Source organism: Solanum lycopersicum, chromosome 4, assembly GCF_036512215.1.
Source record: "Solanum lycopersicum chromosome 4, SLM_r2.1".
Classification (NCBI taxonomy): Eukaryota; Viridiplantae; Streptophyta; class Magnoliopsida; order Solanales; family Solanaceae; genus Solanum; species Solanum lycopersicum.
The window spans coordinates 15,365,366-15,437,454 of record NC_090803.1 but is presented as its reverse complement, the minus strand read 5'-3'; positions in this window follow the sequence as shown (position 1 = coordinate 15,437,454).

Sequence of the window (72,089 nt, the reverse complement as noted above, 5' to 3'; positions counted from 1 at the left end):
ACACATAAAGGACATTCAAGTAATGTTCTTGGACATGACCTAGGAACTACAACTAAAACCTTCAAAGCCTATTGTCCAATGTCTAGATAGCCTCCCATACCACCACTTAAACTTCGTAGAACCTCTTTAATGCAAATAGGTATTCTATATGATGAGAATCGGCAATAACCGTCTTAGAAAATGATATCAAAGCATGGAATCTGGATCTCTATCCTACTACGATGAGGGTTTTCTACTTGCCAATGGTAGAACTTTGACACATTCCATGTAGGTACATGGTTAAGAAATATGAAGGGCATGCTTTTTAATCTAGTCTCATTCTTACAATAGGAATACTTCCCTTACTATACTCACTCAGTGCTTGCCTTGGTTCTCATAGAGTAATTCACTCTTAAGGTTCATATAAAAGGGTTCCATATAAATTTCATAACCAAATAACATTTACGCTACCAAAGAAAGGTCCACTAGGCCTACTTTACAATGGCGACAAGAAGCTCATTGTGACTTTCCTAAGGTTCGATATGACCTGTTCCAGCCAATCAACCCTAAGTCTATAATTCCTTTACTTTGAAGGATACCATTACAACTTTCGACTTCAATATTCACAACCTTCCTACTATGTTAAAGGTTTCACATAAAGGACCCTCTTAACTTCATTTAAGGTCTCATGTCATTCATACTTAGAAGACTAAGAGGCTTTAGCATACTAATTCAAGACATCCCATATTTACATTCATACATGCATCAATTAATGGACACAAGTCAACCAAAACAAGACATAACATACTTCACTTTAACACATATTACATGTCATTCTAGAAGCACATAAAAATAACCCTTATCATCTTCAAGTCATCCTATACACTACCATATCATCATCAATATGATCATCACAGACTCATATAGTCATGTAGGAATAACATACATCAACCCTAAGACTATACACACAAAGCCATAGTCATAGTCTAACATGATCACCTAAATAACATCAATAGAAGAACACTTATACGCTCACATTACATATCATGTAAGTAGATATTATCATACTTCACATAATCAACTACACCAATAATCACATTACTTCAAGTAGTTGCTGACTAGGCCACGTCAATCGCAAGTAAATCACATAACACCTCCACCATAAGTGGACCATACCAATCAAAATATAATTAAAGTGAAATAAACATAAAATAAATGGAAATAGAGCAGCGTACCACCACTCAATCTTCAATACCTCAATTTGATGCTAAACCATCCAATTCAACACCATAAGGCCCTTACCAATGGTCATGAACATAAATTCAATACAATTGAAACAATACTCACTGAAACCAGGTAAATTCACTACATATTCATCAATCTAATACAACCTACATATCATTTTAACCCAATTCATACATCATTAGAAAGCCCATAGAAAAGTACACTAGAATTGATAAGCATTAAATCAATATCAAGTAACCCATAGATTAGTCAAAAACTAGTGTTCATCAATTTCACGCGCTCATAGGTTATTTCAATCAAAATCATCAAATTAATAACAATTCAATCCATAATCAATGCTTAAAAACCATTAATGCAAGAACCCATGGAATAGATCATGAAATTGGACAATTTATCTTTGAAAACTTTAGAAAACATCATTGAAAGTTGTGCTCCTTGTTGAAGAGAGTTTCAAGAATTAAAAACCATACCTAAATGAAGATAATTCTCCAATTTTATGAAGAATCTCCGATCAATTCTCCATCCAAGCCCTTCCTCGAGTTCTAGGGAATTTGGGTGTTTGATTTGAATAATGACATCTTCTAAGTATTTTAGGCTTATAAACATAGTTAAAATACCAAAAATACCCTTAAGGAATCATCAATACCATGTTGGACGTGGGATGAACTTACAAGTTCACCCCTTAACTTAACAATGAAGGTGGGTGCATGAACAGTTCACCAATGGTTGTCAAACGATGGTCTGTCCCTTGACCAATGAACAGTCCTACTGGTCCGTGGTAGGGGACTATAACATTCCGAATCTACGGTAATCTCGGATTGCAACCAGCGAACATGACCTCTCGGAGGTATTGTACAAGCCCTTACATATCATTCATCGCATAAATATAGTGAAAAGTAGTGCAAAATTAAAACTTTTCACAAAAAATAATATAGTCTATAAAACCTCTTTCATATAAAGTAATAGGAAATATAAGTCTCGATCTAATCATTTTAAGACACAACAATAATTGGGACACTGCCTATACTTCAAAATATAGAAATAATATTACAATAATTCAAATAGAAACATAAAAGACATCTATGCCCTCGAATCAAGTGTGGACATACTTTGATTTCTATTGAATTATGATACGGCCCAAGTCTTCATTTCCCAAAAGCTCCTCTACTACCAACAACTATATAGATGTATAAAAATATGAATTAGTACAACCACATGTACTAAGTACGGCGTAATGCATGAAAATCATGAAAATGGAAATTTATTAAACATATGCATCTTTTAATTTAAAAATCATATTATAATCGTAACAAAAACATTTAACAACTGAGAAACACATAAAATAACATTTAAATGAAATATCATAATTTTTTAGTCACTTTACAGCGAACCCATTTCAGTGGACAGTGAAGTGCTTCAATGTTACAGGGAAGTGCTTTCCTTTCCATTTAACACTTCTTAGTAGGTAGTCTCCCCACTAAAAGCTATGCTAAGACCCACTTATAATAAGTCAAATACACACTTACAAGACATTTGTCACATCCCAGTTTACCCCCTAGACGTAATCGGCATCGTCATTCTTTTCAAGGACTAATACTAGCCTCTTAGTTCATGTCATTACATTCATAAGTTGAAAAATGCGGAAAAAATTAAAACTTTTATTTTCTCTATTTGAAGGTTTACATAGACCTCTAACATACACATAATATATATCCATATCGAGTATACATGGACCTTTCATAGAGAAATGTTACAGAGGCTTATACTTTTAATGCACATATATGTACATATATATATATATAGATATAGATATAGATATAGATATATATATATATATATATATATATATATATATATATATATATATATATATATATATATATATAGAAATAGTCTCAACAATTGTCTCGTCTCATACCATCTAAACAAATGTCACAATATGGGCATAACCCTTACATCATTTTAACAAGACCATGTATAGGTCATACGAAAGTACAATATTCAAATAACAAGGAAAGGAATGATAGATTCAATAAACTCATAACAAGATCCAAATATAGAAGATGGCATTGCCCTCAAAAGTTGAGGACCTACCCTACTCGGATGAAAGGAAGAATCTAAGACTTCAGCGACATCGCCTTCCAAACTCTTCAACCACCGGAACCTAAAATGTTTTGGGCAAGGGAAGAAAACGGGGTTAGTACTCCACATGTACTCAGTACGAGATCTTATGCACATACACAAGAGAAACATGTTGAAAGGGAATTTTTATAAATACATGCAATTCTACCCCTTTTTGGGGCTTAATGTAAAGTTAAGCAAGTCAAATTAATTAACCAAACATGCTTACTCTAAAATAAAGTAACACTTATCCCAAGACACTTATAATCATGATTTACTACAATCCTAACATCAAGGAATAATATCGCAACAATGAATAAGAGTTAAAGATATCATAATATGCAAGACAATTACTCACAAGTCCTTATCAAGTCAACAAGTGCAATGACCAAGAAAATCCCCATAATCTTACTCAATCAAGTATCCTCAACAACAAAACATGATCAATGTCCAACTTTACACATAATGGCATTTAGGCTTGAATTTCATCTTATATTATCATTATAATCCAAGGCATATTCATAAATTAACTAATCAACATATTGTATCAACAACATGACATGGTCATCATATATATATATATATATATATATATATATATATCATATATTATCATAACATAAACATATAATAACATCCTCCTAGGACTCCCCTCAAGACTAACTAGTGCAATGTCTAGGTAGAGTCCCATACCCCTACCTAGACTAAGCTAGACCCCTTCCAAGTTACAGTTCAAGTCCTTTAATACGTTTTGCCTTTTAGGAACATCTTACCCTAACCAACATAAACCACATGAGCTAGTGTGGAGTAAGTGTCATAAAGCCCTACACTGAAAGAAGGGGACTACTTACCAAGATCGTACCAAAACATAAAACGTAGCAACTACATGGATCCACTAGGTAGTATTCCTATGGGGGAAACATAGTTCAAGAACTAGGATATTTAGTTGGGACCCTCTTTATGCACCATGCATTATAGTCTCCAATTTCAAGAGTAATGTATTGCTCTTTTCTTCCCTGTGTGGGAAGGGACACTTCTCTATCTAGTTCACTTTGTGCTAAGATAGATTCTCTTTTGAGATGTTTTTAAGCCTTTAATTATCAATCATAACTTAATTTAAATCATAGGGTCTACCCCTTTTATAATCATCATCATAAGTAGCTCAATAAGAATTGTATGAGTGTAAGTCCTTTCATCACAATTAGTATAAGTGAGGTTAACACTTTAGCATTTCATAACATCTTAAGGCACATTGATAGTTTTCACCATCATTATAGTACATACACATCAATCTACCTGACAACATAGTCAAGACATTTCATTTCAATATTATACCACCCTATAATCTTAATATAAGGCATATTCCAATGTAATATCACAACTTAACAACAATTAATCACAATTGGAAGTAAAGATAGAGATTCTAAGATTTACCAAGTCTTCCTCGTAGTCTATCATCAAGGTCTTACCATCAATCATAACTCAACCCAACATGGGGAGTAACATCATAGCACAGTGATAACAAATAGAATAACAAGGCTAATTGCATCTCTATAACATAATTCATCTTTAGATCACAACTTGAGAGAAGGTACATAGGCAAATTTCACCTTATAATTCATAACCTAAATTACATCTCAAGAACTAGCATGGTAGTCATCTTAATTTAACAATAATAGCACCATAGGATAGCAATCTAATCAACCACCAATTGAATTGAATGATCACCATACAACATAGGTCAAGATCACTACCTAGGGTTAGGGATAGAGGATCATATTCTTGAATTAAACAAAACCATCAACAATTACCATCATCAAGTTGAATTACATGTAAATCTACTCAATATAACCCTAAGAATTTATCAACAACTCAACCCATAACTTCAATTTCGTAATTGAATGAAACCCATAAGAAAACTCAATTTTCTGAAATCTATTTTGAAGGAACTCTTTGAGAAAAGTATCTCAAAGGAGAATAGAACACATACCTTAATGTTTCTTAACAATTTGATGAAGAATCCATCCATTTCAAGCCCCCAAACCCTATTGTTTGCTAGCCTTCAATGGTGAGCTCATGTAGACAGGGAAATAAGACAGAAGGAAGAGACTTTATTCTAAGAGTTGTCTTTAGGTTAATGAGGGTTAAGGGTATTTATAGAGGGGATTAATTAATAAGTTTACCTTTAATACCTAACCCCTAAACCACTTAATTAATTAAATGAAATCATTCAAAATTTATCAGTGAAATTTGACCCTCACCGACAAGACCCCGATCGATTGTCCATCGGTGAGTCGACGTACGAACCCCCCTCTATCCTGCACTTCTGTCATCCTTATCAGAGACTTTGCAGGTGAGGGCTTCCTCCTATTTTTCTAAGTATGGGATGACGGTGGCCTCGACGCCCCGTCGAGCCAATGACGCCCCGTCAACCCCTTCCGTCGCGTGTAACAGTAGCTATGTAAACAAGGGCCTTCACGAATCTTTCTAAGTGTGGGACGACAGTGGACTCAACACCCCTTTGATCTACTTACGGTCTGTCTTCTGTCCGGTCAATGCACACTGCTAGGCAGTGCTGCATCAAACTGCAGGGTTTCTCCTCAAAGGCCATTGGTAGGTCTTTGAGAGTCGTATCCCAACGTTTCAATCATGAAACAACTGAAACACCCATTATCTACCTTTCCACACATTATCATACATTTTTTACTCCTTAAAGTTAGTAAAAAGTATAAGTCACACTTACATCCCTTTGAACAAACTTCTCGGACGTCTTTGGACGTTTTGGTTCTTAAACCTTCTAAATGACCTATATTCATTAGGAATGGACTTAGAAATAGTTTTTTGACATTATGACACCCATGTTAGGCTTTAACACGAGCCTTGAATTTCCAAGGTGTTACAACATCAAAGTATCAAAACATGGATAACATGACATTCTCTTTTCAATGGTTATCAAAAGACTTACTTAAGTAGAACAAGAACATAACGTCAATAATTTACCTCTTCAAGACTACCTAAATAATCCTTTAGACTGCATCAGGCTTAAATGATTCTCACATAATCAACATCTTCCCTAACTAGAGTTATCATTAAGACTCATCTAGGTAAGCTACAAAGTGATCATTCCTATGCCCCCTTCACACCTTAACTAGACAACCCTTAACTACTGTAGATAAGTAATTATTCCATTTACATACTTACTAACATAATTCATTAATTCATTAAGATTCATACATCACATAAACAACTTTCAAGTACTGGTCTTGGACAAGACCTAGTAACTCCCAATAACAGCTTCAAAGACTATTGTGCAATGTCTAGATAACATCCCATACTACCACCTAAACTTCATAGAACTTCTTAAGTGCAAATAGGTATTCCATATGAATAAAATAGTCAATAACCGACATAGAACATAATATCTAGGCATAGAATCAGGAGTTCTAACATACTCCAATGAGGGTGTTCTACTTGACAAGGGGTAGAACTAGGACGCATCCCATGTAGGCACTTTGTTAAGGAATATGAAGGGCCTTTATGCACTCTAGTCTCATTCTAAAGTAGAGGTACATAATTATATAGCCTCATTATCAAGTAAAGCTACTTCCCATTTCATAATCATTCGGTTCTAGCCTTGCTTCTCATGGAGTAGCTGACTTTAAAGGAACACATGAAAAGGTTCCTTATATAATTTATAACCCAATCACATTCACCATACCAAAGAGGTCCACTAGGTATAACTTTCAATGGAAATAAAGATAACTCATTATGACTTTCCTAAGGATTAATATGATGTTGTTTCAGAAAATTAACCTTAACTCAACAAATACTTTTACATGAAGGATACCATTATGGCTCTTGACTTCAACATTCATAACATAACCTTTACCACATACATGACCTTCTTAACATCCTATAAGGTCTCACATATATTTCATTCATACATTACAAGGGTTCACTAAGCCTACCTAGTCAAGACATATCATAATATCATAACATTCATACATATATCAAGTAAGGAACACAAGTCTACCTAACAAGACACAATATTCGTTTACCTTATCACATATAGCATATTATACTTTAGAGCACTTAAGATGACCCTTATCATATTTATGTCACCCAATACATTACTACAGCATAATCAATATAACCATTATAGACTCATATTGTCAAGTAGGAATAAACATGCATCAACTCTAAGACTACACATATAATCACAGTCATAGTCTAACATGATCTCCTAATATACATCAAACTTTCACATTACTAGCATATAGGTAGATATTATCATACTTAACATACTAAACTACACAAATAGCTATATTACTTCAATTAGTTTGCCAACATGTCCATGATCATCATAATACATAAAGTAACCGCTGACAAGGCCACGCCAATTGAAAGTAAAGAACATAACAATGCCTCCATGAGTGTACCATACCAATAACAATATAATTGAAATCTAATTAATATCAATATATAGTAAATAGGACATATTAACACCATAACATCCTCAAAACCTCAATTCGATGTTAAATTATCCAATTCAATACCGTAAGGCCCTTACCAATGGCCATGAACAATAATTCAATATATAAACTATGATAATCAATCAAAATAGGTCAATGTTATAAATATTAATCAATTTAATACAACGTAGTTATAATATTTAACACAATTCTTGCATCATCAGATAACTCATTGAAATCTACATTAGAATTCATAATCATTAAGCCCATATCAAGTAACCCATAACATAGTCAACATCTGGGGTTCATCCAATTCATGGGTTCATAGGTAATTTAGGTTAAAATCATCAATAAAATATCAATTAAATCATTATCCAATGTTTAGAAATCATTAATGAAAGAACCCATGGTAGAATCATAAAATTTGGACAATTCAAATTGAGAACATTAGAGAACTTCTCGAGAGTTAGGCTCCTTGATGAACAGAGTTTCAAGTATCAAAATTCATACCTTTATGAATCTAATTCTTCACTTTGATGAATAATCTCTGCCCAATTCGTCACACCAAGCTCTTCCTTGACTTTGGACTTCAATGGAGTCTTATGGAATTTCTAAGGGATTTGGGGGTTTTAATTTTGAAGAATAAAATATTCTAAGTTTTAAAGACTCGTATACACACTTAAAATACCCAAAAGACCATTAAGGACAGCCAAACCTTTTATTTGGAAGTGGGGTGAAATTACAAGTTCACCCCTCAACTTACAGTGAACTGCACACAGGAAGGCTGTTCACCAACGATAGGCAGTCGACGGACAGTTTGTCCACAAACAGACCGTCATGTGCTTCTGTTGGTTGATTCAGAGACTCAAAATTGGTCTCCTCCCTCCCATGACTAATTCCCAATCTTTGAGACCCTACCAACGGGGCATCGATTGACCCACTAGGCATCGATTTCCTCCGAGGTTTGGGCTGCCTTGGGCAGCCTTGGCACCTATTTTGTGTCCTTCCTCAAGGACCCTCAGAGGGTCCTTGGGGATGTTTTCCGGACTTTTCAAACCCAAACATGACCTTATACTATTTTATCACGTCATGGACGTTCTTGGGCGTTTGACCTCCAAACTTCACGAAACTCGACGCACTACCTATATATGCTATGAAAATCATTTAACGACCATATAACCTCATAAATGACACATAAACACCTAAAACAACATATGAGCCACATATGACACTTAGTCATCGAACTTCTTAGTTGTCCCTTGACGTTTGACTTCCAATGCACCTCAACTTCTATACACTGCCTTCATACTACATAATAAAAATATTTAGGACCTTAGACCATCAATAACAACATTTTAGGATCTAGTTCACCTATGTCATCTTTAGGGTCTTACAATCTCCCCTACTTGGACAACATTCGTCCTAGAATTACACTTGCCAATCTCCAAACACTTCAAACAATAGAGATTATACTCACAGCTCATGACCATACCATATAACACATAATAAGAAATAAAAATATCAATTCATATATTTAAGATATTCACAACACAACAAGAGACTAGAAGACAATTCTATAACTCATCATGCTAGAAAACTCAAATAATTCATTCCAAATAATAAAAACTAATTTTATTGTCATGACCCAACCCGATGGGCCGTGACTAGTGCCCGTTTTGGACACCCACATACAAACCTGCTAAGTATAACCAACTGAAACTAAGACAATATGGAATTTAATCAAATCAAGCCAACCCCAACGTCATATATATATAAGAGGACCTGTCTCATAAGGAGTCATAACCATTCAACCGTAACAGCATACGCGAGCCGACAAGGCTGCCACTACACAATACACAATGATGTACGCAGCCGACAAGGCTGCCCCTGTACAAGCGGACATCCCAAACAAACCATGTCCAGACCATTATCCAAAACATATATATACAACCCACATAATGTCCACAGACCTCTAAGAGTACATTAGTGAAACTCGACGGGACAGGGCCCCGCCATACCCATAGACGAGCAAAAGACTACACAAAAGTTATGTACCAAAACGACTGGGCTCCGGAACAGTGGAGCTCTCCCAATCAGCAGAGTAGATATCCTAGGCGGGAGGATCACCGAACTGTGCGTCTACACCTGCGAGCATGAAACGCAGCCCCCCGAGGAAAGGGGGGTCAGTACGGACAATGTACTGAGTATGTAAAGCATAAGGTAAAGATGACAGGATACCAATATGGCAAGTCGAAACAAAATATCGCTACACATATACCCTTTTAAGTGAAAATCATGCATATATTTAACATTTAAGGTGCCCAGCTTCCCTAGTAAGGGGCTCGGCAAAATAATCATCACGTCATCTCCGTCATCATCATCATCATAACCATCCTCATCACCAATCATATATATAATATACATACCCGACCCTCTAGTGAGGAACTCGGTGACATATGCAAGAAACTCCGCACGAACATTACCCGGCCTGAGACTCGGTGAAATGATAAAATGCACGAGTAGAATATTATGAGCAACCATATGCAATTAAAATAATTTCTTATAACTCAATAGAACAATCAACGTGAACCAGCAAGGAGTATTACCAAAGAATAATGTTTTATCAAGATTATGAACCTTTACTAAGATATGGAAACGTAAAATCTCAATGACTCTAAGAAGCATTACCATAGATATTAGAGATCATCATAGCCTTAGACATAGCCGATATATAGAGGAATAATTGTGGAAGCAAGAATATACGTCACCTAGACGCTCTAGAGGTAAGTATCAAATCTATCCGTTATTCGCTTATTTTTAAAAGTCAAGCCAAGCAAAGAAAGAAGGGACAGCGTTACATACCGTATAATCGAGCCGCACGTCCAATATTTACTGCTCAGGCTATTAATCTATAACAAGCAACAATCGTGCCGCAATTAGATAAACATCGTGCTTTACTTTCTTGTAAGCTAGCTAATAATCTAACGAAAATTCGGCAGCACCTCCCCTATTTTCCTTACTTCGTCCCAATCCGACAACAATCCAAATTATCCACAGCAATACCAATAACACATATAACCCAAAGAATCATATTAAACAGCCCCCTCCCCAAAACAGTTCCGTCTCGGCAACCATAGCAGCGAAGAACAACACACCGAGCGATAACTCGTTTTATAATTTGCAACACATCTACCTTATCGTATTCATCCTTTGGAGTATATACTCATAATCACATTCAACATATACATAATGCCAAAACAGAATTTTCCTGCAGTTTGCTTTAATCAAAAAGCCCAAGCACCAACACGACACCACTAATAATCCGATCATGGTTTCCATTCATACTTAGCACATTCAATAACTAAAACAAACTTCCTAAGCTATTAATGGATAACTAACAAGGGTATTCTAAAGAATTAACACACCAAACAAGGAGATTACTAACCAAATTATTTGCAGCTGCTGGCCAAGAGTTGCAGGGTTGGTTTCTCCATGTCCATGGCTGCCTAAGACAAGTGGTGAAGAAGAAGATGATATGCAGCAATGCATTTCACCACTTTATTTAGCATGGAGTGGATTTCTCCACCTCATTTAATAGTATGAAGTGGAGGCAGCCCCCCTCTAAACCTGTCCACTAAGGCCAGCCCACAATCTGATCCCTTTTTAATTTTTGCCTTGAGTGGTGGGGCCCACTGGATTAAATTAATCCTAATCAGCCACCAATTATGAGTGGTGGGGCCCATTGGATTAAATCAATCAAAATTAGCCACTAATTAATCCTCACTTAAAGTTAATGGCACTTACATTAGCCAACTCATACTTAATATCACATTTGGAAATAACATCCTTGCCTAATATTTCTTTACATCTTTTAGATCACGATGCGCACTACGTATAAAAAAATACGAGGCATAACATTTATATTCAACATCATGCCTACATATATCAGTTCTAACCACAATAAAACAACTTAAGACCAAAGAATCAAATAGTCAAATTTTAAAAAAAAATTACAATGAACCTGGAAAAACATTATAGTTATTTAGGTCATTTTTTCAAAAATCCATCTTTTAGTCAATTCACGATATAAACATGCTGGTATGCAAAGTAACATCATATAAAATATCTTACAATACAATCATGGCTTCAGAAAACACACAATCTAAGAAGTTAATGAAATTCAGTTTCAACAAAACTTCTAAATACCATGCACATGCAACATGCTTTTTATGTCATTGTATTCCATATACTAACCATACTTCCCCACTTAGAAGGTACTCATATCTCTAAAAAGAAATCCAATGACTTACCCTCGTCATCATCACCACCATTTGGCTTCTATCCTCTAGTCCACAGTGCATAGAAATGCCTCTTTGTTGGAGCATCATCCTTTGGAACACTAGGAGCAACTTGCTTACGCTCTCTTTTTCAAGAAGCAATCATAGAACAATATCCCACCTTGTATCCCTCCTTACCTCAACCATAGAAACTTTCGGTACCCAATAGACACTCACCATAATGTTTCTTGCCACAAGTGACACATGGAGGTTTGATATTTTGAGAACCACCTCCTTTCTCCAATTTCACCTTAGCACTCCTAGGTTCTTCTTGAGTTTGAGCCCTCTTCTTAACCCTAGTTTTAACATGGTCATTATATCCAATTCTTTTTCAGTTTCTATCCATCCTCTTAAGTTTAGATTCTTCAATTGATTGTGCATACACCATATTTGTAGCTATGGTCATATTATGATGTAACATCACCGTATGGCATTCTTCCTTTACTAGTCGGCGACCCCAGTCACAAAATTACTCATTTCATCACTTGGATTAGACACAAGAGAAGGAGAATATTTGAATAGCTTAGAGAACTTCAATGGATATTCCTCAACACTCATATTTGCTTGCTTGAGATTGATAAACTCCTCTACCTTAACTTCCCTCATTTCCCGAAGAAAGTACTTACCAAGAAAAACTTCCTTAAATTCTTCCCAATAAATAGGACCTGAATCCTCTGGCCTATTACCTTTCCATTGTGTGTACCACATTTGAGACACATCTTTCAATTGATAAGAAGCCAACTCCGCTTTCTCCCTCAAAGTCACTACCGTAGCATGCACTATCTTGTACACCTCATCTATAAATTCTTGAGGATCCTCTCCCACTTAGAGCCAAGAAATATAGGTGGATTAATCCTCATAAAATCTCTCAAACTAGAGGTCATAGTACTCTCCGCCACATTCTCCCTAGGCACCATGCTTAAATTCATTTGACTAGTCATGGCTCGGGCTAAAGCCAGCAAAGCCTTTCTAATATTCCTATTACTCAACTACGGGGGCTCATCACCTCCTCCCACAATAGGGACTTAAGCACCTTGAGGAACATTCTCAACTTCCTCCACTTGAGGAGGAATCTCCTCTTGCACCTCATTATCCTCAACTTTCCTAGTCGGTGTCCTCCTCATATTCATCTTCCTATCAAAACAAGGAAATCCATAAGAAAAGCGTACTCAAAAATTTTAGACTACAGCACGACATAGGAGTAGAAATAAAGGAAAACTCTATTGTCCTATAGCCTCTCACCCATAGATGTGTCGTGACTCACACGATGGTCAAGACTCTACTAGACATGACTTGATGAGACTTCTTGATTCCTAATACTAACTTCATAACCTATGCTCTGATACCATGTTTGTCACATTCCGAAACCACACCCTGGAAGATAGGGTAAATCTTGGATTGAAACCGGCGTACATGACCTTTTGGAGGTATTGTACAAGCCCTTAATATCATTAATCGCATAATCATAGAGAGAAGTAGTGCCAAACTAAAACTTTTCATAAAACTTATCATAGTCTTTAAAAATCTCTTTGAGATAAAGTCATAGGAAATACTAAGTCTCAATCTCATCATCTTAAGACACAAGAATATTGGGATGCAATCCATACTTCAAAATATAAAAATACTTATTATAATACTACAAATGGAAACATAAAATACATCTATGCCCTCGAATCAAATGACGACATACTTTGGCTTCTGTTGAATTATGCTACAGTCCAAATCTTTCCTTCCCAAAAGCTCTTCACCTACCAACAACTATAGAGATACATAAAAGAATGGATTAGTACAACTACATGTACTAAGTATGGCGTAATGCATAAAAATCATGAAAATGGACATTTATTGGAAATATATATTTTTTCATTTAAAAATCATATTATAATTAGAAGAACAACATTTAACAACTTAAAAACAAATAAAATAACATTTAAACGAAATATCATAATTTTTGAGTCACTTTACAGCGAACCCGTTTCACTTTACAGTGAAGTGCTTTCCTTTCCATTTAGCACTTTTTAGCATGTGGTCTCCTCACTAAAAGCTATCCGAACACCCACTTAAGCAATACAAAGAGAGCCGCCCATACAACCTCCCTATGAATACCTAAATGAACCTCAAGAACACTTATAATAAGTTAACATACACACATACATGACATCAAAATATCAACACATGGGTAACATGACATTCTCCTTCCAAAGTCTATTAAAAGACTAATTTATGTAGATCAAGAAGATAACGTCCATGATTTACGTCTTTAAGACTACCTAAATAATCCTTCAGACTACCTAAGTCTTTGATCATGTCAATATAATCAACATCTTTCTGAACAAAGTTCATCCTTAAGACTCACCTAGGTAAGATACGAAGTTACCATTCCTATGCCCCCTTCACACCTTAACTAGAAAACCCTTAATTACTATAGATAAGTACTTATTCCATTTACATACTTCATAAATTAAGTCATTAGTTAATTATATCATTGATAATTATACACCACATAAAGGACATTTAAGTAGTGATCTTGGACAAGACCTAGGAACTCCCTATAACACCTTCACCTAATGTGCAATATCTAGATAGTGACCTGTACCACCACCTAAACTTTATAGAACTTCTTAAGTGCTAATAAGTATTCCATATGAATAGAAATGGCAATAACCGACCGACATAGACCATGATAGCTAAGCATTGAATTCGGAGTTCAAACCTACTCCAATGAGGGTGTTACTTTCTAAGGGGTAGAACTACGATACATCTCATGTAGCCACTTGGTTAAGGAATATGAAGGGCTTTTATGCACTCTAGTCTCATTCTCAAGTAAAGGTACATTGTACTCTAGTATCATTCTCAAGTAAATATAATTCCCATAACATAATCACTCGGTGCTAGCCTTGGTTCTCATGGAGTAGTTGACATTAAAGGATCACTTGAAGAGGTTCATTATCTAGTTCACAATCCAATCACATTCACCATACAAAAGAGGTCCACTAGGTCTACCTTTCAATGGAGACTAAGATAGCTCATTATGACTTTCCTAAGGATTAATATGATGTCGTTCCAGCAAATTAACCTTAAGTCTACCAATACTTTTACATGAAGTATACCATTACGGCTCTTGACTTCAACATTCATAACATAACCTTTACCTTGTACATGACCTTCTTAACATCCTATAAGGTCTCACATATATTTCATTCATACATGACAAGGGTTCACTAAGCCTACCTAGTCAAGACATATCATAATATTTATACACATATCAAGTAAGGGACACAAGTCTACCAAACAAGACATAGTATTATTTTACCTTATCACATATATCATATCATTCTTTAGAGCACAAAGGATTACCCTTATCATCTTTATGTCACCTTATACATTACTAGAACATCATCAATATAACCATTATATACTTATAGTGTCAAGTAGGAACAATCATGCATCAACTCTAAGACTACATATATAAGCACATAGTCATAGTCTCACATGATCTACTAATATACATCAAACTTTCACATTACAAAAATATATGTAGATATTTTTATACTTCACATAGTCAAATACAAAAATAGCTACATTACTTCAATTAGTTTGCTGACAAGGCCATGATCATCATAATATATAAAGTAACACTAATAAGTCCATGTCAATTGAAAGTAAAGCACATAAAACGCCACCATAAGTGGACCATACCAATCACAATATAACTAAAATCTAATTGATAACAATATAAAAGAAATAGTGCATCTTACCACCACAACATCCTAAAAACCTCAATTCGATTCTAAATTATCCAATTCAATACCATAAGGCCCTTACCAATGGCCATGATTAATAATTCAATATAGAAACTATGATAATCAATGAAATTAGATCAATTGAATAAATAATAATCAATCTAATACAACCTAAATATCAATTTAACACAATTCATGCATCATTATGTAACCCATAGATTCTTCAGTTGAATTCATAATCATTAAGTGAATATCAAGTAACCCATAACATAGTCAAAATCTAGAGTTCATCCAATTTATGGGTTCATAGATAGTTTAGGTTAAAATCATCAATAAAATATCAATTACATTATACAATGTTTAGAAATCATTAATGCAAGAACCCTTTGTAAAATCATGAAATCTAGACAATTCAACTTGAAAACATTAGAAAACTTCTAGAGAGTTGGGCTCCTTAATGAAGATAGTTTCAATGATCAAAATCCATCCCTTGATGAATCTAATTCTTCAATTTGATGAAAAATATCCACTCAATTCGTCACACCATGCTCTTCGTTGATTGTGGACTTTAGTGGAGTCCTAAGGAATTTCTAAGGGATTTTGGTGTTTTGATTTGGAACAATGAAATATTGCAAGTGTTAAAGACTTATATGCATACATAGAATCCCCAAATGTCCCTTAAGGAACCGCCAAACCTCTTATTTGTATGTGGGGTGAAATTACAAGTTTATCCCTCAACTTATAGTGAATTGCACGTAGGGAGGTAGTCCACCAATGATTGGTAGTCGGCGGACTATTTGTCCACAAATGGACCGTCTTGTCCTTCTGTTGGATGTTTCAATGACTCAATATTGGTATCCTCCCTCCCAATACTAAGTCTAAATCGACGAGACCCCACCAACAGGTCGTTGATTTACCCACTAGAAGTCGACTACCTTCATTGTTTGGGCATCCTTGAAAGTTATTTTGGATCCTTCCTCAAGGACCCTCGGATGGTCCTTGGGGATGTTTGCCCAGACGTTTCCAACCAAATCATAACCGTATTCTAGTTTAGCACCTCTCATATGAATTTCATCCAAAACAAATATGTAAAACTCAACGAAACATGCGTACACAAACAAGGTCATGTTAAGGCACATATTTTGAACGTCATGAACGTTCTTGGATGTTTGACCTCCAAACTCCACGAAACTCAACAGACTACCCATATATACTATAATATCTCATTTAAGGTCTTATAACCTCATTAATTACACATAAACACCTAAAAACACATAAGAGGTACATATGTGATTTAATTGTCGAACATCTTAGTCGTCCATTGACGTTTGACTTCCAATGCACTTAATCTCCTGGACTGCCTAAATACCACATAATAGACCTATTCAGGACCTTACACCATCAAGAAAAACATGTTAGTCTGTAGTTCACCTAAGTCATTTTTGGGGTCTTAGAGGGAGTGAGGCTAGTCTTTGCTTCTTCTCCCACGCGCCTAAATGCAAATCGACGAAGAACCACCAACGGGGCATCGACTTACCTACTTGGCGTTGATTGCCATCAATTGGTTTGGCTGTCTTGGAGAGTCTTGAGACCAACTTTTGTCTTGCCTCAATGACCCTTGGATGGTCCTTAGGGATGTTTTCCCCGAATCCTACAACCCAAACATCCTCGTATATAAGTTTAGGAACCGTTACAATAATTTCTTCAAAAACAAACACGTAAAACACGACGAAACATTCTGAGACACACAAGGTCATTTCAAGGCAAAACATTTAATTATTATGGATGTTTGACCTCCAAACATAATGAAACTTGACACACTGCCTATATACACTATAATAACTTCATTAATGACCTTATAACCTCATGAATCGCACATAAACACATAAAACCATTTATGAGACACATATATGACTTAGTTGTCGAACGTCTTAGTCGTCCCTTGATGTTTGACTTCTGATGCACCAAAACTCTTACACACTCCCTCAATACGATATTTTAGACCACTTTAGGACCTTAGAAAATCATGAAAACCATGTTAGGCTCTAGTTCACCTAACTTTTTCAGGATCTCACATTCTCCCCCACTTGAACAACATTCGTCCTCGAATGCCACTTGCCACTCTCTAAACAATTAAAATAATAGAGATTCAATCTTAACAGCTCAAAACAGTAAAATAGAACACATATTCAAGAATACAACATCAATTTCACATAGTCAAAAGGTTCACAACACAACAAGAAACTAGAAGATATTCTATAACTCATTACTCTACGAAACTCACATGCTTCATTTCAAATAGAACAATCTCATTTTATTTTTAATATCATACTCCTATACATAAGTTATAAACACATTGAAACAGTTTTAGACCAAGAAATAAATTATTCATATTTTGTAAAATTTAACATTGAGCAGGCAATGCATTATAGTGATTAAGCCCATTTTTTCAAGAATCCAAATGTTAGGCAATTCATGATAGAAACATTCTAATATGCAAGGTAACATCATATAAATACATTTTGCCACATAATCGTAACTTGATAAAACACACAGTGGAAGAAGTTAATGAAATTCAATTTCAACAAAACTCCTAAACACCATGCACATGCAACATGCTTCTATGACTTTCTATTACAATCTACTAACCATACTCCCCCACTAATAAGGAACTCATATCACAAAAAAGAAATACAAGGACTTACTGTCATCATTTTCACCACAATCCGGCTACTCACCTTTAGTCTGGAGTGCATAGAAATGCCTCGTTGCTTGAACATCATCCTTTGGAACATTTGGAGCAACTTTCTTACCCTCTCTTCCTGTAGAGGCACCGGTAGGACAATATCTCACCTTGTTTCCTTCCTTACGACAAAAAAAACAACTCCCTGTACCCCTTAGATGGTCACCATACTGCCTCTTTCCACAAGTGACACATGTAGGTTTTATATTTTGAGAACCACCTCCTTTCTCCAATTTTCACCTTAGCACTCCTAGGTTCTTCTTGTGTTTGATACTTCTTTTTGAACCTAGACTGATCTTGGTCAATTATAACAACTCCTTTTCAAGATTCTAGAAATCTTCTTAAGTTTGTAGTCTTCAATTGATTGGCATACACCATCAGTCTAGCTAGGGTCATATCATCATGTAACATCGCCATACGACAATCTTCCTACACTAGATCGGCGGCACCTATCACAAAACAACACATCTCATCCCTTGGATTAGACACAAGGGATGGGGCATATCTAGATAACATAGAGAACTTCAAAGAGTATTCCTTAACTCTTATATTACCTTGCTTGAGATTGATTAACTCCTCTACTTTAACATCCTTCCTCTTATGGGGAAAGTATTTTCCAAGAAACAATTCCCTAAATTCTTCCCACTCAATAGGACGTGACTGCACCAACCATTTATCCTTCCATTGAGCGTACCAAACTTTAAAAACATCCCTCAATTGGTACGAAGCTTACTCCGCCTTCTCTTTATATATAAATGTCATAGAACTCAACACATAGTACACTCCATCTAGGAACTCTTGGGGATCCACTCCCATCTTAGAGACAAAAAAGATAGGAGGATTCATCCTCACAAAGTCTCTCAACCTAGACGTCATAGTTCTCTCTAAAACATTCATCCAAGGCACTATACTGAAATTACCTTGAGTAGTCAAGGGTCGGGCTAAAGCAAGTAAAACCTCTCTAATATAACTATTAGTAAACTCCGAGGGACCTACCGGAACATCATTACCTCCACCCACAATAGGTACTTGGTTATCTTGAGGAACTTGCTCAACTTCCTCAACTTGAGTAGGAATCTCCTCATGCACATCATTCTCATCAACTCTCCTAGTCGGTGGCCTCCTTGTATTCATCTTCCTAGAAAAACAAGGAAAACCATAACAAATGAGTACTCATAAATTTTACTATACAACACAACATAGGAGTAGAAAAGAAGGAAAACTCTATCATCCTATAGACTTTCGCCCATAGATGTGTCTCGACTCACTCTTATTGTTAAGAATCTACTAGACGTGACTTGATGAGACTTTTGGATTCCTAAGACTATATTCATAACCTATTCTCTGATACAAAACTTGTCACATCCCCAAACCATCCCCTATAAGTTAGGGTCAACCTCGAATTGCCAGCATATTTGACATCTCGGATTTCTTGTACAAGCCCTTACATATCATTCATTGCATATACATAATGTAAAGTAGTGCAGAATTAAAACGTTTCACAAAACATTTCATAGTCTTTAAAAATCTTTCATATAAAATAATAGGAAATCCCCCATATTAATTTATACAATTCATTCATGCATACAAGTGTGTGTCTGAGTACATGTGAGCACACATTTCACATAATAACCATTATTCATATCATTGACTTCTAGACATGCTCAAACCCATATTCATTACAATTCACACATTATCATACTTCACGTATCAATACATACTTCATTTAGACATAAACCCTTCAAGATACTCATTTCAACCTAATAAAACATACCATACATATACATATAAAAATTATCACTTAACTTCACATATCATGTCTTGAAGGACATTCTCACAAACACGTATAACTTCATACACTTCAAGTAAACACCGCCACAAAAGGTGGACCATATCACTCAAGAATTACTTCAATATAACTTAACCAAGATATAATAACTTACCCTTCGTCAAAGCCTCTACCACCTATTCACAATTTATACAACAATTCATCAGAAAATATACATTAGGGAAGTAGCGAAAACACAATAAAAACACCAAGAAACAATAACTTTAACATTATCTAATCATGCTCATTAAACTTATTTCATCAGCTAAAAGTTGATAAGTTGAATTGACATGATGCCATTGGGGTTTTGACATTAAAATCATCATTTATCATGAATAACAACTCATTTAATCATTAAAACATTTTCATGCAAAGACCAATACTTAGAGTAGAGGAGTAAGAAAGTTTGAAGTTGAAATCCTTTTTGAAATATCTTTGAAATGGATCCTTGAATTAAAGAACAGTAAAGGATGAACTACCACCCCTTAGTAATGAATAAACCACGAGATATTGTAGACAAGACGTCCAAAACCTTAAACCCTATATCAACCTTGGGTTCTAGCTTCAATGGAATTTGGGAGAGCTTTTGGGCGAGAAGAACTTTTTCAGAGTTTTGGAATTTTGATTTCTAATAGAGGGTTTGGGGTTTTGGTTGGGTAATGGGTGAATAATTAACTAAAACTGTCCACAAATACTCCCCAAAGTTCCAAAAGACCCCTACGATATTTTGACCCTTTTCAAAATTCTTATTTGACTGAAAAACGACACCGCCAAATCTGGGACTTGGCTGCGCGTCCTGGAGGGAGCTTCTGATTGTTTACTTTCAACAATTTAAAGCATTAATCCTCGTTCCACTCGCGCGACGCACATGAAGCTTCAAAGCCAGGCACGCGACGAGAGGTGGCTTCCAAATGTTATGCCTCGTATTTTTTTTATACGTAGTGCGCATCGTGATCTAGAAGACGTAAAGAAATATTAGGCAAGGATGTTATTTCCAAATGTGATATTAAGTATGAGTTGGCTAATGTAAGTGCCATTAACTTTAAGTGAGGGATTAATTAGTGGCTAATTTGGATTGATTTAATCCAATGGGCCCCACCACTCAAGGCAAAAATTAAAAAGGGATCAGATTGTGGGCTGGCCTTAGTGGACAGGTGTCACGACCCAACCCGATAGGCCGTGATTAGTGCCCGTTTTGGACACCCACATACAAACCTGCTAAGTATGACCAACTGAAACTAAGACAATATGGAATTTAATCAAATCAAGCCAACCCCAACGTCATATATATATATAAGAGGACCTGTCTCATAAGGAGTCATAACCATTCAACCATGACAGCATACGCGAGCCGACAAGGCCGCCACTATTCAAAGCATAATGATGTACACAGCCGACAAGGCTGCCCCTGTACAAGCGGACATCCCAAACAAACCATGTCCAGACCATTATCCAAAACATATATATACAACCCACATAATGTCCACAGACCTCTAAGGGTACATTAGTGAAACTCGACGGGACAGGGCCCCGCCATACCCATAGACGAGCAAAAGACTACACAAAAGTTATGTACCAAAATGAATGGGCTCCGGAACAGTGGAGCTCTCCCAATCAGCAGAGTAGATATCCTAGGCGGGAGGATCACCGAACTGCGCGTCTACACCTGCAGGCATGAAACGCAGCCCCCCGAGGAAAGGGGGGTCAGTACGGACAATGTACTGAGTATGTAAAGCATAAGGTAAAGATGATAGGATACCAATGTGGCAACTCAAAACAAAATATCGCTACACATATACTTTTTAAGTGAAAATCATGCATATATTTAACATTTAAGGTGCCCAGCTTCCCTAGTAAGGGGCTCGGCAAAATAATCATCACGTCATCTCCGTCATCATCATCATCATAACCATCCTCATCACCAATCATATATATAATATACATACCCGGCCCTCTAGTGAGGAACTCGGTGACATATGCAAGAAACTCCGCACGAACATTACCCGGCCCGGGACTCGGTGAAATGATAAATGACTCTATGCACGAGCAGAATATTATGAGCAACCATATGCAATTAAAATCATTTCTTATAACTCAATAGAACAATCAACGTGAACCAGCAAGGAGTATTACCAAAGATTAATGTTTTATCAAGATTATGAACCTTTAATACGATATGAAAACGTAAAATTTCAATGACTCTAAGAAGCATTACCATAGATATTAGAGATCATCATAGCCTTAGACATAACCGATATATAGAGGAATAATTGTGGAAGCAAGAATATACATCACCTAGACGCTTTAGAGGTAAGTATCAAATCTGTCCGTTATTCGCTTATTTTTAAAAGTCATGCCAAGCAAAGAAAGAAGGGACAGCGTTACATACCGTATAATCGAGCCGCACGTCCAATATTTACTGCTCAAGCTATTAATCTATAACAAGCAACAATCGTGCCGCAATTAGATAAACATCGTGCTTTACTTTCTTGTAAGCTAGCTAATAATCTAACGAAAATTCGACAGCACCTCCCCTATTTTCCTTACTTCGTCCCAATCCGACAACAATCCAAATTATCCACAACAATACCAATAACACATATAACCCAAAGAATCATATTAAACAGCCCCCTCCCCAAAACAGTTCCATCTCGGCAACTATATCAGCGAAGCAACGACACACCGACTGATAACTCGTTTTATAATTCGTAACACATCTACCTTATCGTATTCATCCTTTGGAGTATATACTCATAATCACATTCAACATATACATAATGCCAAAACAGAATTTTCCTGCAGTTTGCTTTAATCAAAACAGCCCAAGCACCAACACGACACCACTAATAATCCGATTATGGTTTCCATTCATACTTAGTACATTCAATAACTAAAACAAACTTCCTAAGCTACTGGTCACGCCCCCTTCTTAAAATTAATGGATAATTAACAAGGGTATTTTAAAGAATTAACACACCAAACAAGGAGATTACTAACCAAATTATTTGCAGCTGCTGGCCAAGAGTTGCAGGGTTGGTTTCTCCATTTCCATGGCTGCCTAAGACAAGTGGTGAAGAAGAAGATGATATGCAGCAATGCATTTCACCACTTTATATAGCATGGAGTGGATTTCTCCACCTCATTTAATAGTATGAAGTGGAGGCAGCCCCCCTCTACACCTGTCCACTAAGGCCAGCCCACAATCTGATCCCTTTTTAATTTTTTTGCCTTGAGTGGTGGGGCCCATTGAATTAAATCAGTCCAAATTAGCCACTAATTAATCCCTCACTTAAATTTAATGGCACTTACATTAGCCAACTCATACTTAATATCACATTTGGAAATAACATCCTTGCCTAATATTTCTTTACGTCTTCTAGATCACGATGCGCACTACGTATATAAAAAAAATACGAGGCATAACATCCTTCCCCCCTTATGAACATTCGTCCTCGAATGTTAAGTTAGCGTCTTGCAAAAACAAATTCCAGCGAGGTCTCTCTAAAAGTTATATCTATCAACCTGCATTCCGTAACTTACAGATGCCTCACAGCTACATAATCTCATTATCTATCAATATAGTCAAGCTAGGAATTGAATTACCTGCAGGTACGAGGAACAAGTAAGGATACTTATTTTTCATTTCGTCTTCCGCTTCCCAAGTCATCTCCTCCCTATTGTTATTTTGCCACAACACTTTGACGGAAGCCACATCCTTAGTACGTAACCTTCTAACCTGACGATCAAGTATAGCCACGGGTTTCTCCTCATATGACAACTCCTCTGTTACCTGAATATCATCTACAGGGAATACTCTAGAAGGATCACCAATACATTTACGTAGCATCGATACATGGAAGACTGGATGTACCGCCTCCAAATCAGATGGTAGATCCAACTCATAGGCAACCTTGCCTATCCTACGAACAATCTGATAAGGCCCAATGTATCTCGGACTGAGCTTCCCCTTCCTGCCGAATCTCATCACACCCCTCATGGGTGATACCTTCAGGAATACCCAGTCACCAGTCTGAAACTCCAAATCTCGACGCCGATTATCTGCATATGACTTCTGTCGACTCTGGGCTGCTAATAATCTTTCTTGAATAAGCTTCACCTTGTCAACAGCTTGCTGAATCACATCCGGGCCTATTAACTTAGTCTCGCCAACATCAAACCAACCAATAGGTGATCTGCACTTCCTTCCATATAAGGCCTCGTACGGTGCCATTTGGATACTAGAATGGTAGCTATTATTATAGGCAAACTCAATGAGCGGCAAGTGGTCATCCCAGCTACCTTTGAAGTCAATAATACAGGCCCGCAACATATCTTCTAGTGTCTGAATAGTACGCTCAGCCTGCCCATCAGTCTGAGGGTGAAATGCTGTGCTAAGGTTCACCTGTGTCCCCAATCCCTTCTGAAACGATCTCCAAAAGTTGGCTGTAAATTGAGCTCCTCTGTCTGATATAATGGACGTGGGAACCCCATGAAGTCTCACTATCTCCCTGACATATAACCTCGCATAATCTTCAGCCGAATAAGTAGTCCTGACTGGAAGAAAATGGGCCGATTTCGTCAGCCTATCTACAATAACCCATATAGAGTCATACTTCCGTTGAGTGCGAGGTAAGCCTGTAATGAAGTCCATATTAATCATCTCCCATTTTCAAGTCGGGATCTCTATCTCCTGTAATAATCCACCAGGCTTTTGATGTTCGATCTTGACTTGTTGACAATTTGGGCACTGAGCAACAAACTCTGCTATGTCCTTTTTCATGCCATCCCACCAATATAAGCATCTGAGGTCATGATACATTTTTGTTGACCCTGGGTGAATAGAATAACGGGCAGAGTATGCCTCTCCCAGAACTTGCCGTCGTAGCCCCGCAGTATCGGGTACACACAATCTGCCTTCATATCGTAACACTCCATCAGGTGTAACCTTAAATGGGGTCTTTTCCTTTTGAAGAGCTGCATCTCTATACTGTGCCAGAATAGGGTCCTTGTATTGGTGTCTCTTTACCTCATCTATGATTGAGGACTCAGCAACCTCTCGAATAGAAACTCCACTATCTTCCGAATTAGCTAGACGGACTCCAAGGCTGGATAGCCGCTGAATCTCCCGAACCATATCCCTCCCTTCTGGTTGTACATCTGTCAAGCTACCCATGGACTTACGGCTAAGAGCATCTGCTACAACATTCGCTTTCCCTGGATGATATAAAATATCAACATCATAATCCTTTAGCAACTCTAACCACCGCCTCTGTCGTAAGTTCAGCTCCTTCTGTTTAAAGATATATTGGAGACTCTTATGATCTGTATAGATGTCCACATGGACACCATATAAATAATGTCTCCATATCTTCAAGGCATGAACCACGACCGCTAACTCCAGATCGTGAGTAGGATAGTTCTTTTCATGCTTCCTAAGTTGTCGGGAGGCATAGGCTATAACTTTGCCATGCTGCATCAATACACATCCTAGCCTAACACCCGAAGCATCACAATAAATAACATAGCCGTCTGGTCCATCTGGAAGAGTTAGGACTGGCGCTGTAGTCAATTTGTCTTTTAATAGCTGGAAGCTTCGCTCACAAGCATCTGTCCACTGGAACTTGGCTGCCTTTTGAGTTAGCCTTGTCAAAGGCACTGAAATTGAGGCAAACTTTTCTACGAATCTCCTGTAATATCCTGCTAACCCCAAAAAGCTGCGTACCTCAGTAGGTGTCGTAGGTCTGGGCCAAGTCTTTACTGCCTCAATCTTCTGCGTATCTACCCGAATACCATCAGCTCCAATAATATGCCCCAAGACACTGAAGTCAACCAGAACTCGCACTTAGAAAATTTAGCATACAACTTCTGGTGCTGAAGCACCCTAAGTACCGTCCTTAAATGATCTGCATGCTCCTCTTCTGAACGTGAATAGACCAGAATATCGTCTATAAATACAATAACAAACATATCAAGGAATGGTTTAAATACTCGATTCATTAAATCCAAGAATACCGCTGGAGCATTAGTCAGCCCAAAAGACAGCATTCTAAACTCATAATGCCCATATCGGGTCCGGAATGCTGTCTTTGGAATATCTGCCTCCCTTACCCGCACCTGATGATAACCTGACCGCAAGTCTATCTTTGAAAAACACTTTGCACCCTGCAACTGGTCAAATAGATCGTCAATCCTTGGGAGGGGATACCTGTTCTTTATTGTTACTTTGTTCAACTGCCTATAATCAATGCACATCCGCAGCGACCCATCCTTCTTCCTCACAAACAGTACTGGTGCTCCCCAAGGTGACGTACTAGGCCTGATGAAGCCCTTTTCTAGCAAATACCTCAATTGCTCTTTCAATTCTTTCAACTCAGCAGGTGCCATTCTATAAGGAGGTATAGATATAGGCTGGGTATCTGGCAGTACATTTATAGTAAACTCTATCTCCCGTTCTGGAGGAAGGCCTGAAAGTTCCTCGGGGAATACATCAGGAAATTCATTAACTACCGGGACTGATTGAAGAGTCGGTGCCTCTGCCTTTATGTCATGCACCCGAATCAGATGGTAAATATAGCCTTTTCTAACCATCTTCCCGGCCTTGAGGTATGAAATGAACTTACCTTTCGGCGATACTGTACTTCCCTTCCACTCTATAATCGGTTCCCCTGGAAATTGAAATCGAACTATCTTTCCTCTACAATCAACATTAGCATAACAAGCAGCCTACCAATCCATGCCCATGATAATATCAAACTCAATCATATTTAACTCTATTAGATCTGCTACGGTATGACGACTATATATAGCTGCTGAACAATTCCTATATACTCGCGTAGCTATGACAAAATCTCCTACAGGTGTAGCTACCTCAAATGGTTCTATCAACTCAGACTCTATTCCGATCCTACTAGCAACAAAGGGAGATATATATGATAAGGTGGAACCTGGGTCTATCAATGCATACACACTTCGGGAGAATAGTGATAATATACCTGTGATCACATTAGGTGACGCCTCTTGATCTTGCCTATTAGTCAAAGCATATATACGGTTTGAGGGACCGCTAGAACTGGAAGCTCCACCACGTCCTCTACCACGGCCTGCTGGTGCCTGAATACCCTGCCCCGTAGGGCGCATAGCCACAGAAGAAGATGAACAAGCAACGGACCGTGTAGGCTGTGCCATACCACCTGCACTACCTCTAAGGTGACACTCCCTCATAGTATGGCCCTGACGGCCGCAAGAAAAACACACACCTGTAGCCCAACGACATTCCCCAGGATGGGACTTACCACAACGAGAACACCGAGGCAAAGGTGGCCTCGACTGGCTCAAACCCCTGCCCATCTGTGACCCTGACGCCCTAGAGCTCTGACCAGGTTCCGAATATCCCATACGATCGAACCCCCTACCCATGAAACGTGGGGGTGCACTCTGTGCTGGCTGGGAAGAAAATCTAACATGCTGCTGAGACTGCCTGCTTTGAAACTCGTCAGGATAACCTGCTGATCTAGCCCTCTTATGCTGGCCTCTATTATAATCTCTATCTGGCTGACATCCCCGGTGCGGATCCTCTACCCCCTGTGCATATGCCTGCACCCGAGCAATGTCCATACCTGGCTGAAGAGTCACTGCCATACAACCGTCAATCAGAAAACGATCCAATCCCATCACATAACGATGTACCCTGTCTGCCATATCAGCCACAATAGTAGGCGCATGCCTAGACAATGAATTAAACTCGAGGCTATACTCTCGAACGCTCCTGCCATTTTGCTTCAAACGCAAGAATTTATCGACTCTAGCTCGCTTCATCTCTGGAGGCAGGAAGTGGCCCTGGAAAGCCTCCACAAATTCATCCCATACCGCTGGAGGGGCACCCTCACCCCTAGATAACTCCCAAGACTCATACCAATTAATAGCTACATCCCGCAAACGATACGTAGCCAACTCAACAGACTCGGTCACTGAAGCCTTGATTATCCTCAATGTACGCTGCATCTGACGAATAAACTCTTGCGGATCATCCTGTGGCCTTGACCCAAAGAACTCTGGAGGATTACAACTTAAGAAGTCACGAGCCCTTAAGCTATCAGATCTGTCCGCATGATCAACTCCTAGTCCATGCCTGCGAGCCTGATCTGCCACTAATCTAGTCAGCAATTGAACCGCATCTCTCATGGCCCTATCCTCCGCCCCTGACTAAGGAGCTGGAGATTCAGATGTTGGGGCCTCGGGGGCTGGTGGTGTCCCCCGAACTGGAGCTGCTGCTGCTCTAAGCTCTTCTGGCGGTGGGGGTGTAGCAGAGCTCTCCGACGGGAGCATAATACCAGGCATAGACTGGGCACGGGCCCTAGTAACTCTTTGGGTCTGACTAGTACCTTCTGCTACCGATTTTCCCTTCTGGGCGGCTGTCGCTTTCTTTGGAGGCATAGCTGAAAACACATGGATTCGTTAGAGAGGGATTATCCTGTTAATATAGCTCTATCGCACGATCTAGAATAAGAAGAAAGAATGACATCATAAATGTCCTGTAGCTTCCTGTTTATAGATGTGGTGCACAACACACCGATAAACAAGACTCTACTAGACACGGTCTGTAGACACTTCCGAGGAAGAACCGCTCTGATACCACTCTTTGTCACGACCCAACCCGATAGGCCGTGATTAGTGCCCGTTTTGGACACCCACATACAAACCTGCTAAGTATGACCAACTGAAACTAAGACAATATGGAATTTAAACAAATCAAGCCAACCCCAACGTCATATATATATATAAGAGGACCTGTCTCATAAGGAGTCATAACCATTCAACCATAACAGCATACGCGAGCCGACAAGGCCGCCACTATTCAAAGCATAATGATGTACACAACCGACAAGGCTGCCCCTGTACAAGCGGACATCCCAAATAAACCACGTCCAGACCATTATCCAAAACATATATATACAACCCACATAATGTCCACAGACCTCTAAGGGTACATTAGTGAAACTCGACGGGACAGGGCCCCGCCATACCCATAGACGAGCAAAAGACTACACAAAAGTTATGTACCAAAACGAATGGGCTCCGGAACAGTGGAGCTCTAATCAGCAGAGTAGATATCCTAGGCGGGAGGATCACCGAACTGCGCGTCTACACCTGCGGGCATGAAACGCAGCCCCCCGAGGAAAGGGGGGTCAGTACGGACAATGTACTGAGTATGTAAAGCATAAGGTAAAGATGACAGGATACCAATGTGGCAACTCGAAACAAAATATCGCTACACATATACTTTTTAAGTGAAAATCATGCATATATTTAACATTTAAGGTGCCCAGCTTCCCTAGTAAGGGGCTCGGCAAAATAATCATCACGTCATCTCCGTCATCATCATCATCATAACCATCCTCATCACCAATCATATATATAATATACATACCCGGCCCTCTAGTGAGGAACTCGGTGACATATGCAAGAAACTCCACACGAACATTACCCGGCCCGGGACTCGGTGAAATGATAAATGACTCTATGCACGAGCAGAATATTATGAGCAACCATATGCAATTAAAATCATTTCTTATAACTCAATAGAACAATCAACGTGAACCAGCAAGGAGTATTACCAAAGATTAATGTTTTATCAAGATTATGAACCTTTAATACGATATGAAAACGTAAAATTTCAATGACTCTAAGAAGCATTACCATAGATATTAGAGATCATCATAGCCTTAGACATAACCGATATATAGAGGAATAATTGTGGAAGCAAGAATATACATCACCTAGACGCTTTAGAGGTAAGTATCAAATCTGTCCGTTATTCGCTTATTTTTAAAAGTCATGCCAAGCAAAGAAAGAAGGGACAGCGTTACATACCGTATAATCGAGCCGCACGTCCAATATTTACTGCTCAAGCTATTAATCTATAACAAGCAACAATCGTGCCGCAATTAGATAAACATCGTGCTTTACTTTCTTGTAAGCTAGCTAATAATCTAACGAAAATTCGGCAGCACCTCCCCTATTTTCCTTACTTCGTCCCAATCCGACAACAATCCAAATTATCCACAACAATACCAATAACACATATAACCCAAAGAATCATATTAAACAGCCCCCTCCCCAAAACAGTTCCTTCTCGGCAACTATATCAGCGAAGCAACGACACACCGACTGATAACTCGTTTTATAATTTGTAACACATCTACCTTATCGTATTCATCCTTTGGAGTATATACTCATAATCACATTCAACATATACATAATGCCAAAACAGAATTTTCCTGCAGTTTGCTTTAATCAAAACAGCCCAAGAACCAGCACGACACCACTAATAATCTGATTATGGTTTCCATTCATACTTAGTACATTCAATAACTAAAACAAACTTCCTAAGCTACTGGTCACGCCCCCTTCTTAAAATTAATGGATAATTAACAAGGGTATTCTAAAGAATTAACACACCAAATAAGGAGATTACTAATCAAATTATTTGCAACTGCTGGCCAAGAGTTGCAGGGTTGGTTTCTCCATTTCCATGGCTGCCTAAGACAAGTGGTGAAGAAGAAGATGATATGCAGCAATGCATTTCACCACTTTATATAGCATGGAGTGGATTTCTCCACCTCATTTAATAGTATGAAGTGGAGGCAGCCCCCCTCTACACCTGTCCACTAAGGCCAGCCCACAATCTGATCCCTTTTTAATTTTTTTGCCTTGAGTGGTGGGGCCCATTGAATTAAATCAGTCCAAATTAGCCACTAATTAATCCCTCACTTAAATTTAATGGCACTTACATTAGCCAACTCATACTTAATATCACATTTGGAAATAACATCCTTGCCTAATATTTCTTTACGTCTTCTAGATCACGATGCGCACTACGTATATAAAAAAAATACGAGGCATAACAACAGGTGTAGAGGGGTGCTGCCTCCACTTCATACTATTAAATGAGGTGGAGAAATCCACTCCATGCTATATAAAGTGGTGAAATGCATTGCTGCATATCATCTTCTTCTTCACCACTTGTCTTAGGCAGCCATGGAAATGGAGAAACCAACCCTGCAACTCTTAGCCAGCGCTGCAAATAATTTGGTTAGTAATCTCCTTGTTTTGTGTGTTAATTCTTTAGAATACCCTCATTAATTATCCATTAATTTTAAGAAGGGGCCGTGACCAGTAGCTTAGGAAGTTTGTTTTAGTTATTGAATGTGCTAAGTATGAATGGAAACCATAATCGGATTATTAGTGGTGTCGTGTTGGTGCTTGGGCTGTTTTGATTAAAGCAAACTGCAGGAAAATTCTGTTTTGACATTATGTATATGTTGAATGTTATTATGAGTATATACTCCAAAGGATGAATACGATAAGGTAGATGTGTTGCGAATTATAAAACGAGTTATCGCTCGGTGTGTCGTTGCTTCGCTGCTATAGTTGCCGAGACGGAACTGTTTTGGGGAGGGGGCTGTTTAATATGATTCTTTGGGTTATATGTGTTATTGGTATTGCTGTGGATAATTTGGATTGTTTTCAGATTGGGATGAAGTAAGGAAAATAGGGGAGGTGCTGCCGAATTTTCGTTAGATTATTAGCTAGTTTACAAGAAAGTAAAGAACGATGTTTATCTAATTGCGGCATGATTGTTGCTTGTTATAGATTAATAGCTTGAGCAGTAAATATTGGACGTGTGGCTAGATTATACGGTATGTAACGCTGTCCCTTCTTTCTTTGCTTGGCATGACTTTTAAAAATAAGCGAATAACGAATAGATTTGATACTTACCTCTAAAGCGTCTAGGTGATGTATATTCTTGCTTCCACAATTATTCCTCTATATATCGGCTATGTCTAAGGCTATGATGATCCCTAATATCTATGATAATGCTTCTTAGAGTCATTGAGATTTTACGTTTCCATATCGTATTAAAGGTTCATAATCTTGATAAAACATTAATCTTTGGTAATACTCCTTGCTGGTTCACGTTGATTGTTCTATTGAGTTATAAGAAATGATTTTAATTGCATATGGTTGGTCATAATATTCTGCTCGTGCATAGAGTCATTTATCATTTCACCGAGTCCCGGGCCGGGTAATGTTCGTGCGGAGTTTCTTGCATATGTCACCGAGTTCCTCACTAGAGGACCGGGTATGTATATTATATATCTGATTGGTGATGAGGATGGTTATGATGATGATGATGACGAAGATGACGTGATGATTATTTTGCCGAGCCCCTTACTAGGGAAGCTGGGCACCTTAAATGTTAAATATATGCATGATTTTCACTTAAAAGGTATATGTGTAGCGATATTTTGTTTCGACTTGCCATATTGGTATCTTGTCATTTTTACCTTATGCTTTACATACTCAGTACATTGCCCGTACTGACCCCCCCTTTCCTCGGGGGGCTGCGTTTCATGTCCGCAGGTGTAGACGCGCAGTTCGGTGATCCTCCCGCCTAGGATATCTACTCTGCTTATTGGGAGAGCTCCACTGTTCCGGAGCCCAGTCGTTTTGGTACATAACTTTTGTGTAGTCTTTTGCTCGTCTATGCGTATGGCGGGGCCCTGTCCCGTCGAGTTTCACTAATGTACTCTTAGAGGTCTGTGGACATTATGTGGGTTGTATATATATGTTTTGGATAATGGTCTGGACATGGTTTGTTTGGGATGTCCGCTTGTACAGGGGCAGCCTTGTCGGCTGCGTACATCATTGTGTATTGTGTAGTGGCAGCCTTGTCGGCATACGTATTTTATTATGCTTTGAATAGTGGCGGCCTTGTCGGCTCGCGTATGCTGTTATGGTTGAATGGTTATGACTCCTTATGAGAAAGGTCCTCTTATATATATATGACGTTGGGGTTGGCTTGATTTGATTAAATTCCACATTGTCTTAGTTTCAGTTGGTCATACTTAGCAGGTTTGTATGTGGGTGTCCAAAATGGGACTAGTCACAGCCTATTGGGTTGGGTCGTGACACCAAATCCTTGCCCTACGCGCTGCCTTGGGCAGATAGATCCCTTGTCCAACATTGGGGTCATCTTTGGAGTCTTTTATGGCGCTTCCCAAGAAGTCGTACTCAAACGTTTTGATTCTTGATATGTTACTATATGTACTAGGGTCATACCCAGTGGTTTATTGTCACGACCCAACCCGATAGGCCGTGATTAGTGCCCGTTTTGGACACCCACATACAAACCTGCTAAGTATGACCAACTGAAACTAAGACAATATGGTATTTAATCAAATCAAGCCAACCCCAACGTCATATATATATATAAGAGGACCTGTCTCATAAGGAGTCATAACCATTCAACCATAACAGCATACGCGAGCCGACAAGGCCGCCACTATTCAAAGCATAATGATGTACGCAGCCGACAAGGCTGCCCCTGTACAAGCGGACATCCCAAACAAACCATGTCCAGACCATTATCCAAAACATATATATACAACCCACATAATGTCCACAGACCTCTAAGAGTACATTAGTGAAACTCGGCGGGACAGGGCCCCGCCATACCCATAGACGAGCAAAAGACTACACAAAAGTTATGTACCAAAACGGCTGGGCTCCGGAACAGTGGAGCTCTCCCAATCAGCAGAGTAGATATCCTAGGCGGGAGGATCACCGAACTGAGCGTCTACACCTGCGGGCATGAAACGCAGCCCCCCGAGGAAAGAGGGGTCAGTACGGACAATGTACTGAGTATGTAAAGCATAAGGTAAAGATGACAGGATACCAATGTGGCAAGTCAAAACAAAATATCACTACACATATACTTTTTAAGTGAAAATCATGCATATATTTAACATTTAAGGTGCCCAGCTTCCCTAGTAAGGGGCTCGGCAAAATAATCATCACGTCATCTCCGTCATCATCATCATCATAACCATCCTCATCACCAATCATATATATAATATACATACCCGGCCCTCTAGTGAGGAACTCGGTGACATATGCAAGAAACTTCGCACGAACATTACCCGGCCTGGGACTCGGTGAAATGATAAATGACTCTATGCACGAGCAGAATATTATGAGCAACCATATGCAATTAAAATCATTTCTTATAACTCAATAGAACAATCAACGTGAACCAGCAAGGAGTATTACCAAAGATTAATGTTTTATCAAGATTATGAACCTTTAATACGATATGAAAACGTAAAATTTCAATGACTCTAAGAAGCATTACCATAGATATTAGAGATCATCATAGCCTTAGACATAACCGATATATAGAGGAATAATTGTGGAAGCAAGAATATACATCACCTAGACGCTTTAGAGGTAAGTATCAAATCTGTCCGTTATTCGCTTATTTTTAAAAGTCATGCCAAGCAAAGAAAGAAGGGACAGCGTTACATACCGTATAATTGAGCCGCACGTCCAATATTTACTGCTCAAGCTATTAATCTATAACAAGCAACAATCGTGCCGCAATTAGATAAATATCGTGCTTTACTTTCTTGTAAGCTAGCTAATAATCTAACGAAAATTCGGCAGCACCTCCCCTATTTTCCTTACTTCGTCCCAATCCGACAACAATCCAAATTATCCACAGCAATACCAATAACACATATAACCCAAAGAATCATATAAACATCCCAAGCACCAACATGACACCACTAATAATCCGATTATGGTTTCCATTCATACTTAGCACATTCAATAACTAAAACAAACTTCCTAAGCTACTGGTCACGCCCCCTTCTTAAAATTAATGGATAATTAACAAGGGTATTCTAAAGAATTAACACACCAAACAAGGAGATTACTAACCAAATTATTTGCAGCTGCTGGCCAAGAGTTGCAGAGTTGGTTTCTCCATTTCCATGGCTGCCTAAGACAAGTGGTGAAGAAGAAGATGATATGCAGCAATGCATTTCACCACTTTATATAGCATGGAGAGGATTTCTCCACCTCATTTAATAGTATGAAGTGGAGGCAGCCCCCCTCTACACCTGTCCACTAAGGCCAGCCCACAATCTGATCCCTTTTTAATTTTAGCCTTGAGTGGTGGGGCCCATTGGATTAAATCAATCCAAATTAGCCACTAATTAATCCCTCACTTAAAGTTAATGGCACTTACATTAACCAACTCATACTTAATATCACATTTGGAAATAACATCCTTGCCTAATATTTCTTTACGTCTTCTAGATCACGATGCGCACTACGTATAAAAAAAATACGAGGCATAACATCCTTCCCCCCTTAGGAACATTCGTCCTCGAATGTTAAGTTAGCGTCTTGCAAAAACAAATTCCAGCGAGGTCTCTCTAAAAGTTATACCTATCAACCTGCATTCCGTAACTTACAGATGCCTCACAGCTACATAATCTCATTATCTATCAATATAGTCAAGCTAGGAATTGAATTACCTGCAGGTACGGGGAACAGGTAAGGATACTTATTTTTCATTACGTCTTCCGCTTCCCAAGTCATCTCCTCCCTATTGTTATTTTGCCACAACACTTTGACGGAAGCCACATCCTTAGTACGTAACCTTCTAACCTGACGATCAAGTATAGCCACGGGTTTCTCCTCATATGACAACTCCTCTGTTACCTGAATATCATCTACAGGGAATACTCTAGAAGGATCACCAATACATTTACGTAGCATCGATACATGGAAGACTGGATGTACCGCCTCCAAATCAGATGGTAGATCCAACTCATAGGCAACCTTGCCTATTCTACGAACAATCTGATAAGGCCCAATGTATCTCGGACTGAGCTTCCCCTTCCTGCCGAATCTCATCACACCCCTCATGGGTGATACCTTCAGGAATACCCAGTCACCAATCTGAAACTCCAAATCTCGACGCCGATTATCTGCATATGACTTCTGTCGACTCTGGGCTACTAATAATCTTTCTTGAATAAGCTTTACCTTGTCAACAGCTTGCTGAATCACATCCGGGCCTATTAACTTAGTCTCGCCAACATCAAACCAACCAATAGGTGATCTGCACTTCCTCCCATATAAGGCCTCGTACGGTGCCATCTGGATACTAGAATGGTAGCTATTATTATAGGCAAACTCAATGAGCGGCAAGTGGTCATCCCAGCTGCCTTTGAAGTCAATAATACAGGCCCGCAACATATCTTCTAGTGTCTGAATAGTACGCTCAGCCTGCCCATCAGTCTGAGGGTGAAATGCTGTGCTAAGGTTCACCTGTGTCCCCAATCCCTTCTGAAACGATCTCCAAAAGTTGGCTGTAAATTGAGCTCCTCTGTCTGATATAATGGACGTGGGAACCCCATGAAGTCTCACTATCTCCCTGACATATAACCTCACATAATCTTCATCCGAATAAGTAGTCCTGACTGGAAGAAAATGGGCCGATTTCGTCAGTCTATCTACAATAACCCATATAGAGTCATACTTCTATTGAGTGCGAGGTAAGCCTGTAATGAAGTCCATATTAATCATCTCCCATTTCCAAGTCGGGATCTCTATCTCCTGTAATAATCCACCAGGCTTTTGATGTTCGATCTTGACTTGTTGACAATTTGGGCACTGAGCAACAAACTCTGCTATGTCCTTTTTCATGCCATCCCATTAATATAAGCATCTGAGGTCATGATACATTTTTGTTGACCCTGGGTGAATAGAATAACGGGCAGAGTGTGCCTCTCCCATAACTTGTCGTCGTAGCCCCGTAGTATCGGGTACACACAATCTGCCTTCATATCGTAACACTCCATCAGGTGTAACCTTAAATGGGGTCTTTTCCTTTTGAAGAGCTGCATCTCTATACTGTGCCAGAATAGGGTCCTTGTATTGGTGTCTCTTTACCTCATCTATGATTGAGGACTCAGCAACCTCTCGAATAGAAACTCCACTATCTTCCGAATTAGCTAGACGGACTCCAAGGCTGGATAGCCACTGGATCTCCCGAACCATATCCCTCCTTTCTGGTTGTACATCTGTCAAGCTACCCATGGACTTACGGCTAAGAGCATCTGCTACAACATTCGCTTTCCCTGGATGATATAAAATATCAACATCATAATCCTTTAGCAACTCTAACCACTGCCTCTGTCGTAAGTTCAGCTCCTTCTGTTTAAAGATATATTGGAGACTCTTATGATCTGTATAGATGTCCACATGGACACCATATAAATAATGTCTCCATATCTTCAAGGCATGAACCACGACCGCTAACTCCAGATCGTGAGTAGGATAGTTCTTTTCATGCTTCCTAAGTTGTCGGGAGGCATAGGCTATAACTTTGCCATGCTGCATCAATACACATCCTAGCCCAACACCCGAAGCATCACAATAAATAACATAGCCGTCTGGTCCTTCTGGAAGAGTTAGGACTGGAGCTGTAGTCAATTTGACTTTCAATAGCTGGAAGCTTCGCTCACAAGCATCTGTCCACTGGAACTTGGCTGCCTTTTGAGTTAGCCTTGTCAAAGGCACTGAAATTGAGGCAAACTTTTCTACGAATCTCCTGTAATATCCTGCTAACCCCAAAAAGCTGCGTACCTCAGTAGGTGTCGTAGGTCTGGGCCAAGTCTTTACTGCCTCAATCTTCTGCGTATCTACCCGAATACCATCAGCTCTAATAATATGCCCCAAGAATGCCACTGAAGTCAACCAGAACTCGCACTTAGAAAATTTAGCATACAACTTCTGGTGCTGAAGCACCCTAAGTACCGTCCTTAAATGATCTGCATGCTCCTCTTCTGAACGTGAATAGACCAGAATATCGTCTATAAATACAATAACAAACATATCAAGGAATGGTTTAAATACTCGATTCATTAAATCCATGAATACCGCTGGAGCATTAGTCAGCCCAAAAGACAGCACTCTAAACTCATAATGCCCATATCGGGTCCGGAATGCTGTCTTTGGAATATCTGCCTCCCTTACCCGCACCTGATGATAACCTGACCGCAAGTCTATCTTTGAAAAACACTTTGCACCCTGCAACTGGTCAAATAGATCGTCAATCCTTGGGAGGGGATACCTGTTCTTTATTGTTACTTTGTTCAACTGCCTATAATCAATGCACATCCGCAGCGACCCATCCTTCTTCCTCACAAACAGTACTGGTGCTCCCCAAGGTGACGTATTAGGCCTGATGAAGCCCTTTTCTAGCAAATCCCTCAATTGCTCTTTCAATTCTTTCAACTCAGCAGGTGCCATTCTATAAGGAGGTATAGATATAGGCTGGGTATCTGGCAGTACATCTATAGTAAACTCTATCTCCCGTTCTGGAGGAAGGCCTGGAAGTTCCTCGGGGAATACATCAGGAAATTCATTAACTACCGGGACTGATTGAAGAGTCGGTGCCTTTGCCTTTATGTCATACACCCGAATCAGATGGTAAATATAGCCTTTTCTAACCATCTTCCCGGCCTTGAGGTATGAAATGAACTTACCTTTCGGCGATACTGTACTTCCCTTCCACTCTATAATCGGTTCCCCTGGAAATTGAAATCGAACTATCTTTTCTCTGCAATCAACATTAGCATAACAAGCAGCCAACCAATCCATGCCCATGATAATATCAAACTCAATCATATTTAACTCTATTAGATCTGCTACAGTATGACGACTATATATAGCTACTGAACAATTCCTATATACTCGCGTAGCTATGACAAAATCTCCTACAGGTGTAGCTACCTCAAATGGTTCTATCAACTCAGACTCTATTCCGATCCTACTAGCAACAAAGGGAGATATATATGATAAGGTGGAACCTGGGTCTATCAATGCATACACACTTCGGGAGAATAGTGATAATATACCTGTGATCACATTAGGTGACGCCTCTTGATCTTGCCTATTAGTCGAAGCATATATACGGTTTGAGGGACCGCTAGAACTAGAAGCTCCACCACGTCCTCTACCACGGCCTGCTGGTGCCTGAATACCCTGCCCCGTAGGGCGCATAGCCACAGAAGAAGATGAACCAGCAACGGACCCTGTAGGCTGTGCCATACCACCTGCACTACCTCTAAGGTGACACTCCCTCATAGTATGGCCCTGACGTCCGCAAGAAAAACACGCACCTATAGCCCAACGACATTCCCCAGGATGGGACTTACCACAACGAGAACACCGAGGCAAAGGTGGCCTCGACTGGCTCAAACCCCTGCCCATCTGTGACCCTGACGCCCTAGAGCTCTGACCAGGTTCCGAATATCCCATACGATCGAACCCCCTACCCATGAAACGTGGGGGTGCACTCTGTGCTGGCTGGGAAGAAAATCTAACATGCTGCTGAGACTGCCCGCTTTGAAACTCGTCAGGATAACCTACTGATCTAGCCCTCTTATGTTGGCCTCTATTATAATCTCTATCTGGCTGACGTCCCCGGTGCCGATCCTCTACCCCCTGTGCATATGCCTGCACCCGAGCAATGTCCATACCTGGCTGAAGAGTCACTGCCATACAATCGTCAATCAGATAATGATCCAATCCCATCACATAACGATGTACCCTGTCTGCCATATCAGCCACAATAGTAGGCGCATGCCTAGCCAATGAATCAAACTCGAGGCTATACTCTCGAACGCTCCTGCCATTTTGCTTCAAACGCAAGAATTTATCGACTTTAGCTCGCTTCATCTCTGGAGGCAGGAAGTGGCCCTGGAAAGCCTCCACAAATTCATCCCATACCGCTGGAGGGGCACCCTCACCCCTAGATAACTCCCAAGACTCATACCAATTAATAGCTACATCCCGCAAACGATACGTAGCCAACTCAACAGACTCGGTCTCCGAAGCCTTGATTATCCTCAATGTACGCTGCATCTGACGAATAAACTCTTGCGGATCATCCTGTGGCCTTGACCCAAAGAACTCTGGAGGATTACAACTTAAGAAGTCACGAGCCCTTAAGCTATCAGAACTGTCCGCATGATCAACTCCTAGTCCATGCCTGCGAGCCTGATCTGCCACTAATCTAGTCAGCAATTGAACCGCATCTCTCATGGCCCTATCCTCCACCCCTGACTGAGGAGCTGGAGGTTCAGATGTTGGGGCCTCGGGGGCTGGTGGTGTCCCCCGAACTGGAGCTGCTGCTGCTCTAAGCTCTTCTGGCGGTGGGGGTGTAGCAGAGCTCTCCGACGGGAGCATAATACCAGGCATAGACTGGGCACGGGCCCTAGTAACTCTTCGGGTCTGACTAGTACCTTCTGCTACCGATTTTCCCTTCTGGGCGGCTGTCACTTTCTTTGGAGGCATAGCTGAAAACACATGGATTCGTTAGAGAGGGATTATCCTGTTAATATAGCTCTATCGCACGATCTAGAATAAGAAGAAAGAATGACATCCTAAATGTCCTGTAGCTTCCTGTTTATAGATGTGGTGCACAACACACCGATAAACAAGACTCTACTAGACACGGTCTGTAGACACTTCCGAGGAAGAACCGCTCTGATACCACTCTTTGTCACGACCCAACCCGATAGGCCGTGATTAGTGCCCGTTTTGGACACCCACATACAAACCTGCTAAGTATGACCAACTGAAACTAAGACAATATGGAATTTAATCAAATCAAGCCAACCCCAACGTCATATATATATATAAGAGGACCTGTCTCATAAGGAGTCATAACCATTCAACCATAACAGCATACGCGAGCCGACAAGGCCGCCACTATTCAAAGCATAATGATGTACGCAGCCGACAAGGCTGCCCCTGTACAAGCGGACATCCCAAACAAACCATGTCCAGACCATTATCCAAAACATATATATACAACCCACATAATGTCCACAGACCTCTAAGAGTACATTAGTGAAACTTGACGGGACAGGGCCCCGCCATACCCATAGACGAGCAAAAGACTACACAAAAGTTATGTACCAAGACGACTGGGCTCCGGAACAGTGGAGCTCTCCCAATCAGCAGAGTAGATATCCTAGGCGGGAGGATCACCGAACTGCGCGTCTACACCTGCGGGCATGAAACGCAGCCCCCCCGAGGAAAGGGGGGTCAGTACGGACAATGTACTGAGTATGTAAAGCATAAGGTAAAGATGACAGGATACCAATGTGGCAAGTCAAAACAAAATATCACTACACATATACTTTTTAAGTGAAAATCATGCATATATTTAACATTTAAGGTGCCCAGCTTCCCTAGTAAGGGGCTCGGCAAAATAATCATCACGTCATCTCCGTCATCATCATCATCATAACCATCCTCATCACCAATCATATATATAATATACATACCCGGCCCTCTAGTGAGGAACTCGGTGACATATGCAAGAAACTCCACACGAACATTACCCGACCCGGGACTCGGTGAAATGATAAATGACTCTATGCACGAGCAGAATATTATGAGCAACCATATGCAATTAAAATCATTTCTTATAACTCAATAGAACAATCAACGTGAACCAGCAAGGAGTATTACCAAAGATTAATGTTTTATCAAGATTATGAACCTTTAATACGATATGAAAACGTAAAATTTCAATGACTCTAAGAAGCATTACCATAGATATTAGAGATCATCATAGCCTTAGACATAACCGATATATAGAGGAATAATTGTGGAAGCAAGAATATACATCACCTAGACGCTTTAGAGGTAAGTATCAAATCTGTCCGTTATTCGCTTATTTTTAAAAGTCTAGCAAAGAAAGAAGGGACAGCGTTACATACCGTATAATTGAGCCGCACGTCCAATATTTACTGCTCAAGCTATTAATCTATAACAAGCAACAATCGTGCCGCAATTAGATAAACATCGTGCTTTACTTTCTTGTAAGCTAGCTAATAATCTAACGAAAATTCGGCAGCACCTCCCCTATTTTCCTTACTTCGTCCCAATCTGACAACAATCCAAATTATCCACAGCAATACCAATAACACATATAACCCAAAGAATCATATAAACAGCCCAAGCACCAACATGACACCACTAATAATCCGATTATGGTTTCCATTCATACTTAGCACATTCAATAACTAAAACAAACTTCCTAAGCTACTGGTCACGCCCCCTTCTTAAAATTAATGGATAATTAACAAGGGTATTCTAAAGAATTAACACACCAAACAAGGAGATTACTAACCAAATTATTTGCAGCTGCTGGCCAAGAGTTGCAGGGTTGGTTTCTCCATTTCCATGGCTGCCTAAGACAAGTGGTGAAGAAGAAGATGATATGCAGCAATGCATTTCACCACTTTATATAGCATGGAGTGGATTTCTCCACCTCATTTAATAGTATGAAGTGGAGGCAGCCCCCCTCTACACCTGTCCACTAAGGCCAGCCCACAATCTGATCCCTTTTTAATTTTTGCCTTGAGTGGTGGGGCCCATTGGATTAAATCAATCCAAATTAGCCACTAATTAATCCCTCACTTAAAGTTAATGGCACTTACATTAACCAACTCATACTTAATATCACATTTGGAAATAACATTCTTGCCTAATATTTCTTTACGTCTTCTAGATCACAATGCGCACTACGTATAAAAAAATACGAGGCATAACATTTATACGTCTAACACCACCTAAAACATGCACCAAAATCAATAACACACTAGCACATTCCAAAGCATATTTTCCGAATGTCATGGATGTTTTTCGACGTTTCACTTCCAAATTTTACAAACTGACTTCTAATACTAAAATGCATCATCTTAACTCATTATTAACTCATGAAAGACATGTGAAGCTCTAGGTCAACCTAGTTCATTTCGAGGGTGTAACAATACTCCCCCACTTAGAAACATTCATCCTTGAATGACACTAAAATACTTTCAAGGACATCTAGGACTCAACTAGAAGAATATAACACGTCACATAAAGGTTAAGACATTAATAGTCAATTCACCAAACTCACAAGGAGAACCAACTTCATCCTTTCAATATCACTCTTTCCAAGTAATCACACTAGAAGACTACTAGACAAGGGAAACAACAGAGATATCATATGAAGTTAAGCTCTATGGTATGACACGAGAGTAATAGAGAAAGTTAAACTTGTATCGTCTTATAGACTCCCGTTCATGGATGTGTCGCGACTCACATCTATGAACAAGACTCTACCAGACCTGGCTTGTGAGACTTTGGACCTAAACTTTCACGATCGGAGTCTAGAACCCAGATGAGACCGGTGTCGTTGACTTGTTAGAGGTCACTGACAAGCCTACATTCTTCATCGTTACTTCATCTAGGTTAATTTAGAGGAAAATTTGAACTTTTTGTTACTTAACATTCATATAAGACATTCTACCTAAACTCATAAACATTCACAATAAACCATCTAATATTAAGATTATCAAATGAAAGAAATAATAGGCCCATACTGTATTAAGTGTATACTTGCAAAAATTGCACCAATACAATGTCTGAAATATGATGAGAAAGAAACGCTAGTGGAAGATACTCCTCTAACTCAAACCTATATCTAAGCTATAATATTATGGGCAAGCGTTCACGAAAGCATGAGGGCCAACCAAATCTGGATGAAGGGTCCATGTCCAGATAGCTTCAGAGTCAACCTGTAAGATCTAACGTCCACCTGTGCCTACACCAAAAATGTAGAGTTGTATGGGATTAGTACACACTTTTACTAAGTATGGGTATATGCAAGCACACACCAATGACATGCATGATTAAGAAGATCTCTTTCGTATCAATATGAATTATGGAAAGTCAAGTCAGTGGACTTGCCAATTTTGGATTAGGAAAGTCATGCCATTAGAGTAACATGCATCATCATACTTATCGTTTTGCAAATAGTACATAACATATTTAACATATCATATCACATAGTTTATATCATTCTTTCATATACCATGAGACCTTGGAATTATGCACTTGACATTAGGACTTCTCAAAATGAGGGCTCAACATATGGGACCTCAACTAGGGTGTCTTCTTTAACAAACGCAGAGTCTGCTTCATTAATTCATACATACTTCATTTTCATTCTTTCATATACAAGTGCTGCCATCAGTCATACCTAGGATGTATTTTAAGTCTCTCATCGGGTTCAATGTTCAATGACCAAGAATAACGTAGTGATATTACTTAGGTCTAGCTCACCTCTTGATTATCATATCCTAACACATTTGGTATCGTTAATTTCATCATGTGAATTCGTTGAGGCAGGCCTATTCTTTCTTTGGGATCTTTAACCTTAACCGACATAGATCGTGTCAGCATCATGAAATTCATTGTGTAATCTCCACACCGAAAAAAAGGTGGAATCACCGTCCAAAGTTAAACAAAACATGCTAGCTCATATAGGGAATTTAACCCTGCTAGATTTGTATATTGGCAATATAGGTTCAAAGACTAGGAGATATAAGGAGAGTCATACCCGGCATGCCGGATAATCTCATCTCATGAGAGCTACGTGAACCTCCGTCCTTCACGAAAGAAGGTATCACCGCTCAAAGCTAGCCTATCGGTGCTAACTATAAAGTCCCATCACATTCAACTCATACATCATGGCAGCTGGCTTCTAGCATGAGGACATCATAGCTCATTAGATGATTTTTCATCTCATCATTAGTATTAAGTATGCATTAACTTCAATACTTTCATTTGAGTTTTCATAGAGACTGGTCTCTTCATAAAGAAAATAATTGCATTTTTCAGATTTGGGAGACCCTAGTTTGATTCCCATCAATTCCATAATATTTCTTTCTTGTTCTCCTCTCCTTTTCCATTTTAAGCCAAAGAGGTTGTGGGTTAAATCCCCAACAAGCTCATTATTTTTTCTTTTAATTTATATTTTAACTTTATCACCTATCCAAGAGGTTAAGGGTTCATTACTCACTCTCCACATTTATTTTATCCTTTATTTTTTCCTAACTGTCTCATCCATTCAATAGGTTGTGGGTTCAATCCCCATTCACCATATGCATTTTTCCTATAATTTTTATCATGAAATTTTTATGTAATTTTCATTTGGTGAGGTCATGGTTTCAATCCCCAATGACCTCCCATTTAAAAAAATTAATAACATAGCTAATTTTCCTCATCCTTGGCAGAGACTTTTCCAATCCATTTTCCTCTCAATATTTTGTTTATACTTTTTTTTTGTATCTTCCATGTAATGATGTCTTGGGTTCAACCCTTAGTTATCTCACTAATTTAATATTCATTTGTCATTGCATTTGGTACCACTTTGTTTGGCCGAACCCAACCTACCATATGGTGGAAATTTGTTCACTATTTCAGCTTCTTTTTATCATCATTCATACATTAATTCTTAAGGCATTTCGTGGATCATTTGTTGCATCTTTATGTTTAATCTTTTTATGATTATATTCAGCCAAGAATTACCATTAAATCCAGCAACATTACACCACTTTTACACCACATGATTTACACAAACATTCGCACATAAAATTCAACCATAAAAACATATCATTTTAAGGCTTAAACCGAAAATCATGTCATTCATACACATACATTATTCACGAAATTTTGGCAAACTACTTCATCGTTCATACAATTCCAAACACATAATAATGAACACATTATCACGAAAATCACACTTCATACCAAATCTACCAGCAAACATACTAACTTAAGATCAGTGATAGGAGCTTGTGACAGGAAACATGTAATGAGGAACAATCCTAGTTACGGAATAGAATTATCTAAGTCTTAAGGGTCTATTGGGAAAGAGACCAAGAGTAAGAAAACTCATACCTGATTTTAGTTTTCTTTAACATTTGAACATTCTGCTCGAAACTTCTACAAATTCACGTCCAATCCCGAAATTCACACCTTACCCGACTAGTGTATTACGTTTTGCTTAACGTTTTTGGATTGCATTCTCGTTTGGGTTTTTTGTGCAATTTCTTCAAGTGTGAAGAACTTTTGTTTTTCTATTTTTTTTCTCACGTTTGGCAGCCAGAAAGGAAGTGCGAAATGAGAGAGAGATAGACGCGAAGGAGAGAGAGATTAACGTGAAAGAGGTGAGTGGATTAGGATTAGGTGAAGTAGTTTAGACATAGTCAACAAGGAATCTTTCAAACTTTGAAAATCTGATTTAATTCATTTAGTTAAATGACCATAATGCCCTTACAAAATCAGTTAATTTCAGTTTAATTAACTTAAATGTTGCTTTCATCTAGGTTCAAACCCGTGACATCCCCATCGCAAAAATGGGTCCCTCTGGGTCAACCCGATCCAAATCGCCTCATAATTAATTAATTAATAACAATAATAATATCATTTTCCTTTTTCCTAAATCAGAATATAAATATTAAATCATTAACTTAATTCTCCAATATAAATAATCATGGTAAATCATTGCTCCCACGTAGGTTCGAACTCGGGTGGAGCAAGATTTTGGTCAATGGGCAATTTTGGCCCGTTCTACCCAAAATGCCCCTCCACCTTATTAATTAAATAATTAATTACATATTGAGGGTAATTAAGATACCACCCTTAGCCTTGAAAAAGACCATTTTACACCTAGATCCTCCAAACTTAATATTTCCCCTTTTTAATTCCGGTAAAGGAGCCCTACATAGCGGACCCAACCTTTCCTAGCCCAACTAACTCCCCAAGTTAGTTGGATTACCTGTTGCAAGGGTTCAGTGGTCTGTTTCTATGCGCATCAATCCGTGTTCACCCGGTCTAATCGTAGGCATTCTAGACACACTAAACATTACTTTGATACCAATACTATGAAGATCCCAAAGTAAACCCTAGAAGTTAGGCAACCCTTAGGTCCGAACAAGGCATACTTGATCTTTCGAAAGTCTTGTACTAGCCTTTTAGCTATCATCCATTACATAAGACATAAAAAGTAGTGCGCAATTAAAACATTTAAGGATAAAATAAAAATAAGGAAAACATCTTTTATAAATACTAAAGGATATTCTCATCATCACAAGAAAACTTAAAGATACAACATAATTATCCTACATGACCCTTTAAAAATAGTTTTATACAACTCTTAAAGGATAACTTAAAGGAACATAGACTATGCCCTCGAGTATATGAGGACATACTTAGTCTTGAGAGATTCGATTTTCAAGCTTGCCTCCTAACGCTCAACTTGCCACCAACATATACATATAGAGTATAGAAAAGTATTGGGTTAGTACAAACATTGTACTAAGTAAGACATTATGCAAAATTATGCAAAAGGGACAACTTAATTGAAATATACAAGTCATGCTATTTTGATAAAAATAATGATCAACTAAGTTACAAATCATCATATAGTATCATCATTTAGCATAAAAGGTTAAACCCTAATTTTTCTTAACATAGACGAATGCTTACAGTAAAAGCAAAAATAACTCATGGACTACTCCTATCCTAAGTTATCCTAAGGCTCACCTAAGTAAGACTTAAGGAAATCGCCCATACAATCTCTTCATACCTACTTAAGAGATTATTAAGACTACTATTGATAAATACACTTCATTTCATTCATACAAGTCACCATTTAATGCCTAGACACTATAGAATCATACATATACTTAGGAACTTCACATAAGAACCATCTTCCAAGGAAACTCCAGTTGACACTTGGTGCAATGTGAAAGTAACATCTCATACTACCACTTCCACTTAATACGCATGAGGAATAACTTCAGAATAGGCACATTGCATTCATAACATACTAGGATTTCATCATATCATGACCCATTCATACGTTTCATATAAGAACACACCAAAACTCCTTCCAAATGTCTGCTTGCGCAATGGATAAGTAGTGTCCCATTCCATGACCTACCCTAAGTAGTACACCCATAAGAAGACTCAGTTTATTACATTCTTTTGTGGGGGATAACTTTAACCGACATTGACCATGAGAGCTTGAAATGGAATCCTGGTACTACCCTTACCGGATGGGGGTTCCCTACTTGCCTAAGGAAGGATCATTTCTTTAGCATTTACATGAATTCTCCAATAGCTACACCTACATGGGTGCATAGTTAAAGGATAAGGAGATTGCTACTAAGTAACTCATTCTTTACTTACGAGGAGCACCCATCTCTAGAGCTACATTGGATACAACATCTCTACTCACAAAGTGTACCCACCCCTTCTTCAAAACCTCTCGGTGATAATCATAATTCACCAACTCAACTCCAGAAGGGTATCCAACCTCAAACCTATCTTTTGAAAGTTCATCGGGAATAGTGAGGTTGCTAATAAACACTTCATCTCAACAGATGAAGAGTCTGTACCCCAAAATCCCCCTTTTCATACTTAGGAATAATAGGGATTGTCTAGATGCTTTATCTCTACACACGAAGAATGTCCACCCTACAATCCCCCATCTTAATTCATAGACATAATTCATGCATTCAAGTGTGTGTTAGTACATGTGAGCACACCTTTCACATAATAACCATTATTCATATCATTGACTTCAAGGCATGATCAAACGTAGCATTCATCACAACACACTCATAATCATAACTCACATATCAAATACATACTTCATTTTGACATAAACCCTTCAAGACACTCATTTCAACCTTATAAACATAGTATACATATACATATCAAGATTGTCATTTCATTTCACATATCATGCCTTCAAGGTCATTCTCACAATACATATATAACTTCATATACTTCCAGTAAACATCACCACCAAAGGTGGACCATAACACTCAAGAGTTACTTTAATATAACTTAACCAAGATAGAATAACTTACCCTTCGTCCAAGACTGCAACACCTATTCACAATTTATCAAAAAATTCCTCATAAAATATCCATTAGAGAAGTATCTAAAACTCAATTAAAAAATGAAGAAACAATAACATTAACATTATCAAACCATGTTCATTAAACCCATTTCATAAGATAAAAGTTTATAAAGTAGGAAATGATACCATTGGGGGTTTTGATATTAAATAATCATATAAAACTTAAAACAACTCATTTTAATCATTAAAATATTTTCATTCAATGAACCATACATAGAGTCAAGGAATTCAGTTTTTGAAGTTGAAATCCTTTTTGAAATCTCTTTGAAATGGCCCTGTGAATGAAATAAGAGTCAAGTATGAACTACCACACCTTAATCATGAATAAAACCACTTTATTTGGTTAAGAATATGTTCAAAACCTTCAAATCTATATCAACCTTGAGTTCTATCTTCAATGGAGTTTGAGAGAGCTTTTCGAAGAGAAGAACTTTTTGAGAGTTTTGGAATTTTGGCTTCTAATTGAGGATTTGGGGTTTTTGGTTGGGGAATGGGTGAATAATGACCTAAAACCGTCCAAAAATAATCCCCAAAGTTTCCAAAATACCCCTACACTATTTGGACCCTTTTCCAAATTCTAATTTGACTTAAAAACGAGGCAGCCAAATTTGGGACTTGGTTGCGCATTGTAGAGGGAGCTTCTGATTCTTGAATTTTAAAATTTTGAGTCAGTGAGACTAGTTCCACTTCTGTGACGCACATGAAACTTTAGTTCCATGCGCACGATACGAGGTAGCTTCCATATATTGGCCCTGCGCACTGCTTTGGGTAGTTCTCTTGTCCAATATGTGGGTCCTCCTTGGGGACACTTAGGGCGGTCCTCGAAGAGTCGTACTCAAAATTTTGGACCCTTATTATGTTCTTCTAGTTTCTAGGGTCATCCTTACTTAACACCACCTAAAAACATGCACCAAAATCTAGGACACCCTAGGACATTCCAAGGCACATTTTCCAAACGTCATGGATGTTATTAATTGTTTGACTTCTAAACTTTAACAACTAACTTCTAATTATAAAATACATCATTTTAACGCATTATTAACTCATGAAACATATGTGAAGCTCTAGCTCAACCTAGTTCATTTCGACGGTGTAATAGATTTTTGTATTGAATTGATGATTATGGCCATATATAAGGGCCTTTTGGTATTGAATTGGATGATTTAGCTATGGATTTAAGTGGTGATAATGGATTTGTGTTAATATTCCCTAATTATCTTTATTTTAAGTAATTTAGGTCTTGAATTATGTTATGATTTGTATGGTCCACTTATTGTGGCGGTGCTATATGTTATAATTGCGAATGAAATGATCTTGTCAGCGTTACTTTATGTATTATGAGGATCATGGACTTGTCATCATTAATTGATATACTATGATGATTGGTGTAGTTGAATTGTCTGAATTATGATCATATCTATCAACTTGTGATTAGGATGAAAGTATGTGCTCTTCTATTGATTTTGTTAGGTGATCATGTAAGACTATTACTATGTCCTTATGTGTTTAGTCTTATACTTGATGCATGATTATTCCTACTTGACTATATGATTCTCTGATGGTTATATTGATTGTGTTATAGTAGTATATAGGGTGACCTATAAATGATGTTGGTTACGCCAATGTGCTTCTTATTTAATATGCTATATGAAGGTCAAACTTCTGTGGATTCCTCAACCTAGTTAACATGTTATGATATCCTTGATGTCGAAAGTCGTAATGGCACCCTTCTTGTGTGAATGGTGTACTTAAGCTCTCCTCTTTTCTATTAAAAGGACGCCCTAGGAGACCTCTTCTGTACGGTGAATGTGATTGGGTTATGAACTAAATATGGAACCCCTTCATGTGATCCTTTATGTGAATTAATCCATGCGAACTAAGGCTAGTACCGAATGAGTATGCTAAGGGAAGTTGATCTATATAAGTTGATATTAGATAACAAAGAAACCCATTATATTCCTTAACCATTTGCATACATGATATGTTTCCAAGTTTTACCATTGGCAAGTCAAACACCCTTATCGGAGTAGGTTACAACTTCAAAATCCATTTTTTCTACCATGGTCTATGTCGGTTATCGCCTATCATAATCATATATGATACTACTGCTATTTGAGAAGTCTATGAAGTTTAGGTGGTGGTATGGAATGCTACCTAGGCATTGCACCTTTAGGCATTTGAGATATTAGTTAGCGAGTCGCTAAGTCTTCTCCAAGACCATTACTTGAATGTACTTATGTGAAGAATGTCTCTTAATGAAATTATGAAGTAATGACTTATGGTACAAAACATGTAATGAATAAGTACCTTGTCGATCTAGAGTAGCTCTAAGGATTTCCTAGTTAAAGTGTCATGGGGGCATAAAGAATGGTCTCTTTATGTCTTCTCTAAGGAAGTCATAAGAATGAATCTAGTTAGGAAAGTTGGTTGATAAAGTAGACATAACCTTATCTAAGAAACTCTTATGGAGTATTTAGGTTGAAGAGGGCATTGGGTTCTCTTCTAAAATAACTTAAGTAAGTATTTTGATAAACTTGATGATGTGAATGTCATATCATATCTTATGTGTTTTGGTGTATCGTAAGTGTTTTAATTATAGGTAGTCTTGAGGATCATATAGGACTGCTTAGACAGGGTGTATGAGCGATCTCTCTTTTTCGTACTTAAGTGAAACTTAGGATAGCTTTTAGTGAGAAGGATGCACACTAAGTAAGTTCATTGTAATGTTGGAAGTTTTTCATTGTTAAGCTTAAAATAGTTCATTGTAATATTTTTTAATTCACTATAATGTTCTAAAAATGTGAAAAAGTGTTTATGTTTTATTTTATGTGTTTCTAAGGTGTTAAAAATGTTGTTCTTATGCTTATACTATGAGTTTTTAATCAAAAAGAGTGTATTTCCATTAAATGTCCTCTATCATAATTTTTATGCATTAATCCATACATAGTACATGTGTTTGTACTAAATCCATGATTTTATCTGTCTCTAAAGTGATTCTTAGGTGAAGGTTCTTTTGGGAGAGAAGCTTGGATTACAGAATCTTTCAAGCAAGGTTGAAGTATTTCCTTATTTGACTCAAGGCATCACTGTCAAAGAGTTTCTTTTATTGAAGTTTTGTAATAGACTTACTAGTTTTATATTTCGATTGTATGGGTCGTGTCCCAAGTATATTTTGAGTCTAAGATTTGATGACATGAGACTTAGTATTTTATATGGCTTTTACTTGAAAGAGGTTTCGGAAGAGTATTCACATGTTGTGAAAATTTTTAATTCCGCACTAATTTTCATTTATTCATATGCGATGAATGATACAAAGGTCTTGTACAAGACCTCTGAGAGGTCAAGTACGCCGTGTCTCAATATGAGATTGATCATAACTTCCGAGGTGTGCTCTCGGGTCGTGACAAATGTGGTATCATAGCATAGGATATGAAAGTGGTCTAAGGAATCGAAAAGTTTCATCAAGTCACGTATAGTAGAGTCTTAACCGTCGGTATGAGTCTTGACACATATGTGGGTGAGAGTCTATAGGACGATAGAGTTTCCCTTTTTTTTTACTCCTATGTGGTGCGATAGATATTTAGAAGTTATGAGTTTTCTTTTCTTATAGTTTTCCTTGTGTTATACCAGATGATTACGAGATGGACACCAACTAGGAAAGTTCAAGAGAATGATGTGAACAAAGAGATTCCTCCTCATGTTAAACAAGTTGAGGAAGTTCCTCAAGGTGCTCAACGGGCTCAAGGTGCAAGAGACTCTCAAGTCCTATGGAAGGAAGTAATGATGTTCCAATGTTTCCCTTGGGATTTACTAATGTGGTGATTAGAAAGGCTTTTCATATTTTAGTCCGAGCCTTAACTACCCATGTGAATAGGGGTATTGAGACTAGAGTAAATGTTGTGGAGAGCACTATGAAATCTAGATTTAGAGATTTATAAGGATTAATCCTCCTATCATTCTTGTCTCTAAGGTGGGAGAAGATCCCCAAGAGTTCCTAGATGGTGTGTATAAGGTGTTGAGTGCCATGGGGTGACTTCTAGGGAAGGTGGAGTTAACTTCGTACCAATTGAGGGAGGTTGTTCAAGTGTGTTACACTCAATGGAAAGATAATAGGTCGTTTTAGTCGGGTCTTATTGAGTGAGAAGAATCTAAAGAAGCTTTTGTAGGAATGTACTTTCCCCGTGAGAAGAGGTAGGTAAAGGTAGAAGAGTTTATAAATCTCAAGCAAGGAAATATGAGTGTTGAGAAGTACTCATTGAACTTAATTATGTTGTCAAATATGCACCATCTTGTGTCTAACCCTAGGAATGAGATAAGTAGGTTTATGACAAGGGTCGCTAACCTAGTGAAAGAAGAATGGCGTACGGTCATACTCCATGATGATATGACTTTGGTTAGGATCATGATTTATGCTCAATCCATGAAGGAGTCTAAACTTGTGAGGATTGTTAGAAACTTGAAAAGGAGTGGTTCAAGTGATCAAAGTCAACCTAGGTTCAAGAAGAAGGTTTCTGGTCAAGAAGAATCTAGGGGTGCTAAGGTGAAACTTGAGAAAGGTAGTGGTTCTCAAGTTGGCAAGTCTACATGTGTTACATGTGGAGAGAGTCACTATGGGAAATGTGTATTAGGTACTAGGAGTTTTTTGGATCTGGTAAAGATTGACAAAAGGTGAGAGATTGTCCTAGTGTTTCTTCTAGATGAAGACAGGGTAATAAAGTCCTCCTAATTCTCCAGAAGGTGATGCTTCAAAGAAGAAGTGTTTCTATCACTCTGGACTAGAGGAGAAAAGCCGAATGAGAATGACGATAATGGTAGGTTTTTGTATTTCTCTCTTTAATGATATGAGTTCCTTCTAAGTGGGGGAGTATTATTAGTAGATGACCTTGGTGGTCATAGTAGTATTGTTGCATGTTGCATTAGGTTTAGGAGTCTTGCTGGAATTGAATTTCATTTATTCCTTATATTGTGCATTTTATGAAGTTATGGTTATGTTGAGGAATGTGCTTACATGATTTTACCTTGAATATTAGCATCTTTCTATCATCAATTGCCTAAATGTGGCATTTTTTAAAATTTTGCTGTATGTTCACTGCCAAGGAATTCTGCTCACTTTAACATTTTTGAAAAATTGACTAATTAATTCTTTGGTTGAAAATTGGTTAATATGTATAGAAATGATGTATATGAGTTTTATAATGAATATAAAAGGAGTTCATGCTATGTGAAATGAGAAATATGAGTTTTATGGGATAACGAGTTGTACAATGAGTTTCTACCTTCTTATATTGTTGTAAGTCTCCTGATTATGTGAAATTGATATTTCATATGGATTGTTTATTGTATAATGTGTTATGTGGTATGGTTATGAGCCGTTAGTTGAGTCTCTACTATTGGAAGTGTTTGGAGAGTGGCAAGTGTCATTTAAGGACAAAGAATGTCCATGTGGGAGAGAATGTGACACCTCCAAAATGTCTAAGGTGAAGCTAGAGCCTAACATGTTTTTCATGAGAGTCTAAGGTTATAAGGTGGTTTATAATGTTGTAATGAGGCAGTGCTTAAAGATTTAGGTATAGTGGAAGTCAAACGTCAAGGGACGACCAAGACCTTCAACGACTAGTCACCTATGTGTCTCATGTGTTTTTATGTGCCTATATGTGTGTTTGATGAGTGAGATCCTTATATGAATTATAATAGTTTTTGTAGGCAGTGTGTCAAGTTTCATGAAGTTTTAAGGCCAAACGTCCAAGAACTTCCATGACGTTTGTAAGGTTTGCCTCGAAATGACCTTTGTGTCCTTCGTCGAGTTTTATCTGTTTGTTTTGGATGAAATTGTTATGAGATATCCTAATGTCGTATAGGATCATATTAAGGTTTGAAAATTTTAGTAAAAAGTTCCTAAGGACCAACAAGGGTCGTTGAGGAAGGACCCTTGTTGGTGGTTAAAACAGCCTAAGGCAGTCCCACCTGCGAAGGAAATCGATGCCCAGTAAGTTGGTCGACGCCCCATAGGTGGAGGGTGTCTGTAGGTACTTATCCTAGGAAAATTAATCTCCAATTTTCAAGGCTCACTCCCAAACCATGGCAAGCCAGGAAAGTCTGTCAACTAGCTTATGCCCCTGTTAGTGGGCACCATCGATGGGAACTATTTCCTTCGCAACTTTATTGTAAAATGCAAGGGTGAATCGATAAATTCACCCAACGTCCAAATAATTGTTTGGGAGGTTAATTATGGGTATTTTGGGCATTCTAAGTTTGTTTATAAGTCCTAACCAACTATATCATTCATTCTTCCAAGTAAAACCCCCAAAATCTCTAAGAAATTCTCTTGAACTCCATTGGAGCCAAAACTCAAGGAAGAGATTAGATTGGAGATTTTATTGGTGATTATTCATAAATTTTGGGGATAAAAATCAGTTATTTATGTTTTATTCATCCTTGAAACTCTCTTCATAAAGTATCTAAACTTCAAAGTGATTTACTGAAGTTTTCTAAAGATGAACTTGTCCAAATTTCATGATCTTGACATGGGTTATTGCATAATATGTTTTGATTCATCTATTATTGATTGAATTGATGTTAGTTTTAATATTCTAATCTAAATCTTCATAAAGCCATGCAAAACTAATATCGTCAAATTGGTTATATTTTGGATATGATGATCTTGTCTCAATGCTTATGAATTCTAATGTACTTTTCTATGAGATTTTTAATGATGTAAGAATTGTATTGTATTTATTTATATGGTGTATTATGATTTATATTGAATTGTAGTGTAGTTCTCTATTATCGTTTGATCTATCTTGAATTGATCTAGATTCATTGAGTATTATGATTTTTGTATTAAATTGATGATCATGGCCATGGGTAAGGGCCTTTTGATACTGAATTGGATGATTTATCTATGGATTGAAGTGGTGAGAATGGATTTGTGGTACATTGCCCTGATTATCTTTGTTTTAAGTAATGTAAGTCTTCAATTACGTTTTCATTGCTATGGTCCACTAATGGTGGCGGTGCTATGTGTTCTAATTGTGAATGAAGTGGCCTTCTGGACGTTACTTTATGTATTATGATGATCATAGCCTTGTCGGCATTATGTGATATGTTATGATAATTGGTGTAGTTAAATTTTGTGTATTATGATCATATCTATCTACTTGTGATTCAGATTAAAATATGGGTTCTTCGATTGATGTTTTTTAGTTGATCATGTTAGACTATGACTATGTCCTTATGTGTGTAGTCTTAGAGTTGATGCATGATTCTTCCTACTTGAGTGTATGAGTCTATGATAGTTATAGTGATGATGTTATAGTACTGTATAGTGTGACCTATAAGTGATGTTTTTTATGCCTATTTGCTTCTTATGTGATATACTATATCAAATAAAGTGAAGTATGTGTGTGTCTTATTTGGATGACTTGTGTACCTTAGTTTATACCTATGGAGTGTATGTATGAGAGGTCTTGACTTAGGATGCTAAATCCTCTTAGTGTTGTATGTTTCAATGATGTGTGGCCTTGAACATAGTTTGAAGGTTAAACTTGTGTGGAGCCCTCAACCTAGTTGAGAGGTCATAATATGCTTGAATAGAAATTCCTAATGGTTTCCTTTCTTTTGTAAATGGTGGACTTAAGGTTGGTTGGCTGGAAAGGCATGAGATCATCATTTGGAAAAACATTAAGATATCCTCTTCGCCATTGAAATGCAGCCCTATGGGACATCTTTGGTAGGGTGAATATGATTGGGTTATGAACTAGATATGGAACCCCTTCGTGTGATCCTTTATGTGAATAACTCTATTAGAACAAAGGTTGGCACCGAGTGAGTGTGGTATGGGAACTTGCTCTATATAAGATGACATTAGAGAACAAAGAAACTTATTATATATCTTCAGCATGTGCCTACATGGGATGTGTAATATTAGAGAACAAAGAAAATTATTACATACCTTAAGCATGTGCCTACATGGGATGTGTCAAAGTTCTACCATTGACAAGTAGAACATCCTTATCGTAGTAGGTTACAACTTCGGATTCCATGATTTGCTACCATGGTCTATATAGGTAATTTCCTATTCTAATCATATGGGAAATTCTACTAGTGTTTCACATGTCTATGAAGTTTAGGTGGTGGTATAGGATGCTACCTAGTCATTGCACCTTTAGGCTTTAAGATGTCAGTTAGCGAGTCCCTAGTTAATCTTCAAGACCATTACTTGAATGATCTTATGTGATTAATGTCGTTTAATGAACTAATGAAGTAATGACTTACAATAGAAATCATGTAAATGAATGAGTAACTAGTCTAGAGTAGCTCTAAGAATTTCCTAGTTAAAGTGTGAAATGGACATAAAGGATGGTCTCTTCATGTCTACCTAGGGAAGTCTTAAGAATGACTCTAGTTGGGAAAGTTTGTTGATAAAGTAGACATGATCTAATCTTCGGAATTCTTAAGAATTATTTAATTAATTTTAAGAGGGCGTATGGGCGTTCTCTTCTAGAATTACTTAACCGAGTCTTTTGATAACCTTTGTGAGCTGAATGTCATATCATATATATTATGTGTTTTTCTGTATCTTAAGTGTATTTATCTCATTATAGGTAGTCTTGAGGATCATTTAGGTGTTCTTAGAGAGTTTTTATGGGTAGTCTCTCTTTGTCTTACTTAAGTGAGTCTTAGGATTGCTTTTAGTTAGAAGGATGCATGCTAAGTAAGTTCACTCTAACGTTTGAATTTGTTCACTGTGAAGCTTAAAATAGTTCACTGTAATATTTGTTAATTCACTGTAATGTCCTTAAAATGTGAGTAAGTGTTTGTGTTATTTTATGTGTTTCTAAAGTGTAAAATGCTGATCTTGTGCTTATACTATGAGGATTTAATAAAAAGAGCATATTTCCATCAAATGTCCGCTATCATGATTTTTATGCATTAGGCCATACTTAGTTCATTTACTTGTACTAATTCCATGCTTTTATCTATCTCTAAACAGATTCATAGGTGAAGGTGCTTTTTCGAGAGAAGATTGGATTATATGATCTTTCAAGTGAGGTTGAAGTATGTCCTCATTTGACTCGAGGCATCACTATCTTAGAGTTTTTTTATTAAAGCATTGTAATAAACATAGTACTACTATATTTTGATTGTATGGGCCGTGTGTTAAGTATATTTAGGAATCTAAGACTTATTGACGTGACACTTTGTATTTCCTATGCTTTTTATATGAAAGAGGTTTTGGAAGACCATTCACATGTTGTGAAAATTTTTAATTCTGAACTGCTTTTCATTCATGTATATGCGATGAATAATACAGTAGAGCTTGTACAAACCCTTCGAGAGGTCTCGTACTCCCCGTCTCGGGTTGTGAAACCAACTACATCTCCTAGTTTTTGAACTATATTTCCCCCATAAGAATACGAGCAAGTGGATCCACATAGAAGCTATGTTCATCTTTTGGTACTAGCTTGGCCAGTAGTCCGCCTTCTTTGGTGTAATATTCCATGACACCGGATTCCATATTAATTCATGTGGTTTATGTTGGTTAAGGAAAGATGTTCCCAAAAGGTAAAATAAAGTAATGGCATGAACTCTAAGTAGGATGACCTAAGGAATTCAGCTTAGCCTAGTTAGTGGTACAAGACTCCACCTACATTTTTCAATAGTTAGCCTTGATATAAGTCTTAAAAGGATGCTCTTATGTATCTATATGATTATAAATGTAAATGTTATGTATATGATGATCTTACATTCTAATGACACTATGTGATGTTGGTTTCACTTATGAACATGTGAATGGTCTCTATTGCTAAAGTATGATGTTATGCATTCTAAATGTTATATTATGATAAGTTTGACATTGATTATGGTTCTTGTTAGGTTCACTTGATTAAGGTTAAGGGGCTTGCACATTTGTTGCACTAGTGGACTTCATGAAGGTTCATGAGTAATGGTCTTGCTTTGGTTATGATGTTATGAACTCTTATACATGTTTATTGATGTTATAATTGTAACACCCCATAATTTCCATGACCTATACTAGAGCCTCATATGATTAATAATGATGGTTTTAGACCTAAATAAGTTTAAATATCTTGTTTGAGAAGTGTTGGATCCATGACATCAACGAAAGGCCTTAGCGTCCAGAAACTAGCTATATTGAAAAAATTGACGTCCCTATGTTTGGTGAAGTTTTGGGATTGTCAATGAAGTCCAAAACTTGTAAAAAGACTTAAATAGGTAAAATGTAGCATAGAGGGTCAAAAGGTGCAGTCACAACTTCCTAAGGACCACCAGAAGGTCATTGAAAAGGACCCAAACATGGGCGTATAGGTAATTTACGGGGTGACTATGTATTGATTAAGGGTCAGTTCTAAGTCAGTTTTACCCACTCCAATCAAATTCCAAGAACAAAAACCCAAAATCTCTTATCTGTCACTATTTTCTCTCTCTGTAAATCAGCCATTGAAGAAGCAAGAAAGCTTGAAGAAGAAGACCGAGTTCTCTAGAGTTTCACTTGGATTTTGTGGGTAAAGTTTCATTAAGGTATGATACCTTTCACTCTTGGGATCATTTTCCGCAAGAGGTCCCTCCAAAGGATGATTTCTAAATCCCCCAAAAAGCTAGGTTTTCCTATAGACATGGGTCTTCTTTGGAAAATGAAATGGTAATCAATTGTGATGAAATATGATGAATTACTATTGTTTAAGTATATATTTATGGTTAAATTAATGATTTCCTATGAGATTTACCTAGATCCATGTCTTTCCCCCAATTTCATAAAAACATTGAATTGATTTGGTGAATTGTGAAGATCATGAACATGTAGATTGACTACATTATTGTTAATTATGTAACTGCTTCTTGAAATTACCTTTTTATGTCATTGGATATGTTTTATTGGTAATGGAATTATGAAGTCCTTTGAAGATTAATAAGGCCTGACTATTTGTTCTTCTTGGATTCAATTATGAAGTATGAATTTCTTAGATATTAATGCTCTTATGTCTAATGTGTGGGTTTGATGTTGATGGTAAGTATTCCTCATCCTTAACACTATGATATTGAATTGTTTATGAATTATGCAAGTATGTTATGGTATGATTTATGATATGATTGAAAGTAGTTTCTCATGATTATAATAAAGTACTGAGTAAAAGGTTTACTTACTTGTAAGTGGTTTCTAAAGTGAAATGACAATTCTCACTCATGAATTCCTATGAGCTAATATTATAAGATGTTCATATAGGGGTCAAGAAGAGATTAATGTGATCTTGTATGATGAGTATGATGGTTAAAAAAGTGAATAAATGCTTCGAATCGAAAGGCGTTTAATTGAGATGGAGGTCTCATGTTTAGCATGTCCGGCCTCCCACATAAGTTTCCTCATGTTAGTAAGCCCGAATTCCAAAGTTATGTGATGTCTCATGAGATGGAAACCTCCACGTTAGTAAGTAAAGTTTGTAGCAACAATCTCCTTGACTCTTAACTATGTGCCTACATAGAACTCTAGCTTAGTGGATCCACCTTGATAGCTACGTACAAATGGTTTCACCTTAGGCAAGTGTTAACCCTCTCTTTTTGATGTAGGAGAAGAATAGCAGATTCCATGTAGCTCATATGGTCTCGTGTCAGTTATTGCACTACTTACCCTAGTGTAAAAGTAAATGAACAAGCTATGTATGTGAGCTCTTATTAGGGTTTTCTTAAATATTACTACATGGTGTAAGGAAGGGTATGAGATTTCTCTTATACATTGCACATGTGGGATCCTAAGGGATGGTTCTACTAGTGTTCATTTATGATTATGATTATGATTATTACTATTTTGATATGAGTATTATTGATGTATGAAACATGTTATATAGGAGAATATATTGTAAGTAAAAAATGGGTTGCTTAATGTGATACTTATCTTTTGATAGGGTTATGGGGCTTTATTCTTGCATTGCACAAGTGTTGTTTGAGTTACTTAAATGTTTAAATGATTATGATGATTTTATATGTGTATATTGAATTGATGGACATTATGCATAGTTTAGACTAAATTGTGTCTTTTCTCATCCATTAATAATTTTTATGCATAGGTACCATACTTAGTACATGTGTTTTGTACTAACCCATATTCTTTCCCTTTTTCCCAAACATTTTAGGTTCGGGCCTTTGAGGAGATTCTTGGATATTCGAGAAGAAAGCTTGGACATTTCTTAAGTCAATTGGTGAGTCCTCATGAGTTCTGAGTATAGAGCCACTCATCAAGCCTCATTAGTTTTTTCTATGTTTTAAGACAATTATTTTATTCTCATGTTGAGACTTTATTACAGCCTATACGGGCATATTGTAATCGACTAAGGTCTATGCCCTAACTATTGTGATTCACTTTATAGATATGGTTTAATGTGAGACAAATTATTAGACTAAATTCTTATATGTTTGTTATGTTGTTTATTGGTTATGTTGTTTATGCCACAAGCTAAAGTAAGCTTCGTATTTCTGGAGTCTAAGTAAACTCCCTATGTATATACATTATGTGTAAGTGAGACGTCTATGAAAAACTCATGAGATGAAGAGTTTTAAATTTTACACATTTTTTACCTATGATGTGATATGATGTATTCTAAGGGCTTGTCTTAGTCCTATGCGAGAACGACGATGCCAGTAATGACTATGGTGTACATTGGATCGTTACAATAACTTGATAATGGAGTTGTCTTAAATATGTGCGCAATTATGTTTATATGCATGTTGACTTGACTAAACTTAGTATTGTAGGTCTTGTGATGTACATGGTCTTGACTTAATGAATATGAATGATTAACTTGCATTGGTTCTTGAATGTGCATAAGACTTTTCAAAGTAAATTAAATTCGTAAATGAAATGTCCCTTCTTATCATGATTTATGTTGTGTGTTTATATGGTCCTATACTTAGTACAAGTGATGTTCAAACCCATTTCTACTTTTTCCCCAAACATTTTATGTTCCGATCATTGAAGGTCTTGTGACGACATTAAAGATTTTCACTATCCATGTTGGGTAGGTCCTCACTACTTCGAGGACAATGCCACTCTCTAGGTTTTGATATTAATTACTCTTAAAGATTATATGATCATTTCCTTTCATTTTAGTACTAAAGATTGTATAGCCTATATGTGGATCTTATTGTATTGATGTATGGGCTATGCCCAATTGTTATACTCTTGTTTTGATGGTTATGAGATGAGACATCCAATTTTAAGATTGTTATATCTTATATATATGTGTGCAATAATTGTAGAAGACTATGTAATCTTGTTATATGAAGGGTGTATGTATACTAGATTTGAATGTTATAAATGTATGAGAGAGGTCTATAAACCTCATGATAGATAGACAAGAAGTTTTAAATTTTTGACATTGTAACCTATGATTGTAGTGATGTAAGCTAAGAGGCTAGTCTTAGTCCTCGTCACGGACGACGATACTGTCACGACCCAACCGATGGCCGTGACTAGTGCTCGTTTTGGACACCCACATACAAACCTGCTAAGTATAACCAACTGAAACTAAGACAATATGGAATTTAATCAAATCAAGCCAACCCCAACGTCATATATATAAGAGGACCTGTCTCATAAGGAGTCATAACCATTCAACCATAACAGCATACGCGAGCCGACAAGGCTGCCACTACTCAATACACAATGATGTACGCAGCCGACAAGGCTGCCCCTGTACAAGCGGACATCCCAAACAAACCATGTCCAGACCATTATCCAAAACATATATATACAACCCACATAATGTCCACAGACCTCTAAGAGTACATTAGTGAAACTCGACGGGACAGGGCCTCGCCATACCCATACACGAGCAAAAGACTACACAAAAGTTATGTACCAAAACGACTGGGCTCCGGAACAGTGGAGCTCTCCCAATCAGCAGAGTAGATATCCTAGGCGGGAGGATCACCGAACTGTGCGTCTACACCTGCGGGCATGAAACACAGCCCCCTGAGGAAAGGGGGGTCAGTACGGACAATGTACTGAGTATGTAAAGCATAAGGTAAAGATGACAGGATACACAATATGGCAAGTCGAAACAAAATATCGCTACACATATACCCTTTTAAGTGAAAATCATGCATATATTTAACATTTAAGGTGCCCAGCTTCCCTAGTAAGGGGCTCGGCAAAATAATCATCACGTCATCTCCGTCATCATCATCATCATAACCATCCTCATCACCAATCATATATATAATATACATACCCGGCCCTCTAGTGAGGAACTCGGTGACATATGCAAGAAACTCCGCACGAACATTACCTGGCCCGAGACTCGGTGAAATGATAAATGACTCTTTGCACGAGCAGAATATTATGAGCAACCATATGCAATTAAAATCATTTCTTATAACTCAATAGAACAATCAACGTGAACCAGCAAGGAGTATTACCAAAGATTAATGTTTTATCAAGATTATGAACCTTTAATACGACATGGAAACGTAAAATCTCAATGACTCTAAGAAGCATTACCATAGATATTAGAGATCATCATAGCCTTAGACATAGCCGATATATAGAGGAATAATTGTGGAAGCAAGAATATACGTCACCTAGACGCTCTAGAGATAAGTATCAAATCTGTCCGTTATTCGCTAATTTTTAAAAGTCATGCCAAGCAAAGAAAGAAGGGACAGTGTTACATACCATATAATCGAGCCGCACGTCCAATATTTACTGCTCAAGCTATTAATCTATAACAAGCAACAATCGTGCCGCAATTAGATAAACATCGTGCTTTACTTTCTTGTAAGCTAGCTAATAATTTACCAAAAATTCGGCAGCACCTCCCCTATTTTCCTTACTTCGTTCCAATCCGACAACAATCCAAATTATCCACAGCAATACCAATAACATATAACCCAAAGAATCATATTAAACAGCCCCTCCCCAAAACAGTTCCGTCTCGGCAACCATAGCAGCGAAGCAACGACACACCGAGCGATAACTCGTTTTATAATTCGTAACACATCTACCTTATCGTATTCATCCTTTGGAGTATATACTCATAATCACATTCAACATATACATAATGCCAAAACAGAATTTTCCTGCAGTTTGCTTTAATCAAAACAGCCCAAGCACCAACACGACACCACTAATAATCCGATTATGGTTTCCATTCATACTTAGCACATTCAATAACTAAAACAAACTTCCTAAGCTACTGGTCACGCTCCCTTCTTAAAATTAATGGATAACTAACAAGGGTATTCTAAAGAATTAACACACCAAACAAGGAGATTACTAACCAAATTATTAGCAGCTGCTGGCCAAGAGTTGCAGGGTTGGTTTCTCCATTTCCATGGCTGCCTAAGACAAGTGGTGAAGAAGAAGATGATATGCAGCAATGCATTTCACCACTTTATTTAGCATGGAGTGGATTTCTCCACCTCATTTAATAGTATGAAGTGGAGGCAGCTCCCCTCTACACCTGTCCACTAAGGCCAGCCCACAATCTGATCCCTTTTTAATTGTTGCCTTGAGTGGTGGGGCCCACTGGATTAAATTAATCCTAATCAGCCACCAATTATGAGTGGTGGGGCCCATTGAATTAAATCAATCCAAATTAGCCACTAATTAATCCCTCACTTAAAGTTAATGGCACTTACATTAGCCAACTCATACTTAATATCACATTTGGAAATAACATCCTTGCCTAATATTTCTTTACGTCTTCTAGATCACGATGCGCACTACGTTTATAAAAAAAATACGAGGCATAACAGATACCGGTTACGTCTAGGGGTGCCCCCGGATGCCATAAAATTTGTATCATACTATGATGTTGAATATCATTAGAGTCAATGCCCCATTTAACAACGTCTTTGTAGATTATTATTTATAATTCGAAAGTGTACCACACTTATGAATAGGATACTATATGATTCTTAGGAAAACTCTCTTTTTCTTTAAAATTCAAATATAGTGCCTTGAGAGTCTTAATCTATGTGCCCTTAGAATCTAATCCTTTTATTGTGATTATAAGGAATAAATACTCGAATAACATCCACTTGAAGACTTGATGAAGAGTTTTCCAATGCGGGAGTTCCTTCCCGAGGCAATGAAGTCCCTTCTCTTGATGAAGTGGCTAATGATGATTAAGCTCCGATCAATCCTCATCCTTTGAAAAATGGAGACATAAGGGAAGTCTTTCTCCAAATGTCCAAAGCAATCACTACAAAAACTAAAGCCGTCACTACTCAAGCACAAGCCATGACGACCCAAGATAATCGGGAGGTGGTACCCAGAGGAAACCAACACGTTTGCACAATGGCCTCCCGTTTGAGGTATTTCACAAGGATGAATTTCCCTACATTCGATGGTTCCAAAGTGGAGGAAGACCCCCTAAGAGTTCATTGATGAATCCTACAAGATTCTATTTACTATGGGGTTGACTACTAGTGAGAAAGCCGAGTTGGCCAATATCGAAGAATTCATCAACCTTTGTCAAGGAGTTATGAGTGTACTTGACTCTATTCATTGAAAATTGCTAAATTTTCAAAGTATGCTCCTTCTTTGGTTTTTGACCCTCGAGATGAAATGAGTCATTTTGTGACGAGGGTGTCGGATTACATGAAGGAAAAATGTCATTCGGATATGCAACATGATAATATCAACATTTTTCGTCTCATGGTTCATGCTTAGTAACCGGAAGATACAAGGGTTAAAAGGAAGGGTAGAGATGCCAAGAGGCCAAGGTCTTATGATGGTGGTTCCTCAAAGGGTAGGACTGTCATCTAAGACAAGCCTAGGTTCAAGAGGGAAGAGGCTCGTGATGATAGGGTGTGTAACCCTAAGTCTAAAAAGGGAAGAGGTACTAGCTCACCAATAAAGAAGCCAACTTGTGGAAAGCGTGGCAAGAAGGACTATGATGATTGCCTTGTTGGGACGGACAATTGTTTTGGGTCTGGCAAGAGCGGTCACAAGGTTAGGGATTTCCAAAATTTGAAGGGGCAAGTCGAAGGTAGAGGGAAAACTCAAGATAGTGGTTCTAATGTGGATCCTCCAAAGAAGAATCACTATTATGCACTTAGCTCTAGGGGTAAAAGAGAGAGTTCTCCCAATGTGGGGACCAGTATGTTACAAGTCTTTTCTATTGATGTATATGCTTTACTTAATTCGAGTGCTATGTCATATTTTATTAATTTCTTTATATCTATTTTTCCCGATATTATAAATGAACATTTCATGGTAACTACCTTAGTAGGTGAATCAGTTGTTGAAAAGAGGGTGTACAGGAATTTTCCTATAATGTTTCCCAATATAGTTACTCATTTTGAATTAGTAGAACTTTATATGGTCAATTTTGATGTAATTTTGAGGATGAATTGGTTGCATGATTGTTTTGATTCCATTGATTGTAGAACTAGAATTGTCAAGTTCAATTTTTCAAATGAACCCGTTTTATAGTGGAAAGGGGAAAAATCTATTCCTAGAGGTTGTATCATATCTTGTCCTAAGGCATATAAAAAGATCTTAAAAGGGTTTCTATATAACATCGTAAGAGTCGAATATTTAGACTCCGAAAATCCTTCCATTGTGTTAGTCGCAGTAGTAAAAAAAATTTCGGAGGTTTTTCCTAATGATCTTTCAAAATCCCTCCCAAACAGGAAATTGAACTTGGTATTGACTTTATACCGTATACCAATCCCATCTCAATTCCTCCTTGAGGTAAGCCTAATCACAACATGCACTTAGACAACAAGGTCAAGGCAAGTCAAGACCAAATTTTCATAATCCTCACACAAGAAGGTTTAACAGCATTGAGAGTTTTTACTCCTATTCTCATATCAAAGAGTCTACTAACTCAATAATCAAGAGGTAAGACCTTAAGAACTATCATTCCTCTAAGCTCAACACCTAAAGAAAATCCATAACAATCAGGTTAGGTCATACTACCAACCACATAAGGCATCAACTATACCATGAATACCAAGGGTAATGAAAACCTCAAGGGAAACAATAGAGGAAACTTATCCGTAAAGGACTATTTATTTTCTTTAAACACTAGGGTAAGGTATCTCCTAGGTCATTTTGACCCACATCATAACCTTTGAAGGAACTTCATACAAACAACACCTAGGTACAACCTAAGCACCTCCTCATATGGTAATACTCAAGATCAACCTTAAAAGTAAACTAACCACTTTAAAGTAGGCCAACATTAATTCTCTCCTCCTCTTTATGGCTTAAAGGATACATACATCATTCTAAGTCAACCCTAGGACAAAGCATAATCCCAACTTGTGGAATAAAACCTTTTTGTCCTTTTCCCTACTCTTTGTATAGGTTCATAAGGGGACTAATAAACTACTCATGATCGTATACTCCACAATCACCTTAAAAGGTAAGCAAAATACCTTTACTTCTATGATCAAGCCTATACCAAAGACTCCAATCCATGCAAGGCAACTATGAACAATCACACATATAAAAAGAAAACATTTGAATAGTTATACATATACAAGGTCAACATGCAACTTTAGCTATTTCCACACTTATTCAAAGCATTTAAAACCTAAACCTTAGGCTTAGACTATCATTATACAAAATTATAAAGCAACATGTCATTCCAAGATGGGAACTCAGTTAATCATAGCACCTTCACATATAATCACCAAGGTAATCTTAATTTTGGAGGGTCTAGGAGAAAAATAATCTTTTTCCAGGGTAAGGGTAGTATCATAATTACCCTAAAATATATAACGAATTATTTAATTAATAAGGTGTAGAGTTTTTGGAGAGAGTACCAAAAATTTGATCTTAGAGTGAAGTCTTGCTCCACCCGGGTTCGAACCTAAGTGAAAGAAATGAATTAAATATGTTTTAATTTAAGTTGGTAAATTAACTAATTAATTGATATTTATTATTTATTAGCTGATTTGAAATAAAAGGGAAATCAGATTTTTTATCATTTAAATAAAAACCATATTTGACTAAGTCCTAAACTAGACACCTTTAGGAGAAAATGTAAGAACTGATAGAGTATACAAGGATTGCCCAATAGTAGTATGTGGTAAAACTATGTGTGCAGACTTGGTTGAGTTACCAATGCATGATTTTGATATTACTCTTGGCATGGACTGGCTTCATAGTTGTTATGCTTGCATGGATTGTCGTAGTAGGGTTGTGAGATTTTGTTTCCCTAATAAAGAAGAGCTAGTCTTGGAGGGGTACAACTCGAGTCGTCCTAATCCCTTGATTTCGAACCTTAAAGACAATAAAATGATGTACAAGGGGTTATTGTGCCATCTTGTGAGTGTTAATGAATTGGATAATGACATTCCTTCCATAGACTCAATACCTATAGTGACTGAGTTCCAAGATGTATTTCCTTATTATTTACCTGTAGTTCCTCCCCCTCGAGATATTGACTTTGGTATCGACATAGAAACCCATACTAAACCAATTTCAATTACTCATTACAGAATGGATTCGGCTGAACTCAAAGTGTTGAAGCTGCAGTTAAAAGAACTCACTGATAAGGGTTTCATTCAGCTGAGGATATTCCCTTGAAGTGTTCCAGTGTTGTTTGTGAAAAAGAAAGATGAACCCTTAGAATGTGTATCGATTATTGGCAGCTCAACAAAGTTACTATCAAGAATAAGTATCCACTTCCTAGAAAAGATGACTTGTTCGACCAACTCCAAGGGTCTAGTTTCTTCTTGAAGATTGATCTTCGTTCAAGGTACCATCAGCTTAGGGTTAGGGATGGAGATATCCCAAAGACTGTCTTCCATACCCATTATGGTCATTGTGAGTTCCTAGTTATGTCATTTTGTCTCACTAATGCACCTTCTACATTTATTAATCTCATGAACAGGGTCTTCCGTGAATACCTTGAAGCTTTTGTCATAGTATTCATTGATGACATTCTCATCTACTCTAAGACAAAGGAAGAGCACGAACAACATTTTAGAGTAACTTGCAGATACTTAGAAAACATAAGTTGTATGCCAAATTAAGCAAGTGAGAATTATTTCTTAGATCACTAACCTTCCCTGGTCATGTTGTGTTCAACAAAGGTGTGGAGGTAGATCCCAGAAGAATGAAGCTGTGAAGAATTGGCCAAAACCTCTTACTCCTACAGATATTCGTAGATTCTTGGGATTGGATAGTAATTATCGCAGGTTTTTGGAGGGTTTTACTTCCATTGCTACCTCAGTGACAGCTTTGACTAAGAAGAAGGTCTTGTTTAAATGGACGGAGGCTTGTGAGAAGAGTTTCTAGGAGCTCAAGGATATACTCACTTCAACCCCGGTGTTTAATTTGCCTAAGTGTGGTAAGAATTACAGTATGTATTGTGATGCATCTAGGGTTGGTTTGGGTTGTGTTCTTATGCAGGGTTATAAGGTGATAACTTATGTGTCTAGATAGCTCAAGGTCCATGAAAATAATTATCCCACTCATGACTTGGAGTTGGTAGATGTGGTGTTTTTATAGAAGTTATGGAGACACTACTTGTATGGGGTGCATGTGGATGTGTTCATAGACCACAAGAGCCTCCAGTGCGTGTATACACAGAGAGAGTTGAATCTACGTCAGCAAAGATGGTTGGAGTTGTTGAAGGATTATGACTTGAATGTCCACTACCATCTAGGTAAAGCTAATGTTGTACTTGATGCTTTGAGTAGGATGAGCATGGGAAGTATAACCCACGTAGAGGATGGGAAGAAGGAGTTGGTGAAAGATTATATAGACTGGCCAGACTGGGTGTGCGGTTAGTTTACTCTACTAGTGGGGGTGTTTCAGTTCATCCTAGTTCTGAATCATCCTTAGTAGTTGAAGTCAAGGAGGGTCAGCATCTTGATCATGTGTTGATGGATCTGAAGGACTCAGTGTTGGTTAAGATGAATGAGTCTTTTGCTTTCGTAGATGACGGCATACTTAGGTGCTAGGATAGGCTGTGTGTACCAGATTCGGATGAATTGCGGACAAGGATCATTGCAGAGACCCATAGTTCCATATACTCCATACATCCATGTTCCACCAAGATGTATCATGATCTTAAACAGATCTATTGGTGGGATAGCATGAAGAAGTAATTACAGATTATGTGGCCAACTATCCAAATTGTCAACAAGTTAAGGAAGAACATCTTAAGCCTTGCGGTCTTACTCAGATTATTGAGGTTCCGACTTGGAAATGGGAGTCCATTAATATGGACTTCATGGTTGGTCTTCCGAAGACTAGGGGAAAACATGACTCCATATGGGTTATTGTGGAAGATGACTAAGTATGCCACTTTATCCCTGTGAAGTCAACTTATAAAGCTGAGAATTATGTGAAACTCTACATTGATGAGATCGTGAGATTTCATGGGATTCCCTTGTCTATCATTTCAGATAAAGGAGCTCAATTTACTTTACATTTATGGAGATCCTTCTAGAAGAGCTTAGGAACGCAGGTGAAGCTTAGTACTACTGCCTTTCATGCTCAGAATGATCGACAGTTAGAGTGCATCATTCAGACATTGGAGGACATGCTAAAGGCGTGTGTGATTGACTTCAAGGGTAGTTGGGATGACCATCTGCCTTTGATAGAGTTCTCGTATAATAATAGCTATCACTCCAGCATTGGGATGGCACCGTTTGAGGCACTGTATGGTAGATGGTGTAGGTCAACAGTTGGGTGGTTCAAGGTTGAAGAGTCATCAATTTTAGGTTCAAAGATCATTTATGAGGCTTTGGAGAAGGTTAGGGTGATTAGGGATATGTTGGCCACTACTTAAAGTCGGCAGAAGTCCTATGCAGACAACAGAAAATGGACCTTAGAGTTTGATGTTGTTGACCACGTCTATTTGAAGATATCACCTATGAAGGGGGTAATGAGGTTTGGCAGGATGGGGAATTTGAGTCCGAGGTATGTTGGGCCATATGAGATCCTACAGCGTGTGGGAGAGGTGGCCTATGAGTTGGCATTGCCTGCGGAACTAGCTTCTGTTCATCCAGTCTTTCATGTCTCTATGTTAAAGAAGTTCCTAGGTGATCCAGCATCCATTCTACCTATTGAAGGTTTGGGGGTTGAATAAAATTAGTCCTATGAGGAGGTACCTGTTAAGATTTTAGACAGAAAGGTCAAGCAGCTGAGGAACAAGGAGATTTCCATAGTGAAGTTATTTTTAGGAATCATCTTGTTGAGGGTGATATATAGGAGGCCGAAGCCGATATGAGATCCCACTACCCCCATCTTTTCAGCTCTTGAGATTAGACTTCCTACTCTTAATTCTAAGTTTCCTTATCTCTCCATTCTTTGTTGTAATTGCTTAACTGTATATAGTAATTGTGTTGGCATTACGCTATATAGTTAGTAGTGTCATTCGAGGACGAATGTTCCTAAGGGGGGTATAATGTAACAACCCTAAAAAATTGATATGCTAAGTAATGCCTAATGTGTCTAGAATGCCTACGATTAGATCGGGTTCACACGGGTTGATGCGCGTACAACAAGACCTCTGAACCCTCACAACAGCCAAGAAAACTAACTTGGGGAGTTGGTCAAGCTAGAAAAGGTTGAGTTCAGCCATGTAGGGCTCTCGAATATGAAGATTTACCCAGATGAGTCTTTACCGGAATTAAATAGGGGAAATTTTAAGTTTGGAGGATCTATGGGTTAAATTATCTATTTCTAGGCTAAGGGTAGTATCGTAATTACCCTTAATATATAATTAATTATTTAGTTAGTAAGGTGGAGGGGTATTTTGGGAGAGAGGTACAAAAATTGGCTATTAGAATGAAGTCTTGCTCCACCAAGGTTCGAATCTAGGTGGAAGCGATGAATTAAATTTTTTTTAATTTAAGTTGGTAAATTAATGTAACTAATTAATATTTATTATATATTAGCTGATTTAAAATAAAAGGGAAATCAGATTTTT